At 45.3% G+C, this 72,089-nt stretch overlaps 1 protein-coding gene across 1 annotated transcript; it reads right to left on the reverse strand.

Moving 5' to 3' along the window:
* Positions 1-26,411: 26,411 nt before the first annotated feature.
* Positions 26,412-56,914, reverse strand: LOC123428016 (DNA mismatch repair protein MSH2). The gene is made up of 13 exons (XM_045112168.1): positions 56,672-56,914; positions 56,518-56,567; positions 56,358-56,390; positions 54,281-55,354; positions 53,320-53,871; positions 53,130-53,240; positions 52,952-53,041; positions 52,775-52,846; positions 51,664-51,774; positions 36,497-36,623; positions 35,829-36,028; positions 26,992-27,144; positions 26,412-26,774 (listed from the first exon to the last, which is right to left on the reverse strand). Exons 1-13 carry the CDS (start codon positions 56,724-56,726, stop codon positions 26,574-26,576), a joined length of 2,829 nt encoding a protein of 942 aa, XP_044968103.1. The 5' UTR covers positions 56,727-56,914; the 3' UTR covers positions 26,412-26,573.
* Between the last annotated feature and the right edge of the window lie 15,175 nt (positions 56,915-72,089).

Here is a 72,089-nt window from a genome sequence, read left to right on the forward strand (position 1 = left end):
CATTCTCTCTTTTCTTTCTGGAGTTCATCTCATCTGTCCCAAGTTGTCTTTGTTTTTCCATGCCCTCCCGCCCTTTTCTTCAGTGATTCAATTTTCATCCAAGAGTTTTCTCTTCTTTGTGCTTCCGCTATCTGTCCTTTTCTCTCTTACCCGGTGATTCATTGTGAAGATTCTTAGGAACTTCGTGTTCTTAATTATTCAACATGGTTGTCTTTTTCCGGTGAATTTAATTTAGTTATCTGTGTTCATCATATCCTTTTCATCCTTGTAAATTCTTCCTATGTTGGAGATTCTTATCAACATATCATGTTATTCATTCATCTTTTTTCTATCCGGTGTGTTGAAGATATCTCGGAGTTTCTTGTTTCAGATCTTTAATTATTTCGAGGTGCTCAACCTCATCTAGTTCTCTTCATACCGACGCAATATCTCTCTTCTAAGCAATCTTTTCTACGGTGGTTTATTTGAGTGGGCCCATAACCCACAGGTTTTCCCAGGATCTTTCCTGGCTCTTTTAATCTTTTCCCGGAGTTCTCTAATTTTTTCAACTATGACGTAAGTATGAATTTCATCAGTCATATTCCTTCTCAAGATCTATTTGAATTAATTCTCATAGTTGGCTCAACCTTTCATTCTTCATTATTCCGGAGTGTCTCAGTAATTCTTGGTGTTGTTCTCGTCATCATTCTCAGCTTGCCGTCTGAAGGAGTGTTTCTCTCGAATCATGGTCCATTCTCTTGAAGATTCATCATTTCAGCTTCGTCTTATCATCTTAAATTTGTCTCCAATCATGAGTATCCCTTTCTTTCTATCCGGTGCATTTCTGAATTGTTTCATTCTCGATTCTCCGAAGGCCATCATTTCAGAAGAATCTTCGTTCTCAGCTTTCGGCTTTCATCCTCAATTCTTCTCAATGGTTGTCTCTTCGTTGGTATCTCGATTATCCGGTGCCTTATTCAAGTTTTTTCTCGGGTGGCTCATTATCTCTTCATTCTCATGTTTCTCCATTAATTCATGGTGTTCCCATTCAGTTGTGAATTCTTACCGGTGCGTCCTTCAATCATGCCTCAAGTGGTCCTTATCTGTCTGCCTCTTCAAGATACATTTCTAGTAGAATAAGTGATATGCTAAATCCGTTGCTTGTCATCAGTTAAACTTGATGAAGGATGAGCATAACATAATTCTTATTCTTGTTCTTCCTTCTTCCAAGAGATTTCAATTCTTCTTCCAGAGTGGCTCATGGTTTCAATTCCTTTCTCGTGTGCTTATATTTCTTTTCCGGAGTTCCAAGTTCTTTTAAGTATCTCTTTGTGAGACTTCATCTAAATCTTGGCAAGGTCATAATATTATTCTTTTCTACCTTCATATCGTTGCATCATTCTTTTGTATACGGAGGTCCTTCATGGTGGTTCATCAAGGTTTCAATCCATTCTCAAGTGTTCCTCAACATTCTTGTTAGAGTACCTCAAGTTTTCTTCTCTTGCTTTTCCAAGTGCATTGTTCTTCCTTTATCATTTGAGGTGGTATTATAGCATTCTTGTTAGTGTAGGAGCCTCGAAGAGATTCCCTTTCAAGTATGAGATAATTAAAACTACCAATCCTTTGATCATGAGATTATTCTTAACTCATGATTTCTTCATTGAGCTATCTTGGTTTGGATTTCACCTAAAGCTTTTCCTATGGATTGTTGCTATCATGATGCTTGTCATTATTCCGAGTTCTCAATGTATCCTCTTGGTGTAAGAATTGTTCATATCTTGTTTCTCCCAATCATACTTGTTTCTGTTAGTGGCTGGTTGTCACTTCATTAGTTTGAAAAGGTTTCCATAAGCCCGCTACTATCTTGTTCTTTTCGTTGTTGGTTTTCCAAATACTCTGTCAATTCTCTGTCCGGAGGCTCTTCAATTCTATTGTGATGATAGTTGTCATTCTCTTCTTCCGTATGAGCTAGTTCATATTCTCTTGTTCTGGAGGCATTGTGATATTGCTCTTTTGGGTCTATCTTGGTGTTCTACCAAGATCATGGTGTTCCCTTGTTCTAGTTACTTGTTTGTTGTGAATATTGTCTATTCTCTCTTCTTATCGAATTTTTTTTGTCCCATTTTCCTACCAAAGTGCTGCCGAAATTTTCCGTGAATTCTTGCTTCTTTCTCATATCATTCCTCATCTCTTTGCAACCTTCAAGGATCGTTGGTTTCACTCGTTTGTCAAAGAAGCGACTAAGTTTTTACCTCTTGCTTTCTCATCCTCTCCCCCTTTCATTCTTGGATCTCGGGGCAAGATCCTCTTGTAGTGTAGGAGAGTTGTGGCAGCCCGATGTCAACGTTCTAGAAGATTCCCTTTCCTTTCCGTTTTTGTCATGTCGCTTATTTTATTTGTCGCATCATCATCGCATCATGCGCATCATCAGCATTGCATCGGCATCTTCGTTGCCGCCAGTTTTCAAAACTTGCATCCGTTGTTACTTGCGGGTTCTCGTCGTTGTCCGTTCTCAGCCCGACCGCACACGCACGCGCCCGCGGCATCGTCGAACCCTGTTTTTAAAGTGCGTTTAAAACTTTCTCTGGTTGGAGTGAAACTTGGCATGCGGTCGTAATTTGTTTTAGTTAGGCCGCCTGTCGAATTTCGTCGCGATCGGAGTTCGTCTGGTACCCGAACGGTCGACCGTAGCGGCACCGTATTCGGTCTACCTGAACACGTGTGTCGGTGTTTTAAAAAATTGTTGCCGCGCCGCCCGTTTCCCCTCTCACCTCCGGATATCCCCTCTACACGGCCACATACCCATTCCCGCGTGCGGAATCGTCCGAATCGGACCGAACAGTTGGGTCCGGAACGCGATTCCGGTTAACCAAGCCCCCCTTTGCCTATAAATACCCCTCCATCATATTTTTAGACAGCCCCCTCTCCCTTTGCCTCGAAATCCGAGCCCCCCATCAAACCCTAGCCGCAGCCTCCTCCCTGTCCCCCTCCTCCAGCCGTCGGGCCCACCCGAGCCCGCGTCAGGCCCGCTCCAAGCCCATCCGGCCGACACCCCGTTCTGCCTCCCGAGCCCCTCCTGAGGCTCCTCCCGCGCCCAGCATCTCCCGTGCCCGTCGGCCTCCTACCGGAATCGAGCCGCCGGAGCCTCTCCTCGCCTGAGGACCTCGCCGGTCGCCGCCTTGTCTCCCGTGCTCGCCGCAGATCCCGCCGCCCCAGCGTCCCCATCGCGTGCGCCCGTCCTCGCCGCCGCAGTTCCCGTCGCAGCCAGAGCCCTGCGTCGCCGCCCCGTGCCAGATCCAGCGAGCCACCGTCCGGATCCGGCCGCCGCACCCCCTGCTGACTCGCGCAGCCACCTCTCCCACCGTCGACGGGGTCCCTTTCCCGTCCCGCCTGCAGGCATCGCCGCCGCCCTTTCCCGTGCCTCGACACGACGGGGACGATGCGCAACCGCTCGGCCTCGCCCTGGCCGCGTGGGCCAGCTCGCCCCGGCCCAGCAGCAGGCAGCGCCTGGGCCCCTGTCTGACCCGAGGCCCAGCGCAAGGAGGCCAGCTCCTTCGGCCTTTGCCCCGAGGCCCAGCCCAAGCCGGGGCCGCCTCTTCCCGGGCCCGAGGTGAGCACCTCGATATTTTCCCGCCTCTGCACATCTTTGCTATGCTGCGCCCCCAATTCGGCCCGTCTGTTATATTTTAGATTCCTGAGAATTTATTTATTTTCAGGAGATATGCTAGATATTTAAATGCCGTAGTTTAATATCCGTAAGTCGCATCGGAACGTATTAGATATGTTTTTCTTGTAGTTTTTCGCGTAGTATTCGTTTTTGCAACTTGCATAAATGTTTGAGGTGGTTTGACCCACTGTTTGCCGAGATATGCGTGTTGTCCTAATAGGTTTCGACCCGTATTTATTTTTTGCGCAAGACCGGGTTGCTCGAATGCCTTAGATAAAATGTTCATGCTCTACGGACCCATTTGCCATGTATTTTAGGGCGGTCAATGGTATTTTTGTGTGTAGGGTTTGCCGGTAGTTTATTTTCCCGTGTATAGGTTATTTTCTGGCATTTTTTGAGAGGCATAATTTTTGTTGCGCAACCCCACATATTTTATACGTTTTCGGGGTATAAAAATCCACGGGATTTTTCTGTGCAATTAGTTTTAGCTTTTGATCAAGTTAGTTCGCGCGATATTTTGTCGTGATGCCCTTTTGTTTATTCCGTAGGATTTATTTCGTGCTTCGTTTGACGGAGTTGTCAACTAGGGAGTTGTTCTTGGGTGTTTAGACTAGGCCCTGGTATTTTTAGTTGCAATAGAAATGCATGTTTAGGTGTGGTTTGCTTGCTCTCGAGTTGCTAGAAATAGTGCTGATTTGGAGGTGCTGAAATATTTCTAAGTCTGGAATCTGTTATATTTTGTTGTTGTCTTGTCTTGCTTGCATCTTGTGATTTGTAGCTCTTTTGAGGTTGGTCCAATGGAGTTAGATGTACCCCTCGTGTTTCTCTAGCATGCTGTAAATGTTCATGCCATTTGGAGTCCTGTAGCTATAGGTTTTGCTGCTGTCAATATTGCTTCAGATCGAAAACTGCACTTTCATGAAGTGTTATTTTCACTAAGTCTGAAATAGTGTGTGCGATGCCATGTTGTGTCTTCTTTTCCTAGTGTTCCTTGCTGCCATGATAGTTGTTGTTACTTGTTTGTAGTAGTGCTTCTTGCCCTCTTTCGTGTCATGCCTTGCCTGAGTTTATCGGAGTTGTGTAGCTCGTAGTTGTGGGGTGTAGAAAATGTTATGTGGCTGATTTTGGCAGATTGTAGTGATTTCCTGTTTTGCTCGTAGTTTTTGTACCGTAGCTCCGTTTTGATCGTGTCCTACATGAAACTTGCTTAGAATCTCATGTAGTTTTATTTTCTCTTCCTGGATGCATGTTTTGAAGTGCTCGTAGGCGTTGTTTAACACTTATTGCATTCATGCCATCATATCTTGCGGTGCTTGTAACTTGTGATCCGTAGCTCCGTTGGAGATGTTCTTTATGTGTAGATTGCTTGTCTCGGCGCGTAGAATCACGTGAACCTATTTGTTTTGCTTTTTAACAACCAATTAAATGTGTTAGTTCAGATCTGGACGGAATTGTAAATTAACATGTGGGGTCGTCTCGGAGGAGCTACATGTCATTTGCGACCTCATTTAAAATGCCTAGGTAGGTAGATTAATTACGCTTCACCTCTTGCCATGTACAACCACATTTAATATTGTCGTGTATCTAATCGGGATAGAACTAAATAATTAAACGTGGAGTTTCGTCAATATGCAACTCGTTGCATATTGAACTTCACTTAATGTGTAGTGTTTGATTGTGTGAATTGTCATGTCGTGACTTGCATGCATTCAGCTGCTCATGCATCATATATGTTGTGCATCGTGTGGTGAATTCCGTGTGTTGATTTGTGTTTTCGGTTTGCTTCGTCTCGATAGAGTTCCGCAGCGTGCCGGATTGTGAGGACCCGTTCGACTACGTCGGTTCGTCTGCTTCACGGAGGCATTCTTCTTCCAAGCGGGATCTCAGGCAAGATGACCATTTCCCCAGATACCATTACAATCATTGCCATGCTAGTTTTACCGTCTCTATCGTTATGTCTCGTTGCCTACCACATGTTAAATATCAGCCTCTCAACAATGCCATGAAACCTTCAACCTGTTCAACCTAGCAAACCACTGATTGGCTATGTTACCGCTTGCTTAACCCTGAGTAGCATTGCTAGTTGCAGGTGCAGTTGCTTCCATGTGATAACATGGGTTCCTTGTCATATCACCATATTAAATGATATTTAATTTAATGCACCTATATACTTGGTAAAAGGTGGAAGGCTCGGCCTTTCTAGCCTGGTGTTTTGTTCCACCTTTGCCCCCTTAGTTTCGGCTACCGGTGTTATGTTCCATAATTGAGCGCTCCTAACACGATCGGGGTTGTTATGGGGACCCCCTTGATAATTCGTTTTAGATTAAAGCTGGTCTGGCAAGGCCCAACATTGGTTTTACATTTTCCCAACATAATAATTTTGATAACACTGAAATGCATAGGGAGTTAGCGCTACCCGAGGAGTAATTTTACATAAACAGGGGGGCCAATGCTGATGGTGTTGGTCCCAAACGGTCTGCCTGCGAGGCCACCACGAGGAAACTCGAGGTTTGGCACTCGTAGCTAGTTCCATCCATCGTGTCCTGAGAACGAGATACGCGGCTCCTATCGGGTACCTCGACACGTCGGGCGGCCTTGCTGGATTAGTTTTACCTTTGACGAGATATCTTATGCATCAGGATTTCGGTGATGCTTTGGGTAATCTCAGAGTTGAGGTTTTCCACTAGAGAATCTGACGAGATCGCGAGCTTCGTGATTGAGGATTTCTATGCGGCTTGTGGTAATTTGTGATGGACTAGTTGGAGCACCCCTGCAGGGTTAAATCTTTTCGGAAAGCCGTGCCCGCGGTTATATGGCAACGTGGAAACTTTGTTTAACATTGGTTCTAGATAACTTGAAGTTAACTTAACTAAAACTTGCCAACTGTGTGCGTAACCGTGACTATCTCTTTCGTGAATTCTTCTCCGATCGAGGACACGGTGGGGTTATGTCTGACGTAGGTAGGTGTTCAGGATCATTCATTTGATCATCAGTAGTCACGTCCGATATGCGTAGTTCTTCCCCCTCTTATTTCTTGTACTCGTAAGTTTAGCCACCAAATATATGCTTAGTTGCTGCTGCAACCTCACCACTTAACTATACCTCACCCATTAAGCTTTGCTAGTATTGATACCTTTGGAAATGAGATTATTGAGTCCCCTGTGGCTCACAGATTACTACAACACCAGTTGCAGGTGCAGGTAAAGGTTACTTGACGCGAGCGCGTTGATTGTTCATTTGGAGTTGCTTCTTCTTCCTCCTCTTCATCGATCTAGGATGGGTTCCAGGCCGACAGCCTGGGATAGCAAGGATGGACGTCGTTCTTATTTTTCTCGTTTGTTTTCATCCGTAGTCGGACCCTGCTCTTACTCTTGATGATTATGTAATGTACTGATGTGACTCTGATGTAGCTCTTGGCGAGTGTAAGCCAATTCTATATATACATCTTATCTTATCAGTACATGTACTTGTAACGATATCCATTCTTGCGACACGACGAGATGTGCTTCTATCGCTGACGAGGCCTTCGTGCCAAATTGAGGATATGGTCGCATCTTGGGCGTGACACTTGTACATCGGAGTCATTCGACCCCGTGCCAGGAGGGGCACGAGCGGATGAGCCAGCAGAGTTCTTCCGGGCAGTGTGCTTAATCTTGGGCATGATGGAAAAAGGCCTGCAGATCGAGAGAGGAGAGGAATGGAAGAAGGATCCCACGGAGGAGAACAGCCAGATCGCGGGGCACGGCCCCTGTGGAGGCGAGGTCGCAGGGCTGAGCTCCTCAGGCAGCTGGCGGCGGCTGTGGAGGCGGCTGTGAGAAAGGGGGACGCGTGGGGGCTAGGGCGAGGCCGAGCCCGCGCCCTCTATTTATAGAGTCTCCCGATGTGTCGGACGTCCGACGGGCGTCGGACGTCCGGAGAGCATCAGTCGTCGGACGACCGACAGGTGCCGGACGTCCGGAAGCCATCAGCGGTCGGACGACCGAGCCGTGCCGGACGTCCGAGAGGGAGGCAGACAGGGCTGGATCATGATGGTGAGATGATAAGGATTATTCTCGCATGTGTAGCAACCAAGGGCCTCTCAACTAACATATTTTGGACATGGTATGATGTAAATCTTCTAATTCGATTACTATGATAAGTCTAGGTCCAAAATATGGTCAAATGCATGAGTGCATAGAATCATGCACAAGTTATCCTATTATAAGAGCAAGGCACATGACACAAGGGCCATGGCTCAAATTTGTCTCATTCATATGACCATGAAGTGCTAAGAGAACACCAACACTAAGCATTTCATCAGTGTGATTGACAAGGACATGTAGGAAATTACAAAGTGGAAAAAGTATTATGTTCATGCAATGATGCAACCTACACAGGGTTGACTCTAATGTTATACATGCATGAAGTAAATACTTGTTACCGGAAAAGCATTGGTATGGCGTAGAAGTAGCCGAGTCCTGTCTTGATTCTAATTTCTTCGTGACTAGCACCATCTTCTTTTGAGAATAAGTCAAGATAGCAATGCTTCTCCAAAGTACCTAAACCGCCATTTAAGCACAATATGGTCCCCAAACTTATTGGGTCCGAAGTAGTTAGTCCAACTACAATATATATAGGGTAAGATCACTCAATTATGTGAATATAGATATAAGTTTTACTTTCAAGCACACCTTAACCTTTTAATGGATACGTCTGATTTACCATATACATATATTGGATCAAAGATACGATAGACACGGCATGTGCATCTACACATAGTAGATATGCATACACAAGCCTATCAAAATCCAAGGATATACAATTTGGACAAATGAACACATAATTGTCAATTACAGAACATTCATGTCATCCAAAATGGATCAGGGTGACAAATCAACATATGATAGCACCCCAAGTTCAACACATGAACCGGTCGAAGCATCAAACTATGTAAGGTATGCATTTTGCACAACCTTACATGCATGTCTCACCCCAGTAGATGTATAAGTGTAGGTAATATGATTATAACTCCCACAACATTATGAAGTAAATAGTACGAGCTCAAAGACATGCATGGGAGATTACTGGGAGACACATGAATTTCTCGGCAAGTTATGTAGGTCAAATGAAGACAAAGCCGAAATAGAATGACCATGAAAAACACTACCAAGCCAGAGATACCATGTGTGAGAGAACACAATGGTATTTAGAATTATCAGTGGTGGTAGATGCCAAACGAGCACAAAGATCGTTTTATACTCACACAAGTGTGATATGGGAGTTCAACCATAAGCATAGTATTTAGATGTCATACGTTAGCATCCCAATTAGTTAGATCATAGTGTAGAGAAATAATTCGAAAAGCATGCATCAACTATGCCCTTCTTTTAGGTACGATCTAGCGGCTAAGCCATGAGTATTGGTGTAGTAGGACATCATACTCCCACATATCTAAGCGATTTAGACACCAACAGGGTTATTATGCGAATTAAGACATGTGGAGCATGACACGCCGCACAGTTATAAAATAACCCTATGTGGTAGATTTTGAGTGGCATACATCGGATGTTTATCTTACCAGGGGATGTGACGTGCACAAAGCATATCACACTCCCTTAATGTGATAATCCATGTATTTCTCATACAAGGCAATAACTCATCCAACTAAGCTGATAAGTAGATGCCAATTTGAACTTCGAATGGCTTTGACATCAAACGAATTGATTGGATAATCTTGCACCGTGAATACTAGATGGAGTCCAATACATATATACACATTTTGGGTTAGTGATGTGCGTAGAGAAGAACACTCCCCCTTAATGTGATGAGCTATTAACGTCTCAAAAGACCCACACAACGGTGCAACTAGGATGCAAGTAATGATCAGGACTACACACAACTATATGACATACATAACGACCTACACATGATAGATAACACATAACAATCATACTAGTAGGCGCAACATGTCAAAGTACATGCTAGGTACAAAACCTAGACATGAGAAGGAGTGGGGCAGGCAACTTTCAATGTAAACAATTTAAGTACAAGTTACCGCAAAGAGGCACATTGGATATGGGATATGGGCTCGATAATCCAAATGACTTGGCTTGAGATAATACAAATGATGAAGAGTCCTCAAATCTTCCTTGTGTATCCAAGTCTCCAGTGTCCTCCAAAGTCACCTACTGATCAAGTTTGAGCTTGTTGGTCCCCAACTACGTTGGGTCCTAAGAGGTTAGTCACAATAGGCTTGGCAACCCAAATGGTTCTTTTCTTGACACCATTTTGAGTACCAACAAACTTGGCAAACACATTGCCAACCTTATCCTTCCCAAGGGAATAGCTATCATCAATAGTGATTGGGTTGGATAAGTTACCTCTCGTGCAAGACGAAGTGCGTGACCCTTCTCACGACATAAGTAGCAACATCTACCCTTTGCTTTCTTCCCAGTTGATTTCTCACCTCGGGGAGTGTTGGCTTGGATCTTATTGGGAAGAGGCCTTCCTTCAACTCGTAGCTGAGTGTGTGATTGAGTTTGTGGCTGCTTCCCTTGTTGCTTGTGACTTTGAGACTTCGTCTTCAAAGGGCAAGATCTAACATGGTGCCTTTTAACTTTGCACTTGAAGCAAATGATTTTGGCTGAATTCTTGACTTGTTCTAGGCCACTCTTGTTCTTGTTTGAGTTTACTCCAACATCATTTTTGTCATTCGGGGATGTTTGCTTACACAGGACATTGTTGGGTGTGGACATCCCTTCATGACACTGTTCCAAGTCTTTCTTCAAAGAAGTGACTTGGGCCTTGAGCTCTTCGATTTCCTCTGCACGGTTAGTATCAACGCAAGTACTAGAGGAAGTGTAAGCTTCAATGTTAGAGCAACAAGGCAAGGAAAGTAATTCATCACACGAGGTAGCAACATTATGAGTAGACGAATTACGAGGACTAGCACATGGAAATATAGTACTTTGACTAGAAGTAGTGCCATTGTCCACATGAGGCTCACTTGATGTTAACTTGGTGATGATAGCCTCATGAGCTAACTTTTGCACATTATGGGATGTTAGAAGATCAGCATGAGAGCTTGTGAGCATTACATGGTTTTCTTCCAACTTCCCATAATTTCTAGTTAGTAAATCAAGTTGAGCACGTAGCTCAACATTCTCCTTCAATGTTGATACTTCAAATGAGGTAGAGTTAGATGTACAAGTATCATCAACAATATGAGAGGAGTAAGTAGCAATTAGAGACTTGTCATGAGTAGATTGAAGCTCCTCATAGATCTTAGAGGTTTTGATGAGCTCTCCCTTGACACTATTGCATTCAAGGAGAAGGACCTCAAAATCCTTTTTAAGTTTATCATGAGCAACTTCAATCTCTTCTTTTGAAGATCTTAAGTCTCTACATGCTTGATGACTCTTCTCAAGTTCATGTTCAAGTTGTTCACTTTTAGCTTGTTCATGATTAAGTGAATCATTACAATTTTCAAAGTAACCAAGAACATCTTGGAATCTTTGAAGAGCGTTATTTTTAGCTTTATGAAGAATTTTACTGATCACATAGATATTTTCAGTCAAGTCATCATCATCATCCTTATCGCAAATATCATCGTTATTGCACAGGGAAGATGATACCTCATTATTACCTCTTGCCATGAGGCACATGTGAACTGGAGGAGTTGATGATGATTCTTTTGGTGAATCAGATTCTTCATTAGTCAAAAGTACTTCATATTTCTTGATTTCCCCTAAATGATTAGTCATAGAGCAACTACGGAGAAACAAGATATTTTGATCAAGGGGACACGGGAAAGCAGGCATATCACCACAGACATTTGTCGAGGGATCTTTAGGTGAAATGCATGACCTCTCAGCACAATAATTTACACTATGTGTGGTTCTAGATATGCTTGTGTCCATAGAGGCTATGACATTTTCATCAACGTATATTTCTTCACTCACCATGTCATTACCTTGTGAGATTGAAGATGCTGAGGTGTGCAAGCAATCGGATATGGAAGTAGTGGTGGACTCTTTATGATCGAAAAGAGTGAAGAGCTCATGCACCAACTCCTTCATCATAATATCGTCTTCATCAAGATTGGACCCACCATATAAATCTTCAAGTTTAGTCCAAACTTCATGAGCTGACTTGCAAGTCGAGATAGACTTAAACACCTCAGGACTTATGGTTCGATGCATGGCAAGAAAAGCCTCACAATCAAGATACATTTCATTAGTAGATGAAGATGCATCATCCTTTTTGTCGGCAATCCCTACAAGAACAATTTGTAAAGTATTTGGGCCCATGGCCCGAAAGTGATGGAGCATACGAATTCTCCATAGGGTATAATTTGTGTCATCAAAGTCAAAGGTGTCATTGTGCACTAATCCAATAGTCGACATCGATACTCTCTAGGTCGTGAAACCTAATTAAAGAGAGACCTTGCTCTGATACCAATTGAAAGGACCACGATGACGCCTAGAGGGGGGTGAATAGGCTATTTAAAAACTTCTTCGGATTTGGCTTAAACCTAATGCGGAAATAAACTAAGTGGATACTTTTCAAGCACAAATCCTAAATGCAATAGGCACCGCAACGTGTACCAACAACACGATCTACCAAGATGGACACAACACGGTTACTAACAAGCACAAGTAAGTTACACAAACTTACTTGAGCTATATCACACGACAAGTAGGTGAACGACACAAGATACTAAATCACACTATAGCACACGATATATCAAAAGCTGTAAGTGTGAACATGTAGATATAGAGGGTATGCTTGAACGATTAATCTTGTACAAAGAAATAGCCAACACAATATAATGAGCATGAACAATATTCAATGTATGTATGCTCAAGTAACACAAGTAAACCACAAGTAAGGAGTTAGGGTTAGGGATAACCAAGGTCACTTGAGACAAAGATGTATCCCGATGTTCACTTCCTTGGAGGGAAGCTAGTCACCATTAGAGAGGTGGATGTTACCACGAAGGCACACCAACGCCACGAAGGCTCACCCTATTCTCCCTTTGAGATAACACCACGAAGGCGTTTCTCAACCATTAGTGGTAAGCCTTTGAGGTGGCTTCCAAACCCTCACAAACTTTTCCGGGGCTAATCACACGGATTGATTCCTCTCCGAAGAACTCCTACCGCCTAGGAGTCTCCAACCTCAAAGAATAACAAGATCACGGGGAATGCTCAAAACTTGCTCAAATCTCAAATAGCTTGGGTTGAGAGGAGGAGAGGGAGACGATCTATCTTTTGATTGGAACAACTCTCAAAGGGGCTCACAAGTGCTCTTGGGATCTAAGATTTGGTGTGAGCAAATGTGTGTGAGGTAGAAATGTGTTCTTATGAGGATATGGCTGTGTTGGGCACCCTCTCACGAAGTGGGAGGGGGTATTTATAGTGGAGAGGGGAAAGTGACCGTTGGGGTCACTTAAGTCTGACAGTGGTCGGACGTCCGGCAGTTCTCGGATGTCCGGACGTCCACAAGGGGTCGGACGTCCGACAACGGTCGATCGTCCGAGAGATGTATATATATCAGGAACCACTGTATAGATGAACAGGGACCGGACGTCCGGAGGGAGCCGGATGTCAGAGACTTTGGCTCTGTTCACGGGCACCGGTTTTCCGAAAGCGGTCGGACGTCCGGCCCTCGGACGACGAGGGGAGGCCGAAAGTCCGAGTTATTTGACTCTGGATTTCTCTGGTGCAAGGTTCCGGTTTTCCGAAGTGGTCGGGCGTACAGCCCTCGGACGTCCAGAGGGAGCTGGAAGTCCGAGTTATTTGACTCTGGATTTCTCTGGTATAAGGTTCCGGATTTCCGAAGTGGTCGGGCGTCCGGCCCTCGGACGTCCGGAGGAAGCCGGATGTCCGACGCATTGGTTCTGTTTTGAGATAAAGGCAGAGCAGTGGAGATGTGGTATGAGCAGAAAAGTATAGATGTAGTATGAGCAAGTTCATCGCAAAACCTGTGATCCCATCTTAATAGTGCGGGATCCCTAAAAACTCAAGAATCATAAAAGGGTACTGATGATCCATACTTGAGTGTATTCTTTTATTCGTTGATCATCACTCCGCACCACTAACGTCAAAGGAACTGATACCTTTGAGTTAGCCCTTTCACTTGAGCTTGATGTTGTTGTTCCTTCTTGGCTCAAGTTGAAAGCAAGACATGATGAAGTCTTCAATTAGCTCTCCAATACACAATGTGGAAAGCCTAGCTTATGTATTCATCTTCATTTGTCCACCATGTGAACATTCACAAGAATCAAGCATGTAGTGCTCAGGAATGCTTATCTTAATCTCGTCCTTGTTAGCACATGAGCTTGTCCTTATCAACACATGATCATTAACAACATCTTAAAGGGGATTAGTGATTAGTTATCTATATGTGTGTTGTCAGCAACACCAAAACACGATTAAGGGCATGACTACACTTTCAGTAGGAAGTGTATTTGGGCACTTGTGGTGGTGTATGGGGCGGCCCATGATGATTGTAAAGATGAATTCCTGGATGAGATGATGCATACTTGTTCCAACCTTAGGATCCCCTATATTATAGGTGGTGATTTTAACATAATCCGAGGGATTGAGGAGAAGAATAAAAATCCTAGTAACTTCCAATATATTGATAAGTTCAATGTGATCATCAATTCCTTAAGCCTTCGGGAGATCCATATGGGGGGTGGCAAGTACACCTGGACTAATAAACACACACATCCTACTTTGGAGAAGCTTGATAGAGTTCTTATGAGCTTTGACTAGGAAGATTTGTTCCCTTTGGTATCTGTGTGTAAGCTAGTTAGGGATGTCTCATACCACAACCCTCTCCTTTTGACATCTAATATTGTCAAATCTGAGCCATCCCATGCCCGTGAGTTCAGATTTGAACTCTGTTGGTTAAAAAATGAGAATTTTTATCCTAAAGCGAAGGATATTTGGGAGCAACCTCTAGGCTCCAGGGACCCTATCGATATTCCGAATATCAAGCTGTGTATCAAGAAATATTTTAAGGGGTGGGGGTCCAACAATTTTGGTCATGATAGGAAGAGGAAGAATAATATTAAAAATGAGTTGGAAGAGACTGAAACGAGGGAAGAAGATGGTCCTTTGGATCCTAATACCTATGAAAGAAGGACTTTCCTTTACGTTGAACTTAATGAAATTTTGAACAATGAAGAGCTCTTTTGGCTTCGGCATTCTAATGAACGATGTTTGCTTAAAGGTGACCAAAATACTGATTTTTCCATTGGATTGCTAATGGGAGAAAACGAAAGGACACGATTCACTCTTTTACCAATGGGGATGTGACCATTGAGGGCACCCCGAATCTCCTGCCCATGCTACTAGTTTCTATAAAGAGTTGTTTGGCCCTGCTAGGGGAAACCTGTTCCACCTATCCCCTGACACCTGGTGTGCTGAGGAAAAGTTGAGTAGTGATGATAATATCCTGCTTACCCGAGAGTTCACTGAGGAAGAGGTTAAAAAGGCCTTATTTTCTATGGATAACAATAGATCCCCTGGTCCTGATAATATCCGAGCTGAGTTTTATAAACAGTGTTGGGTGTTTGTTAAATATGATTTGATGCAACTCTTTGATGCCTTTCATAGTAACACGCTCAATGTGTCCCGTTTAAACTATGGTGTGTGGCCCGTCTAAACTATGGTGTGATCACCTTGATTCCTAAGATGAATGGGGCCAAGAAAATTCGGCAGTATAGGCCTAGTTGCTTGCTGAGATGTCCCTACAAGTTGATTACTAAAGTGTTAAATGATAGAGTTGATGTCTTTACTAATACTATTATCAGTAGACATCAAAACACCTTCATAAAACACAGGAACATTATGGATGGCATCCTGACCTTGCATGAGGTTATGCACCAAACTCAACGAAAAAAGAAAATTGGAATTGTCCTAAAGCTAGATTTTGAGAAAGCATACGATAAGATTAACTGGGATTTCCTTTTGGAATGTCACTGTATCCGCGGTTTCGGTGATACATGGTGTGGTTGGGTCAAAAATATCCTTTATAACGGAACGGTGAGTATCAAACTGAACAATGAAAAGGGGGCTTACTTTCGGAGCCACAAAGGGGTGCGCCAAGGAGACCCCTTCTCTCCTTTCTTGTTCAATCGTGCGGTTGAGACACTATCTAAAATGATTTTCAATGCTCAAAAATAGCATCTTATCACTGGCCTTGCTCCATATATGATTGAAAACGGTGTAGCTATTCTTCTATGCAGATGACACGGTCATCTGTTTTGAGCATGATAGCAATGCGGTTGTTAACCTAAAATTACTCTTGTATATGTTTGAACTCATGTCTGGGCTAAAAATCAATTTTGATAAGAGTGAGATTCTTTGCATTGGGGGATGATGATACTTTAAAGTTTTATGCAGATTTATTCAATTGTGAAATTGACCATTTCCTCATGAAGTATTTGGGGGTTCATGTTAGCTATACCAATCTTCGTAACCTGGATTGGCTGTTTTTAGATGACAGATTCCTCGAATGTTGTGAATCCTGGATTGGTAATGCTGCATCCTCGGGAGGTAGACAAATTCTGATGAACTCCTCCCTTACTAGCATTGTCTTTTATTATATGTCCATGTTATTGTTACCTAAGATGGTCATTTATAAGTTGGACAAACACCGTAAAAAATTATTTTGGCAAGAACATGGGGGTCACAAGAGATATCACCTAGTGAGATGGAATCTTATTTTTACATCTAAAAAAGGGAGGCTTAGGGGTGAAAGATCTTCATAAACAAACTATAAGTATGCTCACCAAGTGATGGTGGGGAAAGATGTTATAAAAGCTAAATATTTCAGGAAAGATGATGTCGCCACGATAAAAAGTAAATTTGTTGATTCCCTGATTTGGAAGGCCATTATGAAGGTGAAAGAACACTATATGGCTGGCAGAGGAGTCATTCTAAATTCTGGCAACATAGCCAAAATTTGGCTCGACCCTATCCGTGGTAACCCTCCGCTGAGAAACACTTGTGTAGATTTGTTTAGCATTTGTAACCAGCAGAAGATCACGGTGGCGCAGTTCAGGTCTGGTGTTGATGATAGTTTCTTCAGGAGACAACTTCATCATCGGCTTTTTGGGTCAGTGGGGAGATCTTAAAAACTTGGTGGGAGGGTGGACAACTTCTGATGCCCCAGACTAGGTTGTTTAGACTCTTGAAAGGAAAAAAGTGTTTTCAACCAAGTGTGTCTATGAATATCTAGAGAGAAATAATGCGGGTTATGACTATCGATGGATCTGGAAATCCAAAACCCCTCTTAAAATTCAGATATTCCTATGGCAACTCTTTCAGGATGCTATTCTTACTAGAGATGTGATGAAAAGAAAAAAGTGGGCTGCCAATCCTAGATGCTCGTTCTGTAATGAACGAGAGACGTCTCAACATCTCTGCTTTACCTGTCTTGTGGCCATGGTTGTTTGGAGAACGGTGGGATGTGTTTTTGGTACTAGCCTGGGCCCAAATAATATTTGGCAATATTTTTCATGGTGTTATATGTTCCTCCCTAATAGGGTCAAATCCTACACCCTTAGCTTGGCTGCTATGTGTTGGGCAATTTGGAATTGCCGCAACCGTGTCACTTTTGAAGGGAAAAGCTCATTTCCCCTTTTGATGTGGTCTACTCTACCTGTGGCTATCTTAATTACTGGGCAGGTCTGTTGACTGGTGATGATCAGGAGGTGGTGGAACGTGGAGCAAAGATTTTGAAGACCAATGCCTCAAGCATGATGCGGATCTGCATGGCTCCAAAAGACAACTGAGGGAAGTGCTGGAGAGAGACCCGCATCAATGTTTTTCATTTTCTGGCAGCTACTCCTCGTTCCTTGCTGCTACTGCGTTGGCATTTATAACTGTTGACTCAGGTGTGAGTCTTTCTTATGTTTCCCTTTACCTCTCCTGTTTGTTAGTGGTAGAAATTGTTTTCTCCTTGCTGTTCGAGGTTAGGCTAGTCGATTCTATTAGGTGTTTTTGAATTTTCGCCCCGCGGTAGGCTGCTCGATGACGAGTGCCTATGGTGGGCTTCCCAAAAATGCTTTGAGCCCGCTCCCCTTTCCTGTTTCCTTGGGTACTCAAACTTTGTATTTCCGTTATGATGAGTAATGGAAAGGAGTTTTCCCGGTTCAAAAAAAATTGATCCCCCCCACTAATCCCTTGCGGATCTTGTTACTCTTGGGTGTTTGAGCACCCAAGATGGTTGAGGTCACCTCGGAGCCATCATCCATTGTGGTGAAGCTTCGTGGTGGTGTTGGGTGCCTCCAATTAAGTTGTGGAGATTGCCCCAACCTTGTTTGTAATGGTTCGATCGCCTCCTTCAAGGGCACCACTAATGGAATCACGGCACCTCACATTGTATGAGGACGTGAGGAGAACACGGTGGCCTTAGTGGCATCTTAGGGAGCATTGTGCCTCCACACCGCTCCAACGGAAACATACTTCCCCTCAAAGGAAAGAACTTCGGTAACACATCCTTGTATTCATCGGTTCCAGTTGTGGTTACTTCTTACCTTTACTTTGTGCTTATTACTTGCTTGTTTTTGTTGTTGTTAACATCATATAGGTTCCTCACCAAGTTGCATATCTAGACAACCTATTTCTTGCTAAACCTAATTTGTTAAAGAAACGCTAAAAATGGTAGTTGCCTAATCACCCCCCCCCCCTCTAGTCAACCATATCGATCCTTTCACATGCAATGAAGGTTAAAATATATCATGGAGACTACAATGAGTATCGAGAAGTCATAATGAACACGGTGAAGGATGGGTGGGCGGTCACCACTAGGGGTTGGCCTAGAGTCATGTGTGCATTAGGCATGGAGGAGGGCACAATATGGGCATTCCGCTTCACCTTCTCCAGCAACCAGAATGTCTTTCGGCTCTCTCTTTACTATCTATAATACAATTGTGGTACCATCATTATTTATTTGTCCCTCGTGTAGTTTTCTTTTTTGTGAATTGATTCTTCTATAGTTCTTGAGTATATGTACATGTGAATCCAATTATGAATTTGTTGTTCGGCCTATATTTAAACATGATTCGATATGAAATAAATTATTTCCTACTTTCAAATTTAAATTATGTGAATTATGAACGCATGTATTAAATTAGGGATAAATTAAGTTGTGCGGGCCTTTACAATGCACACGGTTTGAGAAAGCAAAACGTTTGAGGTCAACTTCAAGATCAGACATGTTTATCCACTCACGACGTGTGCAATGAATCTTTGTTGCGCACACAATCAGCCGAGAAATAACATTGAGATTAACAACACCAGCGCACATAGTTACTTCTCATCAAGTGTTTGTGATAGTCTCCTTATCACACACGATTTGGTATGGTGAACTGTTTATGATGTCGTGCTCACCGTAAACGTTGGTCAAAGAAGAACGTGTGTGATAGGCCTTCATCCAACACGGGTAGTATGGATGACATGTTTGGGAAGTATGGATGACACATTTGGGACATTTTATAAATCACAAACGTTTATCAATAGCGCAGCATGTGGGATAGATTCAATCTTTGCATGTGGTTTTATGAGGATAAACATATGCACTCTTATATCCTATCATAGACGGACATAGTGGAACTAAATGTGTGTGATAGTCCCCTTACCATACATGTTTTACAATCATGAATTGTTTGCGATGTGGCGCACATTGTAAACGGTGCACCATATAATAGTGTGTGCGATGTTAATGTGATCTCACACGAGTAGCAAAGATGGGTCACATGGAATGTATGACATATCTCAAACGGTTGACCGGTGACTCTCGTTTGTGATAGATGCGCACATCCGTGTGCTTACTTTTGCCAAACGTTTGCATTCAGTGGTCACTGTCGCCGATGATTTTTCCGTGTCGTGTGGGACGGACCCCCCCCCTATTGCCCACACACTTTAGGTGGTGGTTTAAAACTACATCGCGGAAAGGGGTTAAAACCGATTGTATAGGATGGCGTTGCACCAGTGTAGGGCTGTTGTTGGATATGGAATCTATGTTGATTTCAGAAAACTAAATAAATATACAAATAAGGACCACTACTCATTTTCGTTCATAATTGAGATATTGGAGAGAGTGTCCAGCAATTGTTATTTTTGCTATCTTGATGGATATTCTCGCTTCTCCCAAATACCAATCCGACCCGAAGATCAGGAGAAGACTACCTTTACATGTCCGTACGATACATATGTATATCGTAGAATGTTGTTTGGTCTATGTAATGGACCCTCGTTTCAAAAATGCATATCCAGAATTTTCCCTCACTTTATTGAAAAGATTTTTGAAGTGTTTATAGACAATTTTTTGTTCAAGGTACACTCTATGATAATTGTCTCTCTAATCTCACGAAAGTTTTGCATAGATGTGAAGAAACAGGTTTTGTGTTGAATTAGGTGAAGAGTCATTTTATGGTCACGGAAGGGGTAGTATTACGGCATAAAGTCTCCGGAAAGAGCATCGAGATAGACCAAGATAGAATTGAGGTAATAGAAAATTTACCTTATCATCAAGATGTGTAAGGTATGCAAACATTTATGGGACATGCTAGTTTCTATATGAAATTTTCAAAGATTTCTCCAAAATATCTATACTTTTGACTAACCTATTGCACAAAGATGTGCCCTACTATTTTGATAAAATATGTGTGCGGGCTTATGAGAAGTTGAGAGATGCCCCGATCACACGCCCTATTATCCAACCTCCAAAGTGGGATGAACCCTTTAAGATTACGTGTGATGCTAGCAATTATAATGTTGGTACTATTCTAGGACAGCACTTTGATTAAAAAAATGTAACGTGATCTTTTATGCTAGCATGAGCTTGGAGGAAGACCAAATACATTTGGCAACTACTGAAAAAGAATTGCTAGCTATTGTTTTTTCTTATGACAAATTACATCCTTACATTATTAACTCAAAATTGATAGTCCATACAGATCATCATGCTTTATGCTACCTTCTTGCAAACAATAATGCTAAGCCATGGTTGATTCGGTGGATATTACTCCTTCAAAAGTTTGATTTGCACATAGTAGACCGCAATGGAGAAGACAACCCTGTAGCAGACCACTTATCACACATGCAAAGAATACCTTATGATTTGATACCTATAAATGAATCCTTTCAATGTGAGAGTTTGGATATGATTAAAAAGATAGAACATTGGTTTGCAGATTATGCTAACTTTCTTGTAGGAAAGTACATGTCGCCTGACATGAGTTATCATCAAAGAAAAACAAATCTTCAGTGACCTGAAATAGTATTTCTGGGATGACCCATTTCTCTATCGGCATTGTCTGGATGACATGATAAGGTGTTGTGTTCCATAGCATGAGATGAATGTCATACTTAAAGGGTGCCATAGCAGCCCTTATGGAGGCCATCGTCCTGGGGACAGAGCAGATGTTAAGGTGCTTCAGTTGGGATTTTATTGACCTACTCTCTTCAGAGATGCTCACAGGTTTGTTAAAAAATTAATGCACGTCAACGCACACGTAACGTTGGTCGGAGGCAAGAAATGCCCAAGAACTATAGTCTAGTCTGTGAAGCTTTTGATGTTTTGGGGTTGGAGTATATGGGACCTTTCCTTGTTTCAGATTGGTACACTCATATTCTTGTGGCTGTAGATTATGTTACAAAGTGGGTTGAAGCTTTACCAACCGAGCACGCAGATGCGGCTACCTCATTCAAGATGATAAAGGACATCATATTACCCAGATTTGGAGTTCCTAAAATTCTTATCACTCGTGGTGGATCTCATTTTCTATAGGGAATTTTCGGTAGAGTACTTCGTAAGTATGGGGTGACTCACTAAGTAGCTTCACCATATCATCCACAAACTGGTGACCAGGTGGACTCTCTAATAGGGGTATAAAGATAATATTCAAAAGATGGTGCAAAAGTCTAGAAAAGACTAGGCAGCAAAGCTAAAAGAAACATTATGGTCCTACCGCACAGCTTACAAGAATCCCATGGGGATGTCACCACACAAAATAGTATATGGAAAGGCTTTTCATTTACCTTTATAACTTGAGCATAAAGCTTTTTGGGCAATCAAGAATTTAATCTTAATCTTAAATAAGCTGGAGAAAAGAGGTTGCTAGATATACATGCTCTAGGTGAACTTCGCAATAGTGCTTACGAGAGTGCCAGGTTATTCAAAGAGAAACTTAAGATGTGGCATGATTGTAAGATATTGAAATGAACCTTCACTCGGGTGGGGGGCAAAGTCCTCATATTTAACTCTTGTCTTGTGTTCTTTCCACAGAATCTTAGGTCTCGCTGGGAAGGGCCTTACAAGATTGAAAAGGTTTACGATTCCAGAGATGTTCATCTTACAGGAGAGAAATATGGTCCCTAGATCGTGAATGGACAACACTTGGAAATATATCTGGCACATGAAAAAAAAGGAAGAACGGGACATAAAGGAGGTAAGTTCCTCACGATCGAGCAAGTCGAAGCGCTTCGTAGGGAACAAAAGGTATAAATCGACACTCATGTAAAGTAGATACGAATATATAGGTAAAAAATTATTATTCTGCTAGACTTCTTAATATTATGTCTCACAAATTGGAATTTTCTCCTATGGTTGGGAGCTTTATCACTAATATTTCAGGGATAAAATTTCCTTAAGGAAGAAACTCGCACAACAGCCTACAAAGCCGAAGATAGCATTCCAAACGACCGACAGTGCCCTTCTGGGCGGTCATATGAAAAAGATACGTCAGTGACGCAGAGAACACATTTAAAGACGACGTTTCATGCGGACGCGAGCGGTCGTTTGAGCAGTTGTTTGAGTTGCCCTCAGTAGAGACCAGGACAACATAGACAAAGATGGTGGTTCAAATGGTCAAATGGTCGGTTCCGCTAGTATGAGTGGTCGTTTAGTCCATTCTCTAGGTATTTTAAAAAAAGAGTAAGAATACCAGCGGCCAGCCAAACGATCGGCCATACGAGCGCAAGAACTCCCATGGAAGGCCCCCTTTGTGCATGTCTGTGCGATTCTTTGCCAAATTCGTTTTGATTCTTTCTAACTAACTTTTTATCACTTATCTTGTGATTACCTACAGACTTATCCTTTATAAAAGATAAAAGGGATGTCCATAAACCTAAAATCATCTAATCTCTCATCTTCTTTGCTTCACATCTCCTCCAAAAATCTTATAGTTGCAGATCGCCGCCATGAGAAACAAGACCTCGTCCACCTGAGAAATCTTTTGGAGCAATATTCATTTAATGGAGAAAAACCCCAAGAATGGCACTGGAATCATGTATTTAATGTGATAATCACTTTCCATAAAAAAGATCAAGAATAAAAGGCCAAGACAACGGGCGTTGTGAGGCTTCCAGAGCAAACGATGGTGTCCACACGACCACGAGTGCTCGTATGGCGCGCCGCCGCCTCGGGGAGATCAACTATTCTCACCCAGCCAAAGCATATCATGAAACAGACACACAGAGGCACAAGAAACTCGCCCAAAAGGCATAATCCTAGCCTTCAGAGCCCATCCGTAAGGAAGGATCGACCAACAGAAGAAGGGGATTCCTCTCACCGCGGAGGGGGGCAACATCATCACCACCATCTTCACCTCCACCATCTTCGTCATCATCATCTGCATCCTTAACATCTGCAACATAGAGAACCCTAGTGGATCCTTTAGTGTATCATTTGAATCATCCATCCATGTATTCCATTACTGTTATCATGATGTTTGTTGTTCGCACGAGTGAGTACACCCCTAGTTCTCAAGGATATGGATGAACCTTGGTATGTGTAGGATCTAAAATGTTTATTATGGATATAAGATCCTTTGTTGAATGCTTAGTTTAATAACTTCGTGAATGTTGTGAAGGGGCCACACTTGGCATTTGTGCCTTTGTTGGCCATGAAGAACATCATTATCTTTGTGTAGGTCTAGGTTGTGGAGGTAATTCGAGGTGACAGTAAAATCCTACTGCTCCGAGTGATCGGGGATTTACGAAGACCCTTAGTGAGGTCGCGTCCACAAGGAAATCCTTGATTATCATGAGTTGTTACCCACAGGGGAAGACTATGATGGTGGCGTGTGTGGCACGAAGTCTACCACGAGTAAAACGTGTTCTGTACCGGCTCCGCACGGCATAATCGTCAACAATGGCTCAAGTATCCGACTTATGCTTTGCTAATGCATAGTAGTACTAGAAACATACCAGTGGGATTCCACACTCCTCGAAAATGCATTTTTATTTTGCTGTTTCGCAGTTATTACAATTCATATCTTTTATTTACTTTTATGTTGTTTAGTTACACGAGGTTACTGTTTTACCTAATCTTTATTTAAATCTGCCCTTACTCTGCTTTAAATCTACAATTATCTACAGACATAAAGTTACACAATTCTCTACAAAAAGCAAAAGTCTGATTCATGTGCTCCTTATGGGATCAATACTCTTACTTTAAAATGGCTACAACTAAACCTTGTTCGCTTGGAGGTTATCACCTGGCACGGCTGCTCTGTCAGGCGGCGGCAAGGGCGGCCACCTCCCGCTTCATCTTCAGAGAAAGGTTGTCCGAGAGAGCTTCGCCGCCTGCAGTCATGAAGGATGTGGTGCAAGGCAGGAGCATGTGGAACGGATGTGTTGTGTTATGGAGATAGTCGAGTATGGCTGCCCTTAAGTAGCGGATTCATGTGAGGCTAGACGTTAATGCGGGACGCTCGAGTTGGTTTTTCGGTCGGTGAGCCTGCTTAATGTCGGCATACGGAGGACGGGGCATTGAACAAGCGTGGTAGATATATGTCTCGTCTCGTCCAGTCGCACGTCTCCGGCATTGAACAGGTGCGAACACCGAAGACGTGCCGTGGGCGGTGCGCCGACGCCCTAGGTCGGAGAATTGTTTCAATGTCGACGCCGGTGAAAGGTCGCGCCCACTCTTCAATGGAAAGCGATCGCTCTACAACGACATGAATACGAGCAGCTAATGTCATGCAAGAAACGCGTGTGGAAGGGGAAGGGGGTTTTGATGAGCGAGAACGGTCAGAATAGAACGAAGTAGCGGTCCGGACTTCCACAAGTCTCCCCACGGTTACAGAGGACTAGGATTGCAGATCGACGTTGAAGATGCCCTAGCCGAGATGCTGAGTCGTTGTCATGAGCAGAGTGGCTAGCAGATGGGTTGGTGATGGTAAAGCGGTCCATCGATCAGGGCGACCTTGTACGAGCCGAACCAGAGCTCGTCAGCCATGGGTTCCTTCCTAGCCCTGTTGCCCACACGGCGACCAGCAACTTGCTAGACGAGTGCACCATAGTGCACGAGTCCAGCGCCTTGTAATAAGCCGGCTAACTGTATCTCCAACGGCAGACATGTAAATTGTCCGCGTGTATTAGGATCATTATGTTATCCGGATGTGTTATGTCAGAGGCTTTATAGACGTCTCGACAACACCCAAACCCGCATCTAATCGCCCTGACCCACAAAACACCCCTTCCTCGTCCGCACGTGCTTTTTATTTAAAACGATCAACATCACTTCAGGACATAATTGTCACATTCATGCCTGCCCAAAATGGATGCAACCACTCACTATCGTCGGAATTGCGACCACTCACTAGCTTCGGAATTGAAGCAACACACTAGCTATTAGAGCGATGCTCGCACCGCTTCCCAATGCGGTCGACTACTCCACGTTCACGGTCGCCCATCCATCCATCTACCGCCCGCATTAATGTCATGCGATTGCCGAGGCGACTACTCCGACGCCATTCGTCCATGCCTCTGCGCCCACCATTGCTATATAAATTGCCGCCCCAGCCATAGCCACAGTCATTCGCCTTCGATTCTTCCTTCTCTCCACACCACTCCCTCCATGGCTTCCTCGCACTCCAAAGTTCTCTAGGACAGGTTGACGACGGACCAGAAGGAGATGGCCGTCAATGCTTCTGGATGGCTGACCAACAAGCAACTGGAGGACGACAGCATCCTAATGGAGGACGCGGCCGACGATGAGTCCGCACCACCCTCCTCTGTGCCGACAATGAATTGTGCCATGACTATCGACACAGCCCATGCCCATTACATGAACATGACAATCACGCCAGAAATGGGCCTGACAAAGCATGTAACGACAATGAATTGTGCCATGACTATCGACGCAGCCCATGCCCATTACATGAACATGACAATCGCATCAAAAATGGACCTGACAAAGCATGTGACGCTCCTCAAATTCTATGGTTCCGTCCCTGGATTCGGCTTGGCCACTCATGTCAGGCGAAACTAAAGGCCGAATACAAGGAGTTCGACGAGGCCACAAACAAGGTGTGGGAGAAGACCGACGACGAGGTAAAAGACACCACCTGCTCCACCACGACCCACCGTCACAACTACTCCCTTCATCTCAAAACAAGTGTCTTAAGCTTAGTACAAATTTGTACTAGAACTAGTATAAAGTTAAGACAGTTATTTTAAAACAAAGGGAGTACAAAGCAAACACGTCCATAGATGCTGCAAACAAGACTAGTCTGCATGAATTTCTAGCCGTGTTTGGATGAAATCCAGCCATATTTACACAAATTTCATCCGGTTAGTTATGATGTTTGAAATGTATGCGGCTAGGATTGCCTGGCGATCTCCCGCATCCTTGTATGTGGACTTGTCCCCACCTGTCCATGGATGAATGCAGGAGAAAATTTATGAATCACTGTTAGAGATGCCCTAATAATCTTGCTAATAACGAGGTAAAATGAAATAGTGGCAGACAATCAGAATTTAGTAGACAATCGTTTCTGTTTACTTGCACTAACAAAAGGATTTAGTAGAGAATTTAGTAGACAATCGTTTCTGTTTACTTGCACTAAGAAAAGGAAAGGATCGTCCCAAGCTGACGCGCAGTAACAGAAGGATCAGCGATCCATTCCTTTCCATTCCATTCAGAGGAACTGGTGTAGCCAGGGATTACTGGCTGCGTCTTTCTCGAAGTCTGATTTCAGTTTAGCTACCATCTCCGTAGCCTTGCTCCCATCCACCTCATCTAGAGGCAATGCAGCAAAATCCTCTAACAAAAGGCGAGCCCGAGCAGCTCCCCTCGTCACATCATCTGGGCTAAACACCCTCTTGCGTTTCGATCCAACCTGCAATCAGGAAGAGGCTACTAGTTTCAGATACGTCATTACAACTGCTCAATCCACAAGGAATTCCTAATCACAAGAAATGCACCCTCTTTTTTTTTTTTTTTGCCTTGACCTAATAAGAACAATCATGAAAGGTACGGGAAGGGAACAAAAGAATGTGCATTTTAGTTGTTGATATTAAAAAGACAAAAAATATCTAGACTTTAGTTGGAGATACCTCGTCACTGGGTTCACCACTCAAGTTAGGTGCACTGGTAAAGTCTTCTAACTCTTCAGCTTTGCTTTTCGCAAGAGCAATGACAGCTTCTGGAAAATTAGCAAATTCCGCAACATGGATACCAAAACTTTGGTCGCAGGAACCAGGCTCAACCTGCAAAAGGAAAAATGCATTTACCACACTGCATGTGAATGTTGAATTCCTCTTCTTTTGACTGTAATATATAGGTAATACAACCATGTCCATTCTAACAACATTACACCCTCCATCAAGATTAATTGTCACAGCTAGAACTAGTACAAAGTTGTACTAGAGCGGACCCCGCCACACCTGAGAAACGAAGAATGAGCGACCGAGACGGCTCGGGAACCCAACATGCGACGCCAACCCCGACCACATCCGCCATTAATGGTAGCCTGCCCCGCACCAACCACGCCCACAACACTCTCGCTCGCACGACTCTAGATCCACCTACCTCACCGCTCCAGGCCGCGGCGGTTCAGCAGCTCGTCCCCTCATCTCATCTCGCAGCTGATGACGGGATCGAGATGGAGGAGGCGAGCGCGCCGCCTCCGACCACCGTCGCAGGTGGCGGCACCAGTGATGATTCCGGAGGCACCACTTGTTCCGGTGGAGATGCAGCCAGCAATCGACTCACACTCACCGGCGGCGAGGGTGGAAATACTGCGGGTGGTGCGGAAGAGATTCCCAAACCGAGCCGCTTGGCCAGAGATCTGCGTCAAGGTTATCCGCAACAGCACGTTCGCGGAGCGCTGCCGCTTTGCCAGCGACGATTGAGGGATGGACTTCGATCTCATCTTCTAGGCCATCCAGGAGGCGGAATCGGCCGATCTGATGCAAGCGGCGAGGTGGCATCGATTCAAGACGACGAGCCCATCCAGACTCAACATCCAGCCGCCGTCGATCGAGCAGCTCGCCAACATCCCACTGGAGTGCCTGCCTCCCGGGGTCAGCCCACCCCGGAGTCCCTGAATGGTGCTGCCTGTGGGCGTGGACCTGGAGCACGCCGCGGGCGTAACGTGGGATCTCGGGTTGGGGAACCTCCTCCATGGCCGGGAGATTGTGGGAAGGTTCCATGGAGACTGAATAAGGTATGTAAATCAACATTGAGTAAATTCCCGTTCTCTGCTTGTGCAAACGAAAGTTTTGTGAGATTTGGGGGAGGTAGTTCAAGGATTGTTCCTCCATTGTTTACTGAGATAGTTGATAGTGTCAATCTAGTTCCGGATATTGGCCTTATACCCAACATCCAAGCTCCGGTAACTTCTATTCGAAATCCGGTGAGCTATCATACTGACGACGATCCTGCTTCTGCGAGGGATGCTGACAGAGGTTCAGATAGAGAGTGGCCTCTTTTGGGGTTCGAGGTGACTTCGAAACCGTTGATTAGAGGATCGATGGTGAATAGGAAAGCGGGAAGTAGGAAGACGTGTTCAGAACCAGATAACAGAAGTGAGGAGGAGGTGGCGGAATTTTATGGTCAGCTTTGGGTTATTCCTTCCCCCAGCCGCCGTCAGACCAATCGTGACCATCTTCCTCCTCCAAAACCTAACTCCTCGCTTGGCAGCCGCCTGTTCTGGATCAGGAAAGATCTATTTAGATCTGGGTGCTTCTCTATTGAAGATTGCTACCCTATGGCTCGTCCTGGTTGATTTGATTCCATCCCTACCCAATTCCAAATCAGTTGTGAGGGGATTGGACCTGGTAGTATCTCTTTTGCGGCTGCGGTGAAGAAAGCCATGGATCAGCGGGGGCAGCAACGGGCTAAGAGACAACCTCGAAGAAAGGGGTGCAGGGAGCTCCACCACATCCCCCTACTGTTCCTGCTGCAAAGGTGGCAATGCCAGCCCCGAAGCCACCTGCTGGCAATGTTGCTAAGGCCCCAGTCAACAATATTGTGCAGGTTGTAGCCCCTGTCCTTCCCCCAGCCCCAGTTGTGCAACCTCTGGACCCAAGGTACAAAGAGATGATCTGTTTTAATTGCAGCTGGCCAGGCCACTATGTGGGTAATTGTGTTGAGCCAAAGAAGTGTTTCATCTGATACACACAATGTGAACAATTGCATTGCCTGGGCCCGTCTTCAACCTTCTGCAAAATACTTTGGGAGTGCAGCAACAGGTTTAGGTTTCTACCACATTGATATCCCTGTAGCTGTTGAGTCTAACTGGTTGAACTACAAAAACTGTGCTATTCTTAGAGTTCTGAAAGGTGAGGTTTCTGCGTCAGACCTGATTATCCAACTTAATGGTATTTTCTGCAAAGGGAAAGATTGGCCATGGCAGATCAGGGAGCTGGAAGAGAAGAAATTTCTGCTAAGGTTCCCACCATGGAAGAAGGTAGAAGATCTCATTGAGTTCCCTGCTTTTGATCTTCCTATTGATGGAGTATCTGTCAAGATCTGTGATTGGGCTGGAATGTTAGAACCCTTTGGAGAGTTAACTCAGGTGTGGATCCAGGTGGAAGGTATCCCCCCAAAGTGGTGTGCTTGGAAAGTTTTTGCTCAGATAGCTTCATGTTTTGGTATTCAGGTGGATGTAGACTGGAATGGTATATTCAAGAGCTTTTATGGAAAAATTAGAATCAAAGTAGCATGTAGAGATCCTACTAGAATTCCTTATGAGAGGCTGGTGGAGATGAAGAAGAAGCTATACATTCTGTATTTTACAGTTGAGGGGTTTACTCAAATTGGAGAGGGATCTGAGAGAGATGATGATGATCATGATCTGGATATTGGAGATGATGACAAGCTGGAGGAGGATCTTGACCAAGATAAAGATTATATGGAGGGAGAGGCTGATGAACCTATTGATGAACTGGATAAGGCAAACTTTTCCAACGGTGAACCTTCTGGTTCTGGAAGCAAAGTAGGAGGAACTTGTGTTTCTGCAACTCAATTTCATCCCATGATCCTAAGTGATGAGGTACATGAACAATTTATTGAGAAAGTTGAGATCAAAACTCCCTCTGCACATGTGGAAGACCCCCCCTGAATCTGATGAAGTGATAATTCAAGAGGATATGGATATTTGCTCACATATGGAATATTGCTCTGCCCAGCTCAGGAAGTTTGAAATGGGTGATTCTGATGGAGAAGATGAAGTTATCCTGCCAGAGATGGTTTGCCTTCCTGAAAAATTAGCTACAAACATTGGATCTGCTAAAAGATCTTCGATGGAATCATTGGAAATGACAGAGATGGAAAAGAAGTTAAAAGGGGATTCAGTTCTTGAGAAGAAGTGGGGGGCTGTGCTCTCTACTAGACCTACTACAAGGCAACATGGCAACACTAAAATCATGGAGAAAGCTATTGCATACTTGCAAAAGAAGAACCTGGAGATTCCTGCTTCCTTCCAAGGTAAATCATTTGTTACTATTGATGCAAATCTGCTTGCTGACCAGGTGTCTAATATTGATTTATGTATGGGTAATAATTGTGAGGAGCAAAATGATATTATTCGGATTTCGTCCTTAGAGAGTCTTAGATGTCTGAAATTTGCTGATGCTAATCCTGAAACTGTGCTACCTGACAATCTATACACCTCTGCACATAATAAGGAAAGGGGTTCTCCCTTGGTTAAGGAGGATGATACCACTAGATCAGATGGCGTTGATGATCTAGATGGTTTCTGCCCAAACCTGAGACAGTCTAGAAGGCTTTGTAGCCTATCCCACCCTTTTAAAATTTCATGATAGGAGCCTTTTGGAATATTAGAGGGCTTGGTCAACCTGGTAAAATTCAACGCCTCCGGGAGTTCCTTAGAGTAAATTCAGTGGACTTTGTGGGTTTCTTTGAAACCAAGAAAGAGAATATTGATAATAATACATTGAGTACTATTGCTGGTAATAATAGTTATACTTGGCATCAACTGTCTGCCCAGAGAACAGCTGGTGGTGTCCTTGTGGGCATGAATAGTGATATATATGAGGTTATTGGCTTTGTCAATAGAAAGTTTTGTGTGACTGCTACGGTTAGGAACAAGATTGAGAAATCTGTCTGGCAATTTGTTGCGACCTATGGTACGTCTTACAGTGAACATAAGATGGAGTTTATTGCGGAGTTACATGAGGTGATGAGTAATGCCTCTTATCCCATTCTTTTGGGTGGTGACTTTAATCTTATTAGGTCAGACTCTGATAAGAGTAGTGGTAATGTGAATCACTTTGTTACTTTCCTTTTTAATGATTGGATTAATAAGTGGGATTTGATGGAGATTAATATTGCCAATAGGAAATATGCTTGGTGCAATAATCAGGAAAACCCCATATTCGCCACCATTGATAGAGTGTTTGTTTCCCCTTCTTGGGATGCCTTATTTCCATTGTCGGTGCTGAGGGCTCTCCCCAGGATTGGCAGTGACCATAACCCCCTCTTGCTTGATACTATGGCTCGGAGAGTTACTTCTCCGAAGATGTTTAGATTTGAGAAATGGTGGTTAGAGCATCCTGATTTTAAAAAGGTAGTGGAGACTGTGTGGAATACCCCAGTTTTGGGTGGAGAGGCCATCGACGTTTGGACTGCTAAATCTAAACGCCTCAGGAAGAAAATTAAAGGTTGGAATGCGGATATTGAAGCAGCCATCAAGAAGAAAAGAGGGACCTGGTTCAGGAATTTGACATATTAGATATATTTGCAGAAACTGACCGTGTTACGGAGGAAGACAGATATCAAGATTGAGTTAGAAAGTATGATGAGAAAAGAAGAGACTGCCTTGTGGCAGAGATCTAGAGATCGTAGAATTAAGGATGGTGATAAGAATAATGCTTATTTTCATGCTTTAGTTGATCATAGACACCGTAAGAACCATCTATCTGAGTTAATTGGGGATCATGGCCCTGTATACACTACTAAGGATATGTTAGATGTGGCGACATCCTTCTACAAAGGATTGTTTGGCCGTGAAGAGAGACATAATATTCATCTTGGGCCTGCCTTTTGGCAGGAGGATGAATTAATTATTGAGAGTGAGAATGAGAATCTCCAAAAAAATCTATCGGAGGAGAAAATTAAAGAGGTTATTTTTGGTTCATATGCCAATGGTGCCCCTAGGCCTGATGGCCTTTCTTTTCTTTTTTACCAGACCTTCTGGGACCTGATCAAGTCAGATTTTATGGCTATGGTTAGAGACTTTGAGGAAGGTAAATTAGAGTTACATAGGCTTAACTTTGCTTTGATCATTTTAATTCCGAAAGAACCTGATGCCAAAACTATGAAGAAATTTAGACCTATCAGCCTTAGTAACTGTGTGGTTAAAAAAATTCAAAGGCACTTACTAATAGGCTGTCTCCTATTAGTAATAGATTAATCTCCCCGAATCAAACTGTGTTTATCAAAGGGAGATATATACTTGAGAGTGTGGTGTTAGCCCATGAAGTGATACATGAGGTGAAGAAATCTAACACTCCATGGCTTGTGCTCAAACTTGACTATGAAAAAGCATATGACCGAGTTAGTTGGGATTTTCTTTTTGAGATGCTGGAGTCCAGGGGTTTTGGCCCCAGGTACATTTCCTGGATCAAATGTCTGCTGTTTCAAGGCACTTTCGGTGTACGAATCAATGACACTATTGGTCCCTACTTTGTAGGTGGGAAAGGCCTTAAGCAGGGAGACCCTATTTCCCCACTTCTCTTCAACTTAGTTGCGGATGTTTTCTCTAAAATGCTAACTAAAGCCTCTAGACATGGTCTGATTTCGGGGCTGCTAACAAATGGTATCCCAGGTGGGATAATTAGCCTTCAATATGCGGATGACACTCTCCTCTTTTTAGAGGACTCATATGAAAAGGCAAAGAATTTCAAGTGGATTCTATCCTGCTTTGAAAGTCTCTCGGATATGAAAATTAATTTTCATAAGAGTGACCTCATCACTATCAATGTAGATGAAGAGAGAGCTAACTTCTTTGCCCAGATATTCTGCTGTAACCTAGGCTCTTTTCCAATCAAATATTTAGGAGTGCCTCTACATTATGACAAATTAAGAAGGGAAGGCCTGCAGCCATTAATTGATAGAATTATTAAGAGCATTTCTGGCTGGTTGGGTAGATACTTGACCTATAAAGGCAAGATTATTCTGCTGTGTGCTTGCATTGTGAACATTCCAGCTTATCTGATGGCAGTGATGAAATTTACCAAATGGGCTATTAATGCTATTAATTCCCAAATGGCTCACTTTCTGTGGGGTAATATGGGAGACCAACATAAATACCATTTAGCCCATTGGGGTTTGGTGTCCAGGAAAAAAGAATTTGGAGGTTTGGGGATACCCAATGTGAGGGAATATAACATGGCTTTTTTAGTCTCTTGGGGGAAGAGATTCTTTAACAATGACAATAGTGATTGGAAGAAATTAATTGCTTATAAGTATAATGTTTATAGCCCAAATATATTCTGGTCCAGACAACAGATAGGTTCTCCCTTTTGGAAGAGTGTATCTTGGGCATTGCAAGCTGCCAGAAACTTTTACTACTGAAAGATTGGTAATGGTGTTAATATCAGTTTTTGGCATGACACTTGGGCTGGGGAATGTTCCCTCAAAGCCAGGTTTTGGGAGTTGTTTGATATTTGTAACCAACAAGATTGTTCTGTGTCCCAGGTCTGGGATGGAACTAATCTTAGATTGTCCTTTAGAAGATGTGTTGATGGCCTAGTTATGACTAGCTGGGAAAATCTTATTGATCGCATTAAAAATTACCCCCTGTCAAATTCTCCTGATACACCTGTTTGGCTCCTTGAGTCTAATGGCATTTATTCAGTAAAATCATTTTACAAATGTATTAACTTTGGTGGAGTGATTTCTCCTTTTGGAGAAACATTATGGAAAACGTTATGCCCTCAAAATATTCATGTGTTTTTGTGGTTGAGCATTTACAACAAGATCCTAACTAGAGATAATGTAGCTAAGAGGAAAACAATGGATGATATTGTTAAGCTTCATGCACTAGCCAACGCAACCAAAAGTCCGAACTGATGGAAAGGGCTAGGCAATCCACATTTAGTGTAACACCCCCTCTCACGTGCGACGGGGAAGACAAGTCAACACGTGCAACCGGAAGAAAGCGACGGCGCGCGAAGCTCATGTATGACTCAAGAGGCCTCTACGTGGACACAAAGGGGGGCTACCAGCATTTTTTAATAAATTGCAAAAGCCAGGACTTGAACTCAAGACCTTAACTCCGATACCATGTTAAGCTTCATGCACTAGCCAACGCAACCAAAAGTCCGAACTGATGGAAAGGGCTAGGCAATCCACATATAGTGTAACAGATATTATCTGCTTATTTTGCAACGAAGCTGAATCTGTGCAACACCTCTTCTTTGATTGTATAAATGCTGATACCATTTGGTCAATCATATCTGAATTTTTTAAAATTCATAGAATACTATGCTTTAATGATATCTCTTCCTTATGGAAATTGAACAAAAAGAAATTTGTGCTTAATCTGGTGATTGTTGCCTCCTTGTAGAGTATCTCGAGATTAAGGAATGAGTTTTGTTTCTAGGGACGCACATGGAGAGGTCTGGGCTGCGGTCTTGCCAAACTAAGAGGGATTTTGCAGCAATGGTTGGTACTCTGCGACACTGCACAAATGGACGAACTGAAGCGATTCATTCTGCTGCTGGACAAGCACCGGGGAGAGCTATTGCGGATAGCGTGGATTTAATCTGATCGATCTTTCCTGGTCTGTAATAATAAAAACTTAGTCTGTTGCTTTGGTCCAGCGCGAAAGAATGCTTAGTTTTGAACTTGTTATGTGGCGATGTAGTTTGAGCTAGCCCATTTCCGAGGATATTTCCTTGTGGTTATGCCTGTGTTGAGGATTTCTTTGTTCCTTTAGGTGCTGGTAGTTGTGGGAGCTGTAATCTGGATGATGTCTGCTTCATTTTAATAAAATGGGGCAGGGGGAACCCCTTTCTTTCAAAACAAAAGTTGTACTAGAGCTGCAACAATTATTTTGGATTGGAGGAAGTACTGAATTTAATAGGGCTTCATCTACAACAAGGATCAATTTGTATTATTTGAAGAAATTTACGACTTGCGAATACAAATAAAAAGACAAGAGCATGGGATGTAACTCCTAATAATTTTGGCAGGTCTTGAGATATTCTCTTCGTTTTCATAGAGGACAAGAAGCTTGTTCAAGTTCAAATATATGAGAAAAGACTCATTATCCACCTTTCAGGCACAACTACCATTAGAAAATAGGGACATTATCATGATGAAGACCTAGAGAGGAGCAAAGACAGGAAATTATCAAGTTGCCTATTAGAGATGCAAGAATGGTAACGTAACTTTTCTCCCTTTTCCTGCTCAGTTATCTGAGACAAAGAATCTCCTACAAAAAAAATGTGTAAGGTTTTGTCGTCCATCCTTTCTTTCGCCCTCCATCCTAACCCCACCTCCGTTACTGGTTTTATCAATATTTCGCACCGGTTTTCCTTGAGGCTCGCCTCAGCTGGTCCACATCTTATTGGCTTACAACTAAAATCATGTTTTCTTTGGCAAGTCAATAAGTACTGGTTCAATTGCCATTTTTGGTACGTAATCACATTAACAATAAAATGACTAGTAAATCACGATGGTTGCGTACAAAATATTTGTGCCTCCATTGCAACGCACGGGTAGTTATCTAATTCCCTTGGAAAACAATATGACAGAAATTCAAGCAATTAATGGCATCAAGCATCTAAAATACTGAAACTCATTTACAGCTATCAAGCGATTCTAGAAGAAACTACAATTAGACAGACAATTATAGACAACACAATAAGCCATTAAAAGGATTTCAGAATGTGTTTCAGAATTTCACATCGCAAGGTACCTTATAAAGCATAGTCAACTTCCGACTTGATGGGTCTATATGTGCACCCACGTGATAATTTGCAATTCCCAAATCTGGAACATGTTGGTGCTGATCACCATTTTTATTTGCTAATGCAGTTAATTCATGAAAATGAGTTGCAAACAATGTAGGCGCCCTAGTCACTTCCACAAGATGCTCACAGATAGCCCATGCAAGACCTGATGGTAGTAGAATGTAACAATCCAAAATATGAGTTAGATCTTCAAGTTACATTAAATAAAGTTAAATCTTCCAGTTGCCTACAATTTTGGCATACTGCAGTAGTAGTAGTATATGCTAAATTTAAGGCATGGAATTTTGGTCCAAACACATGTAACCAATTACAGAGTATAAGATGAAACGCCAGTAGAATGAACAATCCTCATGTAGAATGCTTAGTTCAAATCAAGTTGCAGTAAATATCATTTTAGAAGTTAATATTTGCAGAACTGTGGTGGGAAATATATGTAAAACAAAATATTTAGTTCAAAGCAAGTTGCATTAAATAAGATTTTAAAGTTAATATTGCAAAATTGTATTAGGAAACAGAGATTAAGAAACTGGATATGCCGTCTGATCCGTCTTAGGTCCAAACATGATAAAAAGAAGTGGGAAGACAAAAATCAAGAAAGGGTTGCGAGACAAACCAAATCCATCATATGTGGAAGTCCCGCGTCCCAACTCATCGATAATTATGAGAGATTTCTCAGATGCACCTTTCAAAATGGATGCTGTTTCAAGCATCTCTTGCATAAAGGTTGAAACACCACGGAGCTGCCAACAAAAATGTAAAAGTGAAATATTTAGAACTTGAAGGTTTTGCAGATCTACATAGATGAAAGCCTGTTCAAAAGTAACAGCAAGTTTTGACCTAAAATATCCCGAGCACCAGTGATTGGTCAAATTTAAACAGGTAACATATAAAAGATCATAGTCATTGACAGCTTCACATATGAATTTCCCCTCTCCCCTGCACTACTAGGTTACTGTCATTTATGTGGCCGTAAAGTGTCTCACCATCCTAGCCCTCCCCTCTCCCTTATGGAGCTGGAAACTAAGAAGATCCTGAGTCTTTTGTTTGTTTGTTTGTTTGTTTTGTGAGGACATCCTGAATGAAGCAGACAATATTTTCAAACTTCGAGATTAAACATAATAACATAGACCAAAGCCTGTTCAAAGGTAACAGCAAGTTTCGACCTAAAACATACCCACCACTAGAATAAAGTTTGACAAAACCACGGCACAGGCTGCACCCCTCTCTACCCTCAGATTTATATTCAAGATCCATGCCAGGAAACATTACTAAACCATTCCTCCTAAGCTTATGCACAATTATCTGTTAATCCCAATGGGAGGAAACCAGCTGCAACAGGTCAGAGTTGAACATCATAATCAAAACAGTCCATGGACACAAGCCCCAAACTTTATATAACCGATCATAGCCCCAAGGACTGGGCTTTGCTTGGTTTGGGAATTATAAAAGCCATACCCCATGCTACAGTACCACACCTTTGCCAAGTAAAACCACCTCTTAATCTCACAGATTTGCACATAACCCAGAGCTGTCCATTCTGAAATGTGAAGCATCCAAGACTGGAGCACAGGCTCCATGGTTCTACAAATCCTAACATTTATACAGATTGCAGTCATTGACCAGGTCCAATGATCCTTTAATTTTGAAAAGGTCAAAAGTGCACGGCTAAATTTTGAAAAACTCCAAAAAAAATATTGTACATATAGATTTGTGGTACACAATGCGAATATGCCAATTATCATGGAAAAGTGCCTTCATTTGCGAGCCACAAAAAACATGGCAATCTCTGATGGCAAAGAGTAGTGCCATCGTTTACTACTATAAATCACTGGCCTTACCATGCAGCCCACGAAGATCTTTCCATGAAATTTTGCAGATTCATAGTAAATAAAGACACTTAAAAAAACAAAATAAACGGATCACTGGAGCTCAAAACCAAAAACAAACACTCAAATGAAGGCTACCCATATTTTCTTTAGAAATTTAGTGCACTTTAATAAGATTGGAAGATTTAGTAATACTTCAGAATTTTTTTCTCAGTCCACCAACTGTAGCTAACATAGACATCAGAAGAGACAGTTTTGCACTCTCATATTTTGATGTGTTTGTTCTTGTTGTCATAATGTAACACCCAGTGGGAAAGGGGAAAGGATCAGATCGGGGGGTGAGGGGCAGAGAGGAGAGAGACGAGACTTTGAGGAAAAGTAGGTGGGATTGCAGAGGAATCTTAGATAGGTTCAGAAAGTCTCATACAACCCACGCCTCTCTCGCTGCCACAAGCGGCTGCTTTATAACCCTCACGCCCACACACGCTAACTCCTGTGCTGCCTGCTCGCATGCCAGGTCACACCTGCCAGGTGTGGCCAGGTGTGACATTCTCCCCTCCTTAAGCATGTTCGTCATCTTGGGCACTGTGGTCTTCTTGGTCCCAGAGGGTCGCCGGTGGAAAGCGTTATCGAAGCACCTCATAGTCCTCCCAGGTCGTGGCCGGATGTGTGCCCGCGCCCCATTGAACCTTGAGCTGTGCAATCGCGACGTTGCCCCGCTTGGTCATGCGCTGCTCCAGGATCAGTGTTGGTTCCATCATCGATGTGGACAGGTCCAGAACGCTTGGCAGCTCGGCGAAGACTGGAGTGTAGTCAGGCATGAACGGCTTCAGCTGGGAGACGTGGAAGACGGGGTGCATCCGGCTTGTGGCTGGCAGGTCCAGCTTGTACGCCAAGGGCCCGATCTTCTCCAACACAGTGTATGGCCCGAAGAACTTGAATGAGAGCTTGGTGGAGGGGCGACTGACGACGGACTGCTGAACATACGGCTGCAGCTTCAGGAGAACCTGCTTCCCCACGTCGAAGTGACGCTCGGTGCGATTGCGATCAGCTTGCTTCTTGAACCGCCGCTGCGCGCACTCCAGCTGTGCCCGAATCTGCGCGGTGTGCGCCGCCCAGTCCATGTCGTCCATGTTCCCATCACCCCCAGATTTGCTTCCTTGCCGTAAAATGCCTTGAAGGGAGTGCAGTTCAGGGACGAATGGAATGTGGAGTTGTACCAGAATTTCACGTGAGCAGCCATCGACGCCACCATGATGCAACGGAGACACATCTCCATGCACTGGTTGACGCGCTTGCTCTGGCCATCGGTCTGCGGGTGGTACGCCGTGGAGTAGAGCAGTTTTGTGCCCGCACCGGCGAGCAACTCGCGCCCGAGGCTGCTGGTGAAGACCTTGCCACGGTCGGAGACGATGATGGAGGGGATGCCGTGAAGCTTGACAACATTGTCCCAGAACGCGCGTGCCACCTATGCCGCTTGAAATGGGTGGCGAAGAGGGGTGAAGTGGGCTAACTTGGTGAAGCGATCCACGACCACCATGATCGTGTCGAAGCCCTCGGGAACCGGCAATCCCTCCATGAAGTCCATTGTCAGGTCCTCCCATGGAGCTGTTGGAACCGGCAATCCCTGTCGGCTTGGAGTGTTCGTGCTTGATCTGCTGACAGGTCAAGCACTGCTGCACGAACTCCTCAACGTCCCACTTCAGCCCACGCCAATCGAAGTGCTTGCGCACTCGCTGATAGGTCGTCGTGGAGCCAGAATGCCCGCCCAGGCGCCAACCGCGTTGTTGTGCATCGCGGCAATGAGCTTGGTGCGGAGCGTGGTGTTGGCGTCGATCCAGATGCGTCCGCCGCGGCATATGACGCCCCGGTGCAGCTCATAACCATCGGCGTCGGGGCTGGTGATGGCAAGCTTCTGCAGGCAATCCTGCGCGTCGGCGTCCATGGAGTAGGAGTTGACCACTTCCTGGATCCATGCGGGCTGGCAGGTCGACAGGGCGGCGAGATCCAGCTGCTTGCCCACTCAAGAGAGCGCTTCTACGGCGCCGTTGTCTAGACCGCGCTTGTACTGGAACTTGAATTGAAGGCCGACGAGCTTCGCCATGGCCTTGCACTGCAACTCGGTCTCCAGGTGTTGCTCACCCAAGTTGCAGAGCGACTTGTGGCCGGTGAGGATGCCGAAGGGCGCACACTGCAGATATGGGCGCCATCTGTCGATCGCCATCATCACGGCGAGGAATTCCTCGTACGTCGACAACTGCTGATTGCAGACGCCCAAAGCCTTGCTGAAGAAGGCGACGGGGTGGCCGTCCTGGACCAGCACCGCGCCCACGCCAGTGTCACCGGCATCCGTTTCGATGGCGAAGGGCTTGTCGAAGTTGGGCAAAGCCAGCACTGGAGTGGTCGTCATCGCCGTCTTGAGCATATCGAACGCAGCCTATGCTTGCTCGTTTCACGCGAAGCCTTTCTTCGTGAGCAGCTGCGTGAGGGGCTTGGCAATGATGCCGTAGCGAGGTACGAACTTCATGTAATGGCCTGTCAGGCCAAGGAATCCGCGGGGCCCGGTGGCGTTGGTCGACGTCAGCCATTGCTCCATGGCCTGCATCTTCTCCTTGTTCGTGGCCACGCCCTCCTTGGAGATCACATGTCCGAGGTAGACGATGTGGTCGCAAGCGAAACTGCACTTCAACTCCTTGACGAACAACTGGTGCGCTCGAATGAGCTCGAAGACGATGCGCAGATGCTTGAGGTGTTCCTCCATTGTTTCACTGAACACGAGAATGTCATCCAGAAAAATGATAACGAACCTGCACACATGCTTACTGAATATGGCGTTCATGAGACATTGGAACGTCGCCGGCGCGTTGGTGAGGCCGAATGGCATGACCTGGAACTGGAAGTGGTCGTGGTGCGTCTTGAATGCGGTCTTGGCTTCATCTTCTTCGCGCATGCGTATCTGGTGGTACCCCGCACGGAGGTCCAATTTAAAGAACACCGTTGCGCCAGCCAGTTTGTCCAGGAGTTCGTCGACGATGGGCAGGGGAAACTTGATCTTGATGGTGGCGTCGTTTAGGCAACGGTAGTTGACGCAGAAGCGCCACGTCCCGTCCTTCTTAACGAGCAGCACCGGCACGGCGTAGGGGCTGACGCTATGTGTGATCACCCCGGCATCCAACATCTCCTCGACCTCAATCTCGTCCTTCTGGAGGGGCGAGTAGTGGTACGGTCGTGTGTTGGCAGGTACCGCGCCCTCCACCAGAGTGACCGCGTGGTCATAGTGGCGATGGGGAGGAAGGCCGCACGGCGTCGCAAAGATGTCGGCGAATTCATCGAGCAGGTCGGTGAGAGGAGTACTGCTGACGCCCTTACGTGTCGGGGGAGGGGACCGGCCACCAATGTCCACCAGGGCCATGGCCCAAACGTCGTTGCCCGCGATCATCTTGCAGAGCTCCTCCGGTGTTGTGGGCTTGAGCGTCAGGGTTTCTGTCGTTTGCATGCCGCGGAGGGTGACCACCTCATCGATGTGCTGGAACTTGACCCATTTGTCTTTGCCAGTGGCAAATCATGGGGCTGTGTTGGGCTAGCCAGTCCATCCCCAGAATGTCGTCGTACGCTCCAATCTCCAACTCGCGCATCGGTGCGGAGAAGGTGTGCCCCTGCATCCACCATTTGAGCTCAAGCACCATGCGGTTGCAAGTGAGTCGATCTCCATTTACCACCTGCACATCCACCGGCGCGATGTCCTCTGTCTTGGCGCCAATCCGCTCAACAAAGGATCTGTTGACGAAGTTGTGGGTGCTGCCAAAGTCGAGCGGGAGCAGCATCACCTGATTGCCCACCGATGCACGAAGGCGGATGGTGGTGGACGAATCGGTGTCGTCCAATGCATGCAAGGATAGGAGACAACACTCCGATGCATCCGCGGGACATGCCGGAGAAGGAGCGCCCGGGCCAGGATCATCCAGCAGCTCCATCACATGTATGGCGTCGTCGGAGAGGAACTCGCCGTGCTCACCCACGCGGATGGTGAGCAACTCGGCGGGTTGGGCACACTTGTGTTCCCGCGAGTAACGATCGCCCCACTTGAAACACAAGTTGTTGGAGCGCCAAAAGTCGCGCAGCTGCCGCTCGCGCGCTTACTCATCCCCTTGTGTGCGAATTGGCGCGATGGCTCGTGGAACCTGTGTCGGGCCGCCGTTGGAGGTCTTCCTGGTGGGGGCATGCGAGGTTTCGCCCGCGTCGTGCCCAGCTCCTCCTCCAGGATGCGGGCCAGCACAGAGGCGCGCATGATGCTGGATGGTGCTTGGAGACGCACCGCGGCGCGGAGTTCATCCTTGAGCCCCAAGAGAAACTGTGTGACGAAGAACTTGGTGTTGATGGTGGGGTCGAGGGCAAGAAGATGGTACATCTGCTCGTCAAACGCGGCGTGGTAGTCGAAGACAGTGCCGGTTTGGCGAAGCTGCAACTTGTGCATCACCAGCTCGTACTCGTTGGCGCCGAATTCTTCCAGCAGGGAGGCCGTGAACTTACCCCACGTGATGCCGCGATGTGTCTGACGAAATGCCTGGAGCCAGTGCGCGGCCTGGCCGTCGATGTACAGAGCCGCGGTGGCCACCCAATTATGTGGCGATCAATCCACAATTACGGGGCCAGGCGGTGACCAATCGCCGCCCCGTAATGCCTAGAGCTCAAAATAGGCCAGGCGGCGATCAATCCACAATTACAAGGCGGTGCCTTCGAACCTTGGGAAATCATGCTTGGGTGGCTTGTGGTGCTCCCTATTGGTGTAGAACACTGTCAGCAATCGGAATTAGGGGTGAACGGTTGTCCCCCAACCGGACCTGCGGTCCTGCCGGACGAGCCGGAACCGGAGGGCTGCGTGGAGGTGGGGTGACGGTGGTGGTGGTTGCGGCTCCAGGGCTTGGTGGACCATGGTGGTGACCGATCCCGCGGTGGACAAGGATCGCTCAACCATCTTGCGCGTCGCATCGACGTCCGCCCGCGTCAGATCGATCTGCTTGGCAAGGCTGCGGAGCTCCTGGGAGAACTGGTTGTTGAAGGCGGCTTGGATCTCGATCTGCTTGTCGTGAAGCAATTTCTGCTCGTCTACCTTGGTGATGAGCGACTCCAGCAGCTTGGTGATGTTGCCGTTGCCTTCATCCATCGCCGCCGGGATTTGTCGCGTCGCCGTCGAAGGTTTCTGGGACGCTGTTGTCGTTGACTGGGAGAGATCAAACCCCGCGACGGATTTCGAGCGAGCCGACCGGAGTGGCTCGCACCGACAAGGTGGATGTTACCGATCTGCTCACCAAGACGGGGGAAAAATTCAGCAAGATTTGGCTCTGAATACCAACTGTAACACCCAGAGGGAAAGGGGAAAGGATCAGATCAGGGGTGAGGGGTAGAGAGGAGAGGGACGAGACTTTGAGGAGAAGTAGGTGGGACTGCAAAGGAATCTTAGAATGGTTCAGAAAGTCTCATACAACGCCCGCCTCTCTCGCTGCCACAAGCGGCTGCTTTATAACCCTCATGCCCCCACACACGCTACCTCTTGTGTTGCCTGCTGGCATGCCAGGTCACACCTGCTAGGTGTGGCCAGGTGTCACACATAACTCTAACCAAAGCAATAAATAAAAGGATCATACTGCCTACGCCAGCACCCACATGGCTTCCCCTCACCGGCACTATGGACCTCCCTTGCCAATCCCTCCTGGAGCCCCCCTTTGCATCGTCCAAGCTGTGCTCGATGTTGGAAACCAGCAGTAGTCTCTGTAGGGTGATGTGCGTGACCAAAAGCACCAGAAGGGATCACACACTATGCGTTTACCCAGGTTCGAGCCCTCATGGTTGAGGTAATACCCTAAGTCTGCTTGGATTTGATTGATGGGCCGCCTTGTATGAGGGAGCTATGATGGAGTTGAAGTTGATTCTACCGAAGCTAGGGTTGAAGATTGTAAGGTATCTAGAACTACCATCAAACATCGCCTTATAAAGGAGGACGAGGCCTAGGGTTACATGAATCATAGTCGATTACTACCGACCTAGAGTGTGGCTCAAACTACGATTCCTCGCCTTGTACGCCAAGTTGATGGTCTTCTGGAAGGACCACATGCAAGATGATGCGGGGTAATGGGTCGGGGCCACGCTTGGTCCACTGGGCACCGAAACGGGTCTAGTGAGCCGGCTTCCTCGCAGGTCGAATACCCCCAATACCTTTACCCTCAGTAGCCCCCTAGCTTGTCATGAGTTCAGCTACGTCCAGGTTGAAGTTGTACTTTGTTAGGAAAGCAACTTATCTTTATTGAAGGCCCAAGGGGCATATATATATTACACAAGAGTTGAGATGCAAGGAAAGTAAACATAGACTAACAAGGACTCCTAGACCAGTACTAATACTTCCTAACACCCACCAACCCACCCACCCTCAAATGCAAAGCATATGCAATAGCATTGCATTTGAAGAAGTGTAATATTAAAAAAATGATAATCCAAATCCGCGTCTTGAGAGTGTCGTCGTAGCATGAAGAGTCTTCAAAACCTGTCGAGTCAAGCCAAAGGGGATAATGAAGAGATGACACATCAGAGGAAGACACCGCATCACTTGAAGATACAACATAAGTATCAAGAGAAGATGGGTTGTCAAAAGAAGATGGCACATCAAGAGAATAAAGCATTGCGTAGAAAATCATAGTCCACGACAACCGAAGGCGAAAGAAGCTCGGCAGTTAAGGCACGATGGGCGTAGATCGACAATACAAAAGGAGTTCAAAAAATCCTATAGAAAACAACAAGGGCAAGTAGGCCCCAAAAATTGTATAGAAAGGATCGGGACCAAAGAAAGGCAGACGGACAAAGGTATGGTGGACTCGCATGACGTGAGAAACACAAAATATCAACGGATTTGGTGAACATTGTTAGGAAAGCAACTTATCTTTATTGAAGGCCCAAGGGGCATATATATATTACACATGACTTGAGGTGCAAGGAAAGTAAACATAGACTAATAAGGACTCCTAGACTAATACTAATACTTCCTAACACCCTCCCCCCCCCCTCAAATGCAAAGCGTATGCAATAGCATTGCATTTGAAGAAGTGTAATACAAAAAAAAATGATAATCCAAATCCGCGTCTTGAGAGTGTCGTCGTAGCATGAAGAGTCTTCAAAACTTGTCGAGTCGCCGAAGGAGATAACGAAGAGATGGCACATTAGAGGTAGACACCGCATCACTTGAAGATACAAGATAAGTATCAAGAGAAGATGGGTTGTCAAAAGAAGATGGCACATCAAGAGAATAAAGCATTGCGCAGAAAATCATAGCCCACAACAACCGTCGACGAAAGAAGCTCGGCGGATAAGGCACGATGGACGTAGATCGACAATGCAAAAGGAGTCCAGAAAATCCTATAGAAAACAACAAGGGCAAGTAGGCCACAAAAGTTGTATAGAAAGGATCGGGACCGGAAAAAAAAGGCTGACGGACTAAGGTATGGTGAACTCGCATGGCATGTGAAAACACAAAATATCAACGGATTTGGTGGACGCAGCGGAAAATGACTGAGAGGCCAAAACAGCAGAGTAGTAGCAGCAGGAAGTAGCTAGTAGTAGCAGCAAGTAAGCAGCTAGCAACAGGTAGCATGCACCACGTAGCAGGCTAGCAGCTAGTGCAGACAAGCATGCAGCAGCAGCCAGCGTAGCAGGAGATAGCAGCAGCCACGCACATGGAAATCGGTAGCAAAAGCAGCAGGAGAGCAACACGCATGTACGGCTGCACGAGCTGACGCACGCGAGTGAGAAGCAGCTGCACATGGGAACACATGTTCAGAGAGCAGCGGCTGATGAATCGTTGGTCATCACTCGGCGGCGACGGTCGGTCTTCGCGGGAGGGCCGATCGTCCCGACGGCAGACTTGGAGAGCAGCCGGCGGGAGCGCAGGCTTGCACGGGAGACCTGCACGGGCGGGCACGGGAGCGACGTTGACTGGGGCGGCGGCAATCTTCAGGGCGATGAGATCCAGCATGACGGCGTTGACCGAGCCGACCCGGTATCTGGCTCTGGAGGGTGCAGAATCAGCCCGATCTAGAGGCAGCCTTGACTGGGGCGGCCCAATCTCATGACCAGGAGAGAGCGTTGACCAGGAAGGAACTGGGCAGGGCGCGTGAAGGGGGAGGGAGAGCAGCGCGAGACGGCCAGAGGACGATGGCGGCATCGCGAGGGGAGGGAGCGTCCGGCCGAGAGGAAGTTGGTGGCGGCGCGAAATTGGATCTGCTGCAGGGTGGTTGACTTCTAGCGGCCACCCGGGGCTGTGAGGAGACGTTGCAGCAGCCATAGTGGCGATCCGGGAGCAGCAGCGTCGATGCAGGTGTCGCCCATATCCATCTGGATCGATGGAGCAGCAGCCTTCGTGCGCAGCAACGTTGGCCCGAGCGGAGAGCAGGGACGCCGACGAGACAGCCCAGTGAAGCTGATTCGTGAAGCCGGAGACCAGAGGGGCATTGACCTGGCGGGCAGAGCACAGGCGCGAGATATCCAGCACCGAGGTTTGAGGAGGAGACAGCGGCCAGCGAGAGAAAGTGGCGCAATAGAAGATTGGATCAGGAGGGCGAGTTGCGGCGCCCGAAAAAAAATAATCTAAGCTCTAATACCATGTTAGGAAAGCAACTTATCTTTATGGAAGGCCCAAGGGGCATATATATGTTACACATGGCTTGAGGTGCAAGGAAAGTAAACATAGACTAATAAGGACTTCTAGACTAATAAATACTTCCTAACAGACATAGCGGAAAACAAAGAAAACTAGAAAACACACATTAGACTAGGGATGATGGCAGCGAAAGAGAAAAAATAATATCATGGCGGCAGGAACAATAGCACGCAGATGGATGTACGGGAGCAAAGCATGCAATCGGGAGCTAAGCAGCACACGCCACGACAAGCTAGCATGCAGCAGCAAGCAGCACGTGTGGAGCAGAGGCAGCGGCGGCCAGTAGGAGCACCATGTAGCAGCAGGAGCAGCACCACATAGCAACAAGAATGGCTGTCCACGCCGAAGCAAATGGGCGAGCAATCACGTGCCCATGCGCTGGGAGGATCACGGGGGTGGTGGTGTCATGGAGTAGCAGCGGCCCGCCAAATTGGAACGGCGAGATCGACCTACAGAAGAACAAACCGATCGAGGAAAAAAAATATAGTGGATCGCAAGCACGAGTTGCAGCATCCGGAGACCTAAACCTAGGCTCTAATACCATGTTTGGAAAGCAATTTATCTTTATTGAAGACCCAAGGGGCATATATATATTACACAAGACTTAAGGTGCAAGGAAAGTAAACATAGACTAACAAGGACTCCTAGACCAATACTGACCGCATGGCAAAATCTTGACAGGATACCCTTCAATCCTAAAAGGAAGAATATTCCTATGTCAGTATGCCTCGGACTTGGTGGCCAAGGGGAAACCGACAAAGACTTAAGGTTCCAATCCAACAACCGTCGGCTCCTCATTGCAAAGGCGACGGGGCAAGCCTGAGACAATGGCCTTGGTGGCCAAGGGGAAACCGACAAAGATGGCAACGGACTCGTCACAATCCTCGTCGAAGCCGCTTCCCAAGGGGGAGCATGGGCCCTGATCCATGCACTTCATAGGTCGACACCATGATGACGGGAGCAAGCCAATGGACTCAGAAGAGTTGCTGCCTTGACTCAGGAGCAAGCCTCTAAGTCCATTGGCTTGCTCATCTCATCATGGATGAGATACCGTGCTAGATCTTGGCTTCTTGGCCAAAGAGTTGTTGTCTGGCTCCGTCGTCGCCTTGGTATCAAGATTGGCAACCTCGGCTTCATGTGCGGTCTTGGCGTCTCCACAAATCGTGATTACCCCATTGGGGCGAGCATTTTAAGCTTCATGTACGTGTAGCAGATGATTGCCATGAACTTCGCATACGCATGCCATCCTAGGAGAGCGTGATAGCCACCCTTGAAAGGGACAACTTTGAAGCAAACGGTTTCTTGCTAAAAGTTCTCGATGGTACAAAAGATGACCTCCAAAGAAATCTGGCCCGGTGGTTGTGCCTTCTTCCCTAGAATCATACAATGTTAGTACGTCGAAGTACATCGAAGACGGTCTAAGACGAGAAAGAGGGATCTTCATCATTTTCATTGTTTTGTAGAGTATGTTCATTCCACTACCGCGTCCATTAGCGCCTTGGTCAACCAGCTGCCCCATGATCGGATCAAGCACAAGGGCGGATTTGGCTGGATAAGGATGTAGCTTAGGTGATCAGGCTGGTCGAAGGAGATCGCAGCATTAGACTGGTCCAAGTATTGTGGCACGCCGGGTACCAGTGCATAGACTTCCTTTATCACAAGCTTTTGGGCTCGCTTTGACTCAATGCCATGGATTATCATGTTCATTTGGCAAACCTCATGGGGAAAAACGTAGGGAGCTTTGTCGCCCCTACCACGTCCGTCGCGACCTTCGACATCGGCTCCACCATGAGGAAGACGCTCGTCATCACCATCGGTATCAAGGAAGGTTTGGCTGCCTTCTCTTTGGCGAGCCAGTCATTCAGGATGCAATCTTTGTTAGTGCGGCCTTGTACTTGTCGTGGTTGTGGTAGCTCCAAGGGCTATTTATAATTTCCTCGTAGGTTCGAGCGGGGCACTTAGCCCTTGGCTCCCACTTGCCTTCTTATTTGTTGCCGCCACCGCCTACATTGTCAGATCCTGCTACATCGGCTGCAGCAACTAGGTCAAAGCCTGCCTCACCGCCCTTTGCTTTTGATTGAGGTTGCATTTTCAGCTACCCTCCACATTAGGGGAACCGAGTGCGTTAGCTTAGGGATGGCCCACCAGCCAGCATGCATGCTTTCCTTGCCCATTGGGTATCGTTAGCAACCTTCATGAGTCGTGCCATGGTTGTGATGTCACCAGCTCCACTTTCCTTCCAGTTTTGTGACGGAGTTACGACTCATGTACCCCGTCAATATTGCTTGCTAGTCGAAGGCGCCAGTTATCAAATTTTTCTTATTCACCGCACGACGTATTGATGCCCTGTCTCATTTTCCTCCTGGATGCAATTGTGGAGGTTATATGTGATGCATGATCATTGATATGTTCCTTTCAAGTTGTTGATGAAGGTCTCCTCGAAGCAAACCCAATCTTGGATTGTGTTGGGGGAAAGACCGTTCGACCATGTTCTCGTTGATCCCATGAGGCATAGGGGCGTAGCGAAGTGCGTTTCCCATATCTCGTCGGCCATGTCAACAGTTGTGAGGTAATCCCTAAGCCAATGATCCGGCTTGGACTCGCTGGAGTAGTTTTCGAGGCCACGTACAATAAATGGTTTGGGGAAAGGGTGCATGATGACATCATAGCTGAAGCAGGACGGGTTGATGCTTGCGATCAACGAGGTGGGTGCCAAAGTGTAGGCCTCGTAACCATGACCATATTGTTCAGCACGAAGGACTCGAATGGTATCCCACGCATGTGGTCAGTGTCCAAGTTGATAATAGATCGTGAGGGGTGATCAGATGGGTTGTCGTCGGGCATTGGCGCCCTCGTCCCGTTGGGCAACCAGCCTAGCTAGGACGAGTGGATGGTCATGCTGTTGTGGGGTCCCAGCTGCTGATAGCACATCGCTTGTAGTTCCAAGCTGGAGTCACAACTCGGTGATATTCTCCTGTTGTTCAACCCTAGTCTCAATACAATCTTTTTTTTGCCCACATATGTGTTCTTTTTTGCCCATTCATCCCAAACCTAGACGTCGGCCGGCAAGTGGTGTTGAAACCTAGGATGTTGCGGGTGGCAACCTGGGATCCTCAAACATTCAATGAGTGTTTGATGGAAATACACACGCAGCAGTCAACCAGCTTTGATTGCTGATTAGGTATGGATGTCTAGTTCAACCACGTAAAGCAAGGTTGTGAGTTTTTTCATGTGCTCAATATAAAGAAAAGAAAAAACACTAATGGTATGTGAAAGGTAGAAGAGACCGTTAATGCATGCTTGGCCTCCTGACCTGCAACAATAGGATGGTAGTTGTAAAGGTTTTGGCTCTTTGTTCGATTTCGTTTCTTGGTGTTTTAGGTTTTTGCTAGCCTATTTTTGTTCTTTCCTTTTGCCAGGTTTACCTTTGTAAACTCTTACACCATCTTGGTGTTCTTTTAAACAAAATGACACACATTTGGGGACGTGTTTGAGAAAAACAAGTAGAATGGTAAATGTTATTAGCGTGTATCAAATTCTTTGGATGTGATCTTTCTGTATGGGGAATTGGAACCAGTTTTTTATGCAAGGAGAGTTAAAAAGCATGGACCTGGAGCTTTTAAGAATTAACGACTTCCTATAAACAAGGAATCAAAATGGTTCGTATCTTCTTCCAAGAAGGCTTAATCGACATTGCAAAGGTGACTCGACTACTTCATGTTTTTAATTTCAGTACATGTGCTTGTACCACCATTTAGAAGAGCAAATCTTAGGCTGCAGGTGGGATTGCTCGTGTCCCACCTCTGCCCACTTCATCCCAATACAACTTGGTGGGCGTGAGAGAGCAGCCCGGAAAGGTTAGACAGATTAAGTGGGCTAAGTGGGGTAAGCTGTAGAAGTAGAATTGTAACAGATGAATCGGTCATCGAGAAAACAAAGAACATAGTTAGATGGCGCACACAAGAGGACGTTAGGGAGCTTGCGGCCTCTACACGACGCTGCCCAGCGGGTTGCGGACGTGCATCAACGAGGTCAGTCTCGAGTGCAGGTGTGCCCGACCATCACGGTGTCCTGGCATGGCCTGGCCCGACATGTGGAGCGCCGAAGCGAACAACCCTCCCGTGCACCATCAGGTGGGGTCGCTCCCGAAGCTCAAGGACTACCTGAAGAGCATCGTCAACCCCACCAACTATGTCGCGATGCAGCACCGAGGGCGCCAACACGCGGTGTGGCTTCGGCACTCCGACATTGTGTCTTCTCCCAACCTTGACAAGGGCGTTGGGCTGCTCTTTTCGGCCTTGTGGGACAGGACCATCAAGGTGTGGCGACTGTCGGACTCCAAGTGCCTCGAGTCCATAAGTGCGCACAACGACGCAATGAACATCGTGGCCGCCGTCGGGTTCGACAACATCATGTTCAACGGATCAGCCGACGGCACCATCAAGGTGTCCTCGAGAAGGTTGGGAAGGGCGAGGCGATAAAGCATGTCCACAAGAAGGTACTCACGAAGGGCGAGAGTGTTGTCACCGCCATCACCGTGTCACCCGAGGACCGCGTCTACATGGGCTCGTCGGACAGGCTAGTCACCTACTGGTACTCTAGTCACCTACCGGTACTCTAGTAACCTACTGGTATTGGGTGGACGGCGAGTCGAGATATGCTTGTGTGCTCAAGGGACACAAGATGGCGGTGATGTGCCTGACGGTGCCCGGCAACATCGTCATGAGCGGCTCCAAAGCACGCTGTCTAAGCATGCTAGCCAAACACACTGTTCCCGTGAAGTGTGTCGCCATGGGCAAGGAGACGGCTACCGGTTTGGACGGTGATAGGCAGATTGCGGTGTGTAGCGGAAGCCTGTAGGTCAAGGTCTGGTGTCATACGCGGAAGCATGGGCGCTGTACCATGCGCCGGAGCTGAAGCCCATGCGCGTGGCAGCTGCGTGAGGTCGAAGCAATTGTGCATGCGCGCATGGAAAGAATGTGTTGGGGATCAACAAAGCAGGTTTACTGGGGTCCCGATGGGTTAAATGGGATAGCCCGTTTAAAATTTGTGATGTCCCACGGGTGTCCACTAAACAGTTTAAGTGGGATGGGCTAAGTTAGTCTCACTATTATCCACTCCCACCTGCAGCCTGAAGCAAAGCATATGTTGTAGTTCATGTGATTCTAACAGAAGCTTACAACAAACTTACAACCAAAAGCATTTTCAATAAATTCAAGAATAAAAAGCTTAACGACTGAACCAACTTACTTGGCAATCACCAGCACCAACACGAGCAAAAATACAATCTCTCACACTAATGCTTGCCTGGTCACAAGGAACGAAGGAACCAACTTGTGCCATCAAGACATTTACACCAACCTGGTTCCAAAACAAAAAGGGCTTCAGATAAGTTTATGAAATGAAAAAGTACAGGCATCACATTCATAGCAAAAGGTTATGCATAAAATAAGTAGAAGAGAATTTAGGGGGGGGCAAGAAAGAAGGTCCACAGGTCCAAATTCCTTTGGTTTTACTAAGATTTGTAGGTACAGGAGCCACCTGAGTTAATTTGGTATTTTGGTTTGCCTTTGACACAATGAAAATACAAATCGATATTTGTTCTAGATGGATCCTTAGGTTGCTAAAACTACACCTGATATGGATCTCAGATGTGTAGGGACAGAGTGAGACCCTACCAGTAATGAGGCAAGGTAGAAAGGTTAACTCTTCTATTTTCTTGCTTAATGTTATCTCCATGAGGTATAGAGAGAGAGAGGCTCTAACAACACAAATCCCGCCAATTTTTATCTAAGGTGATCTTGCTTTACCCTACTATAACTGGCTTAAAGCGCATGTAACTGGTAATTAACTGGAAAGTGCTCCTATCTTTCCATGTCCTTGAAATAGACAGGCAGCAGCCCACACCATAAAATAACACCCCTATGCAATACAACACTTCCACAACTGTCTGGTGGGGACCACATACAAAGACCTTGATTGCACGACCGCCCTACACTGATGAGAAGCTTAAGGACAACCCTCTCAGTATGTTGACTACAGTTGATTTGCAAACAACCCCAGCAAAACCTTCGTTGGCCAGCTATTAAGCTTCACTAATTTTGTAATATGAACACCGATCAAATAATTTTGTGAAGCTGCATTTCATAGTTGCAGACATTACCATTTCAAGTATTATGTGCTTATATCAGCATGCAATAGAGCCGCTCCTAATTACTAGTATGCATAGTACACCATACTTATTGATCAATCCAAAGTACCATACACATATTTTCAGTACATAATAGAAAAAACTTAATTTCATGAAACAAGTCAAACGAATGCCAAACTGTCATTGATATTATAAACGTGCAGATCTGACCTGACGAATAAAAGTGGATTTTCCACCCATGTTTGGCCCAGTGATGATTTGAAACCAACTTTTTCCCCTCGCCTATTTAGAAGAATTTGAAGCGTCACAAACCTTTTTTTCAGGGAAAGGCAGCACAAACCTTGGTGACTAAGTGCTTCCGTGTAAGCAAGATCATGATATACTTACCAAAGTGCAATCATTTGGTATGAAGTTAACACCATCTTGGGCCTCCACACAAGGATGCCGACTACCTTGTAGAATAATATCTCCTTCCTCCTGTATTAAATTCAACAGATTAGAACTGCAGCCACAAAACAAAAAGTGGAATTGCTTCTTTTGGAGGGTATTAGCTAATACTTCTTACCGATGTTGTGATGTCTGGTCTTACATAAGGAACTGGGCAACTGACTGCCAAATCAGCAAAACTCTGTAAAACATCCAACTCAGATATAATTGCAGCAAAATTCTCAAATACCTACATCAAGAATTTAAGATCTGTTAGTCACAAATGACGAAAAAAAAGGGTAACTACAAATCATTTTATCTAAATGTACCTCTGAGAAGGTGCATGAAACTTGCACTACATTATCGACAATCTTTTTCTGGCAACTTGTGTAATCACCAAGCAGTGACTGGTATTGGTCACCTAGCTTTTTAAGCTTGGCGCTTGTAAACTTCACACCATCTTTACGAGTTTCTATGATAATGTAATTGGTCGTGAGCTTTTTCCTGACTTTCTGTTCATCTTTCTTTGAGATTCTGAACACATGTCCAAATGGGCCTTTTTCTAGCTTCAATTGCTTATCAACAGAAAGATCCAGATCAGTGGCTGTATGCATGTGCAAATTGTTTATGTGATTTTCAACTTCAGAAAGCTCATCCTTCAGCACAGCCAAATCAGGAGAATATAGGGGAGATATCCTGTACTCGCCATTGTCTACTTGATCGAGGTCAATGGCTGTCTTAACAAGATTAGCAAACCTACCATATCGATTCTCTGTCAGCCACTCTTCTAAAGAGCTAAGGAATCTTGTCATTACGGATGTAGAAAACTGGCCATTGTATTGTTGAAGAACACCCTTGATGTACGGGATTGTAGAGCAGGACTGCAAAAACATTGATTAAAAAAAGGTGAAATTTTACTTGAGCAAGAAGATTCAAAACAAAAATAATGGCAAAAGACACACGTCTATGTAAGTATATAAAATAACTTTCAATTTGATACGTATGTGTTAAGGGGTTTGTGTTTTACTAGAATCATCACATACAGATATACCCCTCATGTTTAGTATTATCTTGGCTCAGGAATCTAGTTCTAGTCTGCTAGGACATTCTGTGCAAAGATGCAGCAACACAAGCACAAAAAAGGCCCAATTCATTCACTCAAAATATGCTATCTGAACCATATATTAACAGTTAAGAAGCCAATATAACAGTGTCGTAAGCTTATCTGCATACATACTTTAGCCAAACAACCATATTTGCAAGAAAGTAACAGCAGGTAGAAGCAAAAACCTGGTAGAGCTTAACAACAGGCTGCAGGTTGGCTGATTTCTTACGGAGAGCATGTATTAGGCGATCAATATCAGATATCCTTTTAAGGTGTTGCCTAAGACCATGATGAAGCTCTGGATCTTCTGCAAAAGCCTGAACCATATCTAATCTGTTATTGATTTCGTTTACATCTAGCAAAGGTTGTTTCAGCCATTTGTTAAGTAGTCGCTTTCCCATCCCAGCAGTGCAAGTTCTGTTCATCAAACCAAACAAACTAAAATTCTTGTTTACATCAGTTTTTCCTTCAACAATATTCAATGCTCGAACCGCGGCAGAATCAAGTCGCATGTAGCGGTCCAAATTGAATTTCTCAATTGTGTAATTTCCATAATTAGTGTCATCTGCTAGCAACTCAGCATATGATACTAGAGCTCCAAGAGCACCCAAAGCATAGTCAAACTGAGATAGGAGATCACGAATTGGCTCAACAGAACCCCTGATTATTCTACCAAGATCCTGCACAATATCTCTAGATTTAAATTCAGCCTTCTTCCTTTCAGTCAGTAGAATATTGCAATTGCTAATAGCATCCTGAAGAGGCTGCAAATCTATTGATTTCTCAAAATCTGCTGGAAGAAGACACTCCTTGCAACCTAATGCAACAAGGGCTGATTCCACATTTGTGAATCGACTATCTTCAGGGAACTCAGCCAACCCAAGCTTCCGGTTTGTCATATCCACAAAACTAAGCGCTACATATAGCTGACCTTCACGGAAGACAGGAAACAATGCAACAGTAACCGGAGAATATTGCATGTCATTGTTTGCAAACAGAATATCTTCAAAACTGCCAATGTTTCCAGGTGTTCCAGATTTTGTTAACCTCCAACTTGACCCACTTCCCTCATAGAGCTCCAGTGTATGGTCCGTCCTATCTAACAAAAGGTTGCGGGCAATGGTCTCAAACATAGCCCTGCTAACACTGACACTTGAGATTCCATCAGAGTTACCGCCCAGTTGCCTTAAGGCAGTCATTGTGTGATAGTATGCCTTTGCAATAAAGGTTGCATTCTCACCATGAGCAGTGTAATAATCCTGGCAGAACGTTTAAGCTTTAGTTTACAATATGTCCAGAAATTTGATGTATACAGATAATTAGTTCAAATAATCTGAAGAGTGATCAGCTAAGATTTAGCTCTGTGTGAGCAGGTGTATCTCAAGAGTTGTAACTTAAACACGATAAAGACAGCCTTCTTACGATGTAGGAACTCATAAGAAGTGTGCAAATAAAATCTATAACAAATGTCTTGATTAAATTACTTATGAAGAAAGATGCATACGTTTGCATGAACTGCGTAAATGCACAAAAAGGTAGAAGTGGGAGACATTCTTAAAACTCTCTGTAGCATTACTGCATTCTACTAATACCCATATGATGAAACATTTCTGCATATTCAACCATTTAGATTGCAGTCCAACAAATTCAAAACGATATCCTACTAGAATCGTTATTCATGAAATATCTAGCCCCGCAAAGTGTGCGTATTGCGCTGAGATGTCAAACAGAGACTAAGTTTGCAACAAAACTTAGAGGCACGCTCTTCTACTGACTGGAAATTTTTCATAACGTATCAACATAGCATGGGACTGGAATGTTTGAAGTTCACAAGCTTTGGTCAAGGCAAGTCTCAAATTGCATGATAGATACATTATTTCACTTACATGATACCTGACCAAAAATTGGACTAACACTGACAGCCTTATATGGCGACCATCAGTAGTAAATATTCACATATGATGTAAAGAGAGTGACATGAAATTTTAACTAGTTTACTATCATGTTTGTGAAACTGATCATCAAGAAATAAGTTCTGGAGCACATCTACACATACAAGAAAACTCTTTTTTTTTAAAGGAGGAAGACCCCCAGCCTCTGCATTTGGGTGATGCATGCAGCCACTTTATTAATAATCCAGAAAAGACTTTACAAAGTAATACAACGGTAAGACTGAAGCCACCGTCTAGGCAACATCTGCTACTCCATCGCTACTCGAGACATACAAGAAAACTGTAAGAACATTAATGCAAAAGTACTTACCCGGCGATCAAATAGACGAATGGCCCGAGGATCCTGCAGTATCAAGAAGATAATGTTACCTTCAACTCGAAAAACAAAAAAAGATAATGTTACCTAATGCAGAAAAATATCACCCAACATATTCAGTAGAAATCCAGGGGTCGGACTGGGAGAGTCTTACCTTCGGCAACTTCTTGAAGAAGGAGATGAAACCCTGGGCTTGCCTCGCATCTATCCGACCACGGAAAAGGAATCGATCAGAAAAAAAAAAGTAAGTCAAAATCTAATGCACAAAGAACATATACGAGACAAACATAGAACGGGAGCGCACGCACCTAGCTTGAGCTCCGGGAGCTTTCCCCCCTCCGGCAAGAAGTCTTCGCTGTCCATACAGCCCCGCCGGGGTAGAGGGCGGTAGTGCGGGCGACCTGCTCGGCGAAATGTGTGCAAACGCGGGCGGCGGGAAAGTTAGGGATTTTAGCGGGAGAGCCAAGCTGCGAGCGCGCGTGTGCGATGGGGGATTTGGCGGGCCTTTGTGGGCGGAGCGGCGGGGTGCGAGAATCGAGGATACCGGGGAACGCGCATTCGGTACTCGGAAAGATATTCAACAAAATAAACTTTCAATAATGTTACCGGCCGCGCGGGAGCCGCAGGATCCACCAACCCCGCGTCGTCCGCACCGTTGGATCCGAATACAATATTTTTTCCTTCGATGCAGTAAAATTTCGATGCGATGCAAATTTGTAGCAAAAAAATATCTACGTGATCGTAGCAAAAAAACAAAGCTGATGGTACGTGGTAGCAAAAGTCAAACGCCGGTTGTAACATATATTTACGTGACGTGTATGCAATTTTTTTAGTGAACGGTTGCAGCAAAACATGATGCCGGTTGTAGCAAAAATTAACACGGTTGTAGCAAAAAGTAAAAAACGTCGATTGTAACGAAAAATTCAACGAACTGGAGTTACAACCAAACGTATATGCAGCTTTTTTACTCGGACAAAAAATAGTAAAAAAACGCTTGCAACAAAAATGACGCAGGTTGCAACATATTTAGATGAAAAATGTTGCATCCATTGACCGGAGAAGCGCGTGGATGAGAAAAATGTTGCAAGGGCCCGCGCGCGCCAGGGGGTGACCGGAGCGTCGGTTCGGCCGGCGCGCGGGTGGGATACGATTCCCATAATTTTAGAGTAAAATGCATCTGCGGTCATTAAACTTGCGTCCAAAGCTCACTTTGGTCATTGTACTTAAAAATATGATTAATACTATCACTATATACGACTTGAGGTGATTATATGGTCATTGCCTTATCGTACAGCTTCGTATTTTGCTTGGTTGACTAGTCAAACATCACAACACCCTCTCTCTACCTTACCACGATCCCACACGTGGCCTCCTCCAGCTGCCTGAGCACCCTCGCGCGCGTCCTTCGCCTCGCCTCATCGCCCCGCCATACCCAGCGCCGTCGCCTCAGCCTGCAACACCTCCAGCTCCCGCCGCAGCACACGCCTCGGCCCCAGCACGCCCACCACACTCGCGGTAGGGCAACGCGGCCGCAATCATGCCCAACTCTCCCAAGGTGTTCTCCTCCTCGACGGTCGCAGCCTCTCGCCGCTCCGCTGCCTCCTCTCCTCGCCAGCCGTCTCCGCGGACTGCCTCCTTTTCGGTCTCGTCGGGTTCCTTGCCACTGTTGTCTCCCTGCCGAGGCCCCGCACGGCCGCTGCTCGGACTCCTCACGCCCGCTCTCCCTCTTCGTCGCCTGGAACCGGCGCCCGAGGGATGTCGCGGGCGGCACCACCGAGATCATGGCCTTCGTCGGAATCTTCACCGGGTTCGGCTCCGTCGACCGCCACCGCGCGCTCACCCGGACATGGCTGCCCTCCGATCGGCAGGGTCTCCTTCAGTTAGTCGTCGCTACCACAACTTCCTAGTTCATGTTCGCATGTGTATGCGCGTGACCCTTCTTCCTTGCCGGCGAGAGCTACGCGGGCAAGTACATCCCCCCGCAGCTTCGCGCATCCTTGCTGCGAACACGCCGCTGCGAGCGCACAGGAGGACCGCCTTTCGCAACGTGGCCATCAGGAACGGGCTGGTGCGCCCGGTCACGCAGGTCACCATGTATGCCGACACGGCCTACTTCACGGGGCTCATCAACGGGCGGCAGCGACGGGAACTGGAGGTGCTGCAGGCCAAGGCGGGCGGTGTTGCGTACGGCGTGGCGATGGGGTGAGGCGACGGACACACGCACGAATGTGCTGGTGCTGGTGCTGGTGCAGGAGGCCACGGGTGGGATCGTGGTAAGGTAGGGAGAGAGTGTTGTGATGTTTGACCAGTCAACCGAGCAAAATACAAAGCTATACGATAAGGCAGTGACCGTATAATCACCTCAAGTCGTATATAGTGATCGTGTTAGTCGTATTCTTAAGTACAATGACCAAAGTGAGCTTTCAACGCAAGTTCAATGACCATGGATGCATTTTACTCACAATTTTAGCCAAAACACAACTGATATCTTTAGAACATTAATTTTATTAACGGGTTTGTAAAAGAATAGCGAATACGCAAAGTCTGCGTATCGTTTTATTGATAAAAAAGTTAGAGTGAATATAAGAGTCATGAACATGAACATGATTGCCAAAACAAAGAGAAATGAGATGCTCGACCCAAACAAAAAACACAGCTAAACTCGTTAACGAGTGAAGCAGCCCAAGCAACAACTAGACGGCCAACATCTCCACATCTAGCATCGAGGCGCCACGAGCAAACAAGACAACGTCTTCATGAAGAAGGACGACACCAAGACGTCATCGTCGTCCGATCCAAAAACGGGCCTAGGGTTTTCCCATAGGAAATATGCCCTAGGGACAATAATAGGGACAATAATAAAGTGATTATTATTATATTTCCTTGTTCATGATAATCGTTTATTATACATGACAACACACTGTCCCTAGTGAGCCTCTAAAGGACTAGCTCGTTGATCAAAGATGGTCAAGGTTTCCTAGTCATATACATGAGTTGTCATTTGATAACGGGATCACGTTATTAGGAACATGATGTGATGGACAAGATCCAAACTATGAACATAACATATGATCGTGTTACTTTGTTGTTATTGTTTTCCGTATGTCAAGTATCTGTTCCTATGACCATGAGATCATGTAACTCACTAACACCGGAGAGGTACCTTGTGTGTATCAAATGTCGCAACGTAACTCGGTGACTATAAAGGTGCTCCACAGGTATCTCCGAGGGCGTCTGTTGAGTCAGGCCTTGTTTGGAACCGCAATAGATTATAATAATCTGGATTATGAAGATATATTATATAATCTGATTTATAAAAATAATCTAGGTGGACATATTTGGAGGTCAGATTATATAAACTGTAATCCAGGTTTTACATTGCATAATTACCTGTGTGCCCTCTATTTTTTAAGAGAAGGATGGCGGTGGCAGGAATGTAATTATCTCCAACTTTACAAGGCTAATGGGTCATTAGCAATCCATAATTTGATTTTAGCTGGGCTAGAGTAGATTATGAGTTTTTAATAATCTGTCCATCTAGTTTTTATAACCTACACCATATTATGTCCTGTTTGGAGACAGAATAGATTATAAAAACTGGATTATATAATCTCAGTGGTTCCAAACAGGGTCGTAGCATGGATCAAGAATGGGACTTATCACTCCGTGTGACGAAGAGGTATCTCAGGGCCCACTCGGTAATACAAGCTTGCAAGCAATGTGACTAAAGAGTTAGCCACAAGATCTTGTATCACGAAACAAGTAAAGAGACTTGTCGGTAACAAGATTGAACTAGGTATGCAGATATCGGTGATCGAATCTTGAGCAAGTAACATATCGATGGACAAAGGGAACAACATACGGGATTAACTCAATCCTTGACATAGAGGTTCAACCGATAAAGATCTTCATAGAATATGTAGGAACCAATTTGGGCATCCAAGTCCCGCTATTGGTTATTGACCAGGGAGTGTCTCGGTCATGTCTGCATAGTTCTCGAACCCGTACGATCTGCACACTTAAGGTTTGGTGACATTTTGGTATTATTGAGTTAGGTGTGTTGGTGACCGAAGGTTGTTCGGAGTTCCGTATGAGATCCCGGACGTCGCGCGGAGCTCCGAAATGGTACGGAGGTAAAGATTTATACATAGGAAAGTGGTATTTGGGTTCCGGAAAGGTTTTGGGTATTTCCGGTAGTGTACCGGGAGTGACGAATGGGTTCTGGGGGTCCACAGGGAGGGGCCCACCCACCCCGGGGGGGACATGGGCCCAAGAGGTGGTGCACCAGCCCCTTGTGGGCTGGGCAGCCGACCCCATGAAGGACCACGCTCCCAAGAAGAGAAAGGCGGAGGGTGGGAGGAGTCCTTGTTGGAGTAGGACTCCTCCCCACGTCCCCTCCTTTTAGGAGGTGGACTCCACCTCTTTGGTCGACGGCCAAGGCCCTAGGAGAAACCCTAGGGCGCCTCCTCCCACTCCTCCTATAGATAGTGGAGGTTTTGAAGGCAGCCACCACCTGGAAAGCCACGTGATGTCCTCTCCTCTCTAGATCATCTTCCTCCTCTAGGTTAGTTCGGTAGAGCTCGACGTAACCCTGTCGGATTAGTTCACCACCACAACCACCACGTCGTTGTGCTACCGAAGAACTCATCTAACACTTCACCCTCACTTGCTGGATCAAGGAGGTGGAGATCGTCATCGAGTTGTACGTGTGCTGAACGCGGAGGTGTCGCTCGTTCGGCACTAGATCATGATTAGATCGCGGAACGGCTTGCGATTTGGATCGCGAAGATGTTCGAATACATAAACTGTGTTTCTTAATGCTTCCCGCTTAGCGATCTACAAGGGTATGTGGATCCGATCTCTCCTCTCGTAGATGCTCATCACCATGGATAGATATTGTATGTGCGTAGGAAATTTTTTGTTTCCCATGCAATGTTCCCCAACAGTGGCATCCTGAGCTAGGTCTATGCATAGATGACATCTCGAGTAGAACACAAAGGAGTTTGTGGGTGTTGATAGTCAGATTACTTCCTTCAATAGTCTTTTCTTGATTCAGCGATATTGTGGGATGAAGCGGCCCGGACCAACTTTACTCGTCCACATACAAGAGACCGGTTCCATCGACTGACATGCAACTTGTTGCATAAAGATGGTTGGCGAGTGTATGTCTCTCCCACTTTAGTTGAATCGGATTCGAAATAGGTGGTCCTTGTAGAAGGTTAAATAGCAACATTCATATCACCTCGTGGTTTTGCATTGGTAAGAAGCGTTCTTGCTAGATACCCATAGCAGCCACGTAAAACATGCAACAACAAATTAGAGGATGTCTAACTTGTTTTTGCAGGGTATGTTGTGATATGATATGGCCAAATACATGATGATATATATTTGTTGTTGTTGGGGAACGTCGCATGGGAAACAAAAAATTTCCTACGCGCACGAAGACCTATCATGGTGATGTCGATCTACGAGAGGGGATTTCCGATCTACGTACCCTTGTAGGTCGCACACCAGAAGCGTTAGTGAACGCGGTTGATGTAGTGGAACGTCCTCACGACCCTCGATCCGCCCCGCGAACTGTCCCACGATCTAGTGCCGAACGGACGGCACCTCCGCGTTCAGCACACGTACAGCTCGACGATGATCTCGGCCTTCTTGATCCAGCAAGAGAGACGGAGAGGTAGATGAGTTCTCCGGAAGCGTGACGGCGCTCCAGAGGTTGGTGGTGATCTAATCTCAGCAGGGCTCCGCCCGAGCTCCGCAGAAACGCGATCTAGAGGTAAAACCGTGGAGGTATGTGGTCGGGCTGCCTTGGAAAAGTTGTCTCAAATCAGCCCTAATAGCTCCATATATATAGGAGGTGGGAGGGGAGGCTTGCCTTGAGGCTCAAGGAGCCTCAAGGGCTGCGCACCAAGGGGAGGAGGAGTCCTCCTCCAATCCTAGTCCAACTAGGATTGGAAGGTGGAGTCCGTCTCTCCCTTCCCACCATTTTTTTTTATTTTCTCTTTGATTTTCTATCTATGCCGCATAGGGCCTTCTTGGGCTGTCCCACCAGCCCACCAAGGGCTGTTGCGCCACCCCCAAGGCCTATGGGCTTCCCCGGGGTGGGCTGCCCCCCCCAGTGAACACTCAGAACTCATTCGTCATTCCCGGTACATTCTCGGTAACTCCGAAAACCTTCCGGTAATCAAATGAGGTCATCCTATATATCAATCTTCGTTTCCGGACCATTCCGGAAACCCTTGTGACGTTCGTGATCTCATCCGGGACTCCGAACAACATTTGATAACCAACCATATAACTCAAATACGGATAAAACAACGTCGAACCTTAAGTGTGCAGACCCTGCGGGTTCGAGAACTATGTAGACATGACCCGAGTGACTCCTCGGTCAATATCCAATAGAGGGACCTGGATGCCCATATTGGATCCCACATATTCTACGAAGATCTTATTGTTTGAACCTCAGTGCCAGGGATTCATATAATCCCGTATGTCATTCCCTTTATCCTTCGGTATGTTACTTGTCCGAGATTCGATCGTCAGTATCCGCATACCTATTTCAATCTCGTTTATCGACAAGTCCCTTTACTCGTTCCGTAATACAAGATCCCGCAACTTACACTAAGTTACATTGCTTGCAAGGCTTGTGTGTGATGTTGTATTACCGAGTGGGCCCCAAGATACCTCTGCGTCACGCGGAGTGACAAATCTGAGTCTCGATCCATACTAACTCAACGAACACCTTCGGAGATACCTGTAGAGCATCTTTATAGTCACCCAGTTACGTTGCGACATTTGATACACACAAAGCATTCCTCCGGTGTCAGTGAGTTATATGATCTCATGGTCATATGAACAAATACTTGACACGCAGAACACGGTAGCAACAAAATGACACGATCAACATGCTACGTCTATTAGTTTGGGTCTAGTCAATCACGTGATTCTCTTAATGACGTGATCCAGTTATCAAGCAAGACCCTGACTATCTTTGATCAACTGGCTAGCCAACTAGAGGCTTGCTAGGGACAGTGTTTTGTTTATGTATCCACACATGTATATAAGTCTTCGTTCAATACAATTATAGCATGGATAATAAAAGATTATCTTGATACATGAATTATAATAATAACTATATTTATTATTGCCTCTAGGGCATAATTCCAACAGTTGTATGAGATGATCTTGTTGTAATAGTTAATATCGACTTGCATGTCGATGCTACGGTAACCGTCAAGAGCCATAGGGTTGTCTTTAATTATTGTATGGCCTGCATGTCAATCATTAAGCGCTTTGTAATGCTTTACTTTATAGCTAAACAGTAGCAATAGTAGTACAAGTATGGTTGGCGCGACAACCTTGATGGCAATGCGATGATGGAGATCATGGTGTTATGCCGGTGCTTTGGAGATGGAGATCAAAAGCACAAGATCATGGCCATATCATGACACTTCTGATTTGCATGTGATCTTAATCCTTTTTGTGCACCTTGTTTTGCTTAGGATGAGGTAACATTATAAGGTGATCCCACGCTAAAATTTCAAGATAAAATTGTGTTCTCCCCGAGTGTGCACTTTGCGAAAAGTTCGTCGTTTTGAGACACCACGTGATGATCGGGTGTGATAGACTCTACGTTCACATACAACAGGTGCAGGACAATTTTGCACATGCGGAACACTCGGGTTAAACTTGACGATCCTGGCATGTGCAAACATGCCCTCGGAACAGAAGAGAACAAAAGTTCGAACATGAGTCATATAGTAGATATGATCAACATGAAGATGTTCACCATTGAAACCAGCTCATATCACGTGATGATCGGATTTGGGTTGGTGGATTTGGACCATGTATCACTCGAATGACTAGAGGGATGTCAATTTGAGTGAGAGTTTTTTAGTAATATGATTAACTAAACTCATTAACTTGAACAATAGTTTAGGTAACCTTTGCAAATTTATGTTGTAGATCAATGGCTCGCGCAGTAGCACCCCTGAATTTTAATGTGTTCCTAGAGAAAGCCAAGTTGAAAGATGATGGGAGTAACTTTGTAGACTGGACCTAAAATATGAGGATTGTCCTCACGGTTCCCAAAAGGCTTATGTCCTTGATGCACTGCTTGGTGATGCACCTATCCTCCCGACGACTGAAGACGTTATGAACGTCTGGCACGCACGTTCTGATGAGTACTTAATAGTTCAATGTGCAATCTTGTATGGCTTAGAACCAGGACTTCAAAGACGTTTTGAACATCATGGAGCATATGAGATGTTCCACGAGTTGAAGTTTATCTCTGAGAAGAATGCCCAGATTGAGAGGTATGATACCTCTCTATGCTTGCAAGATGGAGGAGAACGGGTCTGTCAGTGAACAAATACTCAAAATGTCTGGGTATTCCAACCGTCTCGCTGAGTTGGAAATTGTTCTCCTGCCAGAGGCAATCACTGACACAGTTCTTCAATCACCGCGACCTAGCTACAAAGGCTTTGTGTTGAACTATAACTTGCAAGGGATGAATAAATCAATCGCCGAGCTATTTGTGATGCTAAAAGTCGTTGAGTCAGAAATTCAGAAAGAACGTCAAGTGTTGATGGTTAATAAAACCACTACTTTCAGGAAAAATGGCAAGGGCAAGAAGGGTAACTCCAATAAGAGTGGCAAAGTAGTTGCCCCTCCCATGAAGAAACCCAAGGATGGACCCAAGCCAGAAACTGAGTGCTTTCATTGCAAGGGTAATGGTCACTAGAAGCGGATTTGCCGAGTATCTGGCCGACAAGAAGGCGGACAACACCAAACAAGGTATATATGATATACATGTTAGTGATGTGTACCTCACCAACTCTCGTTGTAGTGCCTGTGTATTTGATACCGGTTCAGTTGCTCACATTTGCAACTCAAAGCACGAACTGCGAAATAGACGGAGGTTGGCAAAGGACAAAGTGACGATGCACGTGGGAAATGGTTCCAATGTTGATTTGATCATCGTTGGCACGCTCACACTTCAATTACCATCGGGATTAGTGATGAACCTGAATAATTGTTATTTAGTGCCTGGATTGAGCATGAAAATTATATCTGGATCTTGTTTATTGCGAGACGGTTAATCATTTAAATCAGTGAATAATGGTTGTTCTATTTATATGAGTAATATATTTTATGGTCATGCACCCAATGTGACGGGTTTATTCTTATCGAATCTCGATAGTGATAGCACACATGTTCATAACATTGATGCCAAAAGATGAAAAGTTAATAATGATAGTACCACTTTCTTGTGGCACTGCCGCTTAGCTCATATTGGTGTAAAACGCGTGAAGAAGCCCCATGCTAATGGACCTTTGGAGTCACTTGATTTTGAATCACTTGACACATGTGAACCATGCCTCATGGGCAAGATGACTAAGCCCCATTTTCCGAAATAATGGGATGAGCAAGTGACTTGTTGGAAATCATACATACTGATGTGTGTGGTCCGATGAGCATTGAGGCGCGCGGTGGATGTCGTTATTTTCTCACTTTCACTGATGACTTAAGTAGATATGGATATATTTACTTAATGAAACACAAGTCAAAAACATTTGAAAAGTTCAAGCAATTTCAGAGTGGAGTTGAGAATCATCGTAACAAGAAGATTAAATTCCTATGATCTGATCGAGGAGGAGAATAGGTGAGTTATGGTTTTGGCACTCACTAAAGACAATGCGGAATTGTTTTACAGTTGACACCGCTTGGAACACCAGAGCGTAATGGTGTGTTTGAACGTCGTAATCGTACTTTATTGGATATGGTGTGTTCTATTATGTCTCTTGCTGATTTGTCGTTGTCATTTTGGGGTTACGCATTAGAGACAGTTGCATTCACTTTAAATAGGCCACCATCAAAATCCATTGAGACGACGTCATATGAACAGTATTTTGGCAAGAAACCAAATTTGTCGTTTATTAAAGTTTGGGGATGTGATGCTTATGTCAAAAAGCTTCAACCATAAAAGATGGAATCCAAAGCGGCAAAATACGTCTTCATAGGATACCCAAAAGAGACAGTTGGGTACACCTTCTATCTCAGATCCGAGGGAAAAGTGTTTGTCGCTAATGAAAGGACCACGATGACGCCTAGAGGGGGGGTGAATAGGCTATTTAAAAACTTCTTCGGATTTGGCGTAAACCTAATGCGGAAATAAACTAAGAGGACACTTTTCAAGCACAAATCCTAAATGTAATAGGCACCGCAACGTGCACCAACAACACGATCTACCAAGATGGACACAACACGGTTACTAACAAGCATAAGTAAGTTACACAAACTTACTTGATCTATATCACACGACGAGTAGGTGAACGACACAAGATACTAGATCACACTATAGCACACGATATATCAAAAGCTGCAAGTGTGAACGTGTGGATATAGAGGGTATGCTTGAATGATTAATCTTGTACAAAGAAATAGCCAACACAATATAATGAGCACAAACAATATGCAATGTATGTATGCTCAAGTAACACAAGTAAACCACAAGGAAGGAGTTAGGGTTAGGGATAACCAAGGTCACTGAGACAAAGATGTATCCCGATGTTCACTTCCTTGGAGGGAAGCTAGTCACCGTTAGAGAGGTGGATGTTACCACGAAGGCACACCAACGCCACGAAGGCTCACCCTATTCTCCCTTTGAGATAACACCACGAAGGCATTCCTCAACCACGAGTAGTAAGCCTTTGAGGTGGCTTCCAAACCCTCACAAACTTTTCCGGGGGTAATCACACGGATTGTTTCCTCTCCGAAGAACTCCTACCGCCTAGGAGTCTCCAACCTCCAAGAGTAACAAGATCACGGGGAATGCTCAAATCTCAAATAGCTTGGGTTGAGAGGAGGAGAGGGAGACGATCTATCTTTTGATTGGAACAACTCTCAAAGGGGCTCACAAATGTTCTTGGGATCTAAGATTTGGTGTGAGCAAATGTGTGTGAGGTAGAAATGTGTTCTTATGAAGATATGGCTGTGTTGGGCCCCCTCTCACGAAGTGGGAGGGGTTATGTATAGTGGGGAGACTAAAATAACCATTGGGGTCACTTAAGTCTAACAGTGGTCGGACGTCCGATGATTTCCGGACGGCCCCGGATGTCCGAGTGTACGGCTCTGTTCAAGGGCATTGGATTTCCGAAGGAGGTCGGACGTCCGGCCCTCGAACGACAGGGGGAGGCCGGAAGTCCGAGTTATTTGACTCTGGATTTCTCTAGTGCAAGGTTCCGGTTTTCCGAAGTGATCGGGCGTCCGGCCCTCGGACGTCCGGAGGGAGCCGGATGTCCGAGATTTTGACTCTGTTACAAGGCTCCGGAATACTGAAGGGGTCGGTCGTCCGACCCTCGGACGTCCGGAGTGAGCCGGATGTCCGAGAGTTTGTTACTGTTGGGTTCTGTTTGGAAGATCTCAAATGAGAAGTGGAGATGTAGTTTTGAGCAAATTTATCGCAAGGTCCGTGATCCCCTCTTAATAGTGCGGGATCCCTAAAGACTCAAGAATCATAAAAAGGGTACTGATGATCCATACTTGAGTGTATACTTTTATTCGCTGATCATCACTACGCACCACTAACGTCAAAGGAACTGATACCTTTGAGTTAGCCCTTTCACTTGAGCTTGATGTTGTTGTTCCTTCTTGGCTCAAGTTGAAAGCAAGACATGATGAAGTCTTCAAGTAGCTCTCCCATACACAATGTGGAAAGCCTAGCTTATGTATTCATCTTCGTTTGTCCACCATGTGAACATCCACAAGAATCAAGCATGTGGTGCTCAGGAATGCTTATCTTGATCTTGTCCTTGTTAGCACATGAGCATGTCCTTATCAACACATGATCATTAACAATAGCTTAAGAGGGGATTAGTGATTAGTTGTCTATATGTGTGTTGTCAGCAACATCAAAACATGATAAAGGGCATGATTGCACTTTCAATCTCCCCCTTTTTGGTAGTTGATGACAACATACATATAGCTCTCAAAAATAGTAATAAACATGTGTGGCTTAGGAGAGATTTGTTACGATGCTTATGAAGCTCCCCCTGATTATATGCTTAGTAAAATAGGTAAGTGCGGGAGCTCCCCCTTAATGCGTGCTTTGAAGATAATAGCATGATATAACATTACACCATAATAGTTCAACAATACATAGCATATCATATGAATCAATAATACATAGCATATCATATGAATCAAAGCATATCATATGAATCAATAGGATAGATTAAAACTCATCATCATATGACACAACGATAATATCATGATATCTCATAACCACATGATAGTTTAACAATACATCATATCATCCATAAGTATCGTTACATGATGACACATCATTAAGTTCGACATCTACATCATACCATACATCATGAGAGAAACAAAAATCGAAACTAAGATTAGATAATGTCCTCCCCTTTTGGCATCAAGGACCAAAAAGGAAGGAACCCAGCAATGCTACCACATACTCAAATATCACCCTCATCAACATCATCATCATCAGGCAGGCCACTGCCACCAGCCTCGTGAAGAAAGTCAACCCACTCAGGGCCAGATGGGAAGCCAAAGTCAGAAGGAGGAGCAGCAGGAAGATCCTCATCGTCACTCACATCAAGAGCGCCCGAGACTCTCAGACGAGCCTTGAGGGCATTCTTGGAGGAGACGAGGCGAGAAACCACATCATGAGTTTGACCGCACTGGAAAGTGAAAGCCTTCATCATGGCAGAATGTGCCTTGCCAATGAATTTGGCAAAGCGACCGAGAAGAGCTGAGCTGGATGAAGGGGTTGCTGACCGGGCAGCAGTACGGCGAGTGGAGGTGGATGAGGTTTTCTTAGGAGCATAGTCATCCGCCATGTGATTGGGAATGGCCCACTTGTGATGCATGTGAGTGGGAGCAACAGTGAATTCAGCAACATGGTGAATAAAGGCCTGGATGAAGGGGGCATGAGGGAAGGCTCGCTTGTATTGAAGACTAGCGAGCCGAATCTCATGCTAGAGAAAGTGAGGCACGTTAATCTTGCGCTTGGGAAATCGTGTAAATGTGACATGATATCAATACAGTAGCCGTTGCAGGTTCCCCTGTCACCCATCTTGGGATAGATGGTGCGGATAAGACACTGAAATATGATAAAGAAGGGAGAGCTCCAGATGGATACTTGGTTAAGATCCTTCATCTGTTCGTCTGCATCAAGTTCACGAAGTGGTTTGAGGAGAAAGCCACACGCCTCAATGGGCTTAGGTGCATGGTTAGGATCACTCTTATGGATTTTGGTGCCGGAGTCGGGGAAACCGAGTGTGGCAACAAACTCAGCATAAGAGGCTGTGAACTCAACATCAGAAGTCATGCAGCTAACAGTGTTGTTTGAGCCAAAGAAACACGTGGCATAAAATTGATGAATAGTGGCACTGTTAAAACCGCACCGAAAAGCAAAGGGGGCAGCGAGCCCCAATGACTCAATGAGCTCAATGGCACCCGGGTATTTCGCCGGGTGAGTGCGTATATGCTCAAGATCAATATAATGATGTACTGAGAGACCCTTAGGAACGATGACAGTAGAAAAGATGTCCGCTTGGACGTGTGTGTGGAAACGTGAGTCCATAGAGTCACGTTCAACAGAAAATTGGTTAACATTGCGGCGGAATGTAAAGTAGGAAGACTTAGGAACCTTGGTGAAGTCCTTGACTTGTCGACCTAAAGCAGGAGGAGGTTCAAGGGAGATGCGACGAGCATCACCTTCGGGCTGTTCGGGAGGAGGCGAGGGCATGTAAGATGGCTTGCGAGAGCCCGTCTTCGGAAGATTCTTCCGCACATCTACAAATTCCGCCCGTTCTTGAACTTCAAGTTCGTCCTCAAAGTCTGAGCCTTCCGAGGGAGACGAGCGAATCGGGCGACGGGCGACCCGTTTGACGGGACGACGGTATTCGTCCGAGTCATCCGACCCCGTACCATGAGTGGCACGAGCGGATGAACCGGCAGCGGGCTTGCGTGCTGAGTGCTTGATCCGAGGCATGGCGGAAGATCCTGGCTGCGAGGAGCGTCTGGAGGTGGATCCGACCAGGGTGGTGACCGGAGGGAGACGAATCCAGTGAAGAACGGCCCACCAGCGGCGAGGAAGGGCCAGGGGACGGCGCGACGGCGGCTGGGGTGAAATAGGGGAGGAGGAGGTGCGTGGTGGTTAGGGCAAAGCCCATACCCGCGCCCTCCAGCCTCTATTTATAGTGGATCCCCGATGTGTCGGACGACCGACGAGCACCGGACGTCCGGAAGCCGTCAGCGGTCGGACGACCGAGCCATGCCGAACATCCGAGAGGGAGGCAGACAGGGTTGAACATGATGGTGAGATGGTTCAAGTGAATAGAGCGGAGGTAACATCCAACGGTATTTCATATAGTGACTATACCTTCCCAACGCTAGAACAATGGAGTGTGTGTGGTGGGTTTAACCACCAAGTTCGAGTGCTACCTCGAGACAGGGACACTTAAGCATTTTCTGTCTTGCTCATGATGGTGAGGTGATAAGGAGTATTCTCGCATGTGTAGCAACCAAGGGCCTCTCAACTAACATATTTTGGACATGGTATGATGTAAATCTTCTAACTTGATTACTATGATAAGTGTGGGTCCAAAATACGGTCAAACGCATGAGTGCATAGGATCATGCACACTTTATCCTATTATAAGAGCAAGGCACATGACACAAGGGCCATGGAACAAATTTGTCTCATCCATATGACCATGAAGTGCTAAGAGAACACCAACACTAAGCATTTCATCAGTGTGATTGACAATGACATCTAGGAAATTACAAAGTGAAAAAAAGTATTATGTTCATGCAATGATGCAACCTACACAGGGTTGACTCTAATGTTATACATGCATGAAGTAAATACTTGTTACCGGAAAAGCATTGGTATGGCGTAGAAGTAGCCGAATCCTGTCTTGACTCTAATTTCTTCGTGACCAGCACCATCTTCGTCTGAGAATAAGTCAAGATAGCAATGCTTCTCCAAAGTACCTAAACCACCATTTAAGCACAATATGGTCCCCGAACTTATTGGGTCCGAAGTAGTTAGTCCAACTACAATATATATAGGGTAAGATCACTCAATTATGTGCATATAGATATAAGTTTTACTTTCAAGCACACCTTAACCTTTTAATGGATACGTCTGATTTACAATATACATATATTGGATCAAAGATACGATAGACACGGCATGTGCATCTACACATAGTAGATATGCCTACACAAGCCTATCAAAATCCAAGGATATACAATTTGGACAAATGAACACATAATTGTCAATTACAGAACATTCATGTCGTCTAAAATGGATCAGGGTGACAAATCAACATATGATAGCACCCCAAGTTCAACACATGAACCGGTCAAAGAATCAAACCATGTAAGGTATGCATTTTGCACAACCTTACATTCATGTCTCACCCGAGTAGATGTATAAGTGTAGGTAATATGATTATAACTCCCACAACATTATGAAATAAATAGTACGAGATCAAAGACATGCATGGGAGATTACCGGGAGACACGTGAATTTCTCGGCAAGTTATGTAGGTCAAATGAAGGCAAAGCCGAAATAGAATGACCATGAAAAACACTACCAAGCCAGAGATACCATGTGTGAGAGAACACAATGGTATTTAGAATTATCAGTGGTGGTAGATGCCAAATGAGCACAAATATCGTTTTATA

The sequence above is a fragment of the Hordeum vulgare genome, chromosome 1H (genome assembly GCF_904849725.1).
Source record: "Hordeum vulgare subsp. vulgare chromosome 1H, MorexV3_pseudomolecules_assembly, whole genome shotgun sequence".
In the NCBI taxonomy this organism is placed as follows: domain Eukaryota; kingdom Viridiplantae; phylum Streptophyta; class Magnoliopsida; order Poales; family Poaceae; genus Hordeum; species Hordeum vulgare.

Bases quoted from the DNA above. Each gene is read 5' to 3' on its own strand.
- LOC123428016 (XM_045112168.1), bottom strand. From the start codon at position 56,726: ATGGACAGCGAAGACTTCTTGCCGGAGGGGGGAAAGCTCCCGGAGCTC. The intron at 55,355-56,357 runs GTAAGTACTTTT...ACGTTCTGCCAG, and splicing joins TTCGTCTATTTGATCGCCGG to GATTATTACACTGCTCATGG. The intron at 36,029-36,496 runs GTTTGTCTCGCA...TACTACCATCAG, and splicing joins TTCCACATATGATGGATTTG to GTCTTGCATGGGCTATCTGT.